The sequence below is a fragment of the Archocentrus centrarchus genome, chromosome 18, assembly GCF_007364275.1.
Source record: "Archocentrus centrarchus isolate MPI-CPG fArcCen1 chromosome 18, fArcCen1, whole genome shotgun sequence".
Taxonomy (NCBI): domain Eukaryota; kingdom Metazoa; phylum Chordata; class Actinopteri; order Cichliformes; family Cichlidae; genus Archocentrus; species Archocentrus centrarchus.
The window spans coordinates 2,656,644-2,717,591 of NC_044363.1; the positions used below are offsets into that span (position 1 = coordinate 2,656,644).

At 39.7% G+C, this 60,948-nt stretch overlaps 4 protein-coding genes and 1 long non-coding RNA gene across 5 annotated transcripts; 4 read left to right on the plus strand and 1 right to left on the minus strand.

The window, feature by feature from the left end:
• The first annotated feature begins 6,787 nt into the window (after positions 1-6,787).
• On the plus strand, positions 6,788-12,570 carry LOC115796970 (tripartite motif-containing protein 16-like). Its single transcript, XM_030753465.1, has 5 exons — positions 6,788-8,389; positions 10,642-10,697; positions 10,805-11,188; positions 12,132-12,269; positions 12,369-12,570. Exons 1-2 carry the CDS (start codon positions 6,850-6,852, stop codon positions 10,650-10,652), a joined length of 1,551 nt encoding a protein of 516 aa, XP_030609325.1. The 5' UTR covers positions 6,788-6,849; the 3' UTR covers positions 10,653-10,697; positions 10,805-11,188; positions 12,132-12,269; positions 12,369-12,570.
• Positions 12,571-34,869: 22,299 nt separating this feature from the next.
• LOC115797616 (selection and upkeep of intraepithelial T-cells protein 1-like) lies at positions 34,870-40,320 on the plus strand. The gene is made up of 5 exons (XM_030754214.1): positions 34,870-35,071; positions 35,780-35,835; positions 35,943-36,302; positions 39,066-39,156; positions 40,281-40,320. Coding segments are annotated over exons 1-5 (549 nt in total). The 5' UTR covers positions 34,870-35,069.
• Positions 40,321-42,875: 2,555 nt separating this feature from the next.
• Positions 42,876-45,165, plus strand: LOC115797223 (tripartite motif-containing protein 16-like). The gene has a single exon (XM_030753746.1). The coding sequence runs from the start codon at positions 42,926-42,928 to the stop codon at positions 44,597-44,599; it is 1,674 nt and encodes a 557-aa protein (XP_030609606.1). The 5' UTR covers positions 42,876-42,925; the 3' UTR covers positions 44,600-45,165.
• A 4,412-nt stretch (positions 45,166-49,577) lies between these two features.
• LOC115797225 (uncharacterized) lies at positions 49,578-51,056 on the minus strand. The gene is made up of 4 exons (XR_004021397.1): positions 50,920-51,056; positions 50,094-50,225; positions 49,763-49,812; positions 49,578-49,665 (listed from the first exon to the last, which is right to left on the minus strand). It is a non-coding gene; the product is annotated as an uncharacterized LOC115797225 (long non-coding RNA).
• Positions 51,057-55,885: 4,829 nt separating this feature from the next.
• On the plus strand, positions 55,886-58,158 carry LOC115796756 (tripartite motif-containing protein 16-like). Its single transcript, XM_030753176.1, has one exon. The coding sequence runs from the start codon at positions 55,919-55,921 to the stop codon at positions 57,590-57,592; it is 1,674 nt and encodes a 557-aa protein (XP_030609036.1). The 5' UTR covers positions 55,886-55,918; the 3' UTR covers positions 57,593-58,158.
• Positions 58,159-60,948: the final 2,790 nt, after the last annotated feature.

The following is a 60,948-nucleotide window of genomic DNA, read 5'->3' on the forward strand; positions in this document are numbered from 1 at the left end:
TTATTTTTCCACATACTATGTAACAGCCAGAGCTGACAGGCTGAAGAAGAGGAAAATAAAGAGAAGAAAAAGGGAGAGAGAAAGGGAGCAAAAAAAAAAAGGGGAAAGAGCACAAGTCTATTAATCAGATACTTCATCACTTTAACATATAAAAAAATACTATCAATACTTGCAAAAATAAATTTGTGTGTGAAAAACAAAACTAACAAAGCATGTTACGCACACCAACAATTTTGTTGAGTTGTGATTGAGTGGGCGTTTGTGTCTGTGTCATGTTTGTGTCTGTGTCATGGAACGTACTTACCAATGAGGGCAAAACGCTGCAGCTCCACCCATCAGAAGCCAGAGGCAGGTACGGAAAGCCCCCGGAACCCCAGGCCACCAGCAGCCCACCAAGAGCCAGGAAGACCCCCGGCCACTCAGTCCAAAGACAACCGCACACCTACCCCAGCAGACGGGAGAGGGTGGTCTCAGACGGAGCCCCCCCAGTCGAGGAGCGAGGGCTCCAGGGAACCCAAGGCGATGAGAAGCCAGCCCCCCCCAGCGGCCAGCCCCCTGCACTGGCCGGCGGCAGGGCTCCCGGGCCCACGGCACCCAAGGACCGCCCGACCCTCCACAGAGCCCCCCCCCACGCCGAAGAAGCCAACGCAGCCCCGCACCGCACCCCCAAGGGGGGCAGGCCAGTACCCACGCCAGAACACCCAGCCCCACCCAGGAACCCCGAGGCACCCCCATCCCAGGGGGGTAGGGGGGAGGAGGCAACCAGCAAGGAGTGGCCAGGAGGCAAGGCACAAGGCCCAGACCCAGGTCCAGCCATACATACAAACACACCCAGACACCCGTGTACACATTTATACACAGATACTCATACATGCCCATACATACTTACCCACACACAGATATGCCATACATACACATTCACTCACCCACCCATACTCACGGAGACGGTGACAAATACACAAAGACACACATTCATCCATAGCTACCCACCCTCTGAAGGCGGGGCAAGTGGAAACCACCCCAGGGCCAACAGCGACCCCAGGACGCCACCAGCCCGGTCCCCAAGGAACCACCCGACCCCTACCCCGGGCGAGACGCAAGAAATCGGGGTGTAAGATGACCCATCCACCCCTCCTCCTCCCCAACTTGTAGGTCTATGTGTTAATGTTTGTGAGTGAATGAGGTGTATAGGGTGCAGTTAAAATTGAGGGGACAGTTATGCCACAAGCGCCAACTGTTGGTCGTCAGCGCTTGCCCACACTGCCCCCCCAAAACCCTCCATGTCTAAAGTGCAAATAAAATTTGGAGACAGACAGTGACGAGGATCCGAGTGGGGCCACCTTATTTATATTTAATGTAATTGATTTATTTTATTGTATATTTGTAAAGTGCTTTGGTCACCTTGTCGGTTGTGTTAAGCGCTATATAAATGAATAAATGAATGAATGAATGAATGAATGTACATGTTTCATTATTTTAAAAATTTCTTTCTTAAGAAAAATGTATTGCAGGTATTTGATATCTTCTTCTTTAAAATGTACAAAGATTTTGGAAGAACAGTGTCTGGAGTCAGACTACCTGCATACATGTGGACAACTCAGAACAACCTGCAGACTGAAGACTATAATCAGTGATTATGATTATTACATATAGATCACATATATTACACATATATATTTATAGAAATCAACTTTAAATGAGACTTCTTAAAGCTTTTGTCAGCTTCCTAATGTGAGTTACATACACACACACACACAAACACACACACACACGTATGTGTGTATTATCTCTCTCTCTCTTTCTGGACTCAGTTGCTGAAACACTGTTAGCACAGCTCTGATTTTTGGTCATCATTCAGTAACTTGACACATTTTATATCATACTTGATTTTCAATAAACATCCATTTTTCATGTGTTGACCCTCTGCTTCAGAAACACTCTCCTCATGAGCACTGTGAGGGATGCAAAAGGCCGATGAGTCCCGTCCTCTGCTGATTATTATCGTCTCCAATCACAGCTGGAGCAGGTTGGGATATTCTGCTTGAGCAGTTTTATAAACATCAGCTGAACTGATGGAGGTTCATCCTAGTTTGGAGCTGTAGGATTGACATGAGACAGGATTAGGTGGATGCAAAGGACTGATACATAATTTAAAACACAAAGATACCATTCCACCTAAAACATAAGCAAACTGTTATTGCAGTACTTTTATGTAATGCAGTATATACTGTAGTTGTTTACAGTTGGACACAGAGTGATTAGTGTAACTATGCCTTTTAAGTTAAATAAAACAGTTAGAAATCTCAGGCTAATCTTTGACCAGGAGTTTAGTTGATTTTTTTTTTTTATCAAGATCAACTGTGTAGTCAAATCTAGCTTTTATCATCTGCATTTGATGACTAAAGTTAAATCTTTTGTAAACTGCATTGACTTAGAGAAGGCCATTCATGCATTTGTCAGTTCTAGACTTGATTATTGTAATGGTCTTTATATTGGTGTCCATCAGTCTTCCCTTAGACGACTTCAGCTTCCCAGAATGCAGCTGCCCGCCTCTTAACCAACACCTCGAGATCTGAGCACATTTCCTCTGTTCTATTCTCTTTGCACTGGCTTCCTGTTCAATTTAGAATTGAGTTCAAAATCATAATGTTTGTTTTTAAAGCTTTAAATGGACTAGCCCCACCATATTTATCTGAATTTTAAAGACTTCCTGTACATGGGAGATCTCTGAGGTCATCCAGTTACCTTTTATTAGATGTTTCAAGAACTAGGTTAAAGCACCGGTGTGACTGGGCCTTTTCAGTGGCAGCACCCCGACTCTGGAACAACCTCCCTTTAGATCTTCGATTAACTTCTAACCAGAGAATCTTTAAGTGTAAGCTTAAGACTTCTTTTTAGACAGGCTTTTAATACCATGTAGTACAATGCTTCTCAAATAGTGGGGCGCGCCCCCTAGGGAGGGCGTGGTGCGCTACCAGGGGGCGGCACGTCTGACCCCGGGGGACATGCTTTTGCTGCCATACTAGAATAAATTGTAATTGCACATCCACAACAGTAGGTGGCAGTGGCGCTCTCATTGTCAGAGTGTGCACAGTAAGTAACAGTAACAGCTCTATGGTGCACGTTTTTTTTTTTTTGCCTACTCACAGCATAGAGCGGGTTCTGCCGCGACTATTTATAGTCGGGGGGGGGCATAACAGAAAATAATAGAGAAGCACTGATGTAGTGGAATAACATTTTCATTATATTCCTTTTTATTGTTGTTCTTGTGTATTTCCTCTGTGATGTAACTTTTACTGTGAAGTGCTTTGGTCACCTTAGTTGGTTCTTGTTAAGCGCTATATAAATCAATGAATCAATCAATAATTCAATCGATCAATCAATCAATCAATCAATGATATCTAATAATATCTGATATTGTAAATGTTTATTGTTGGGACTGTTTAACCACTGAACTGCTGATTGCATTTCAAAGCTCTCTGTGGCTGTGTGCTTAAACATGTTTGATAGATTTGTACATTTACACAGATTAGGTGTCAGAGTTGTGCGTTCATGCTCTTCAGAGTCCACATTATGAATTAGGACTCATGGTGAAGCTTTAAGTGTCACCGCTGATGTTAGCAGAGTAACACATACACAGAGCACCAAATGCAGACAGCAGAGGGAACAAAGACTCACAGACTGGGATCCAAACACAGGCTTGAAGAAACAAGGATTCAAAGTATGAAGCAGAGAAATACATGAGGTGAGGAATAAGAAGTGGATGGAGGGAAGGGAACTCTGAGGACACCTGGTGGACACTTGGAGGAAGACAGGTCTGAGGAACGAAGATAAGAACAGCCTGCATGGAGGACGTGAGCAGACTCTCCTGAATATTTACCTGTTGGTCTTCAGCAGTTCAATTTTTTAAGCTCCAGAGAGACTTTTAAAGAACCACATAAGTACCACAGTGTGTGTCTTTGGCACACAGACTACACTAGAGTGAGTCGATGAGTTTCTGCTCAGAATTAATTGGAGTCTTGTGTAAAACTTTCTCTATCATTTGTTTAGCTCATAAATATTGTTGTCTGTAAATGATTCACTTTATTGTATGTGTGTTAACAAATATATTAAGTGATGCTTCATTTCTTTAGAAATGAACCCCTTAAGCTGTAATTTAAGAACAAATATATTAGGGTTACTTCACAGTAAGAGACACTGAGATCCATTCACTACCCATGTATTAATATCACTATATGATGTGTCTGTGTAGGTTCTCAGTCATTCAGGTCATAGTAGAGTCTAGAGCTTGAAAAATCACTGTATGATGCTCCTTGTAATATCTAGTAAAGTGTTTCCTGGAAACATATTTCATTTGTTTCCTCTTGACTGAATTTTGTTTTATTTAAACTGTTAATATTATAAACGGCTAATGCTTCTTCCTCTCTGAAAACATTCAGAGAATAAACAATGAGGCAAGAATGAAAAATACTTTATTTAACCCCAAAGTGAAGTAATTATTGTTACTGCAGCAAAATCATTAAATATGCACATGATAATGTAGCTTAAACAATGTAGAATTGAAATATATATATATATATATGTGTAAAATATGAAAAAGGTCAAATAAAATGCTCAGTGAACAGAACAAAGAATCTGAATTCAAACAGTAATGATGCAGGAAAATTCCCTCAGTCAGTAACATGGACGTACTCCAAAGTTCAGTCACCCCACTCATGTCCAGTGGAATTTCTCCACCTTTCTGTTTGCCTCTCAGATTAAACCCAAAAGCCTGGGATCAGCTACAGCTAATTTCAACTGTTTGTCTTTTAATTTTGAAAATGCAAAGTGTCTTTAATTGTTTTTCTTAATACTTATAGAGTTCATATGACTCAGTAATATGATACATCCACCTAAAATTATAGTGGGATTACAGTGTAAGACAGGAAGGATAAGCTACTTAATAATACCTAAAACTGATGTGTAAGCTACACAAAGTTACTCACTATTCAAAGGATTGAAGCTACAGTTGTTACCCCCTTATAATCTGCTGTGAAATACATTTAAGCATTCTTGAGTAAAAATTAAATGATATGCAGTATGTGAGGAAATGACACCTTTAGCCACTGGGTCTATTCTGATTCTGAAACTTCCTGTTTGTTGGCTTTGAATTTAAGAACTTTTCGCTCAAAAAGTTTCTCTTTAAACAGCCGAGAATCAATTATGTTATATTGTGGTAATTAATTTTTTTGGCAGTAAATGATAGTTTTACTTATTTTCATTTTAATATAGGTATTTTTTTTTTTTCAAGCTTAGCAGTGGAATTAGAGCAGGATTAAGCTCAGCTGGAGGAGGCGGGGAGGCCGTGGTGGATTTCTGGGACACAGCAACACTGACGAGTAAGGACTGAAAACGTGTTGAATAAGGAGTCCAATTATTAAATTGAATTAAGCCATTTCAAACAGTTTTACAGATTAATCCGGGTCAGGACTGCATCTCATCCCCGTGTGGGATGGCATGAAGTTCAAGTTACAGTTTCATATGGTGACAGCTTATCAATCTTGGTTACATCATATACAAAACAAGAAATGTGCAAGACAGAGAGAAAGGATTCCACAGCTGCTTCTCCCTCCAAGTGTTTGTTTATCATGTTTAGTCTCGTTGACCACTCCACTCGAGAGTCCTTGCTTCTGTTATTGATACAATGGTGACATAGCAGAAACCTTTTGTCCTAAAACATTATGTGCTTCTGTGTCATTGTTCAGTTATGTTTAGTTTACAGTCTAAGGCAAATTTCTCAGGCAAGTAAATGTACATAAGGTAAGAGGACACATATACCATGAACTTCATGGAACTCATTTCCTTCACCTCACAATGGTGCAGTGGTGTGGATGCCGCAGCCATCGGCGGTCAGAAAACTACATGAAAAGTGTACACTGAGTGTTACCCCCTCCCCCCACGTCGTACGCTTTGTCAGTATTTGTTAAGCGTCCTTTACCAAAGTCACATTAAAATATTTAACAGATTTCTGAGCACAGTGTACCACATGAAAATGGTTCAAGGTCAGTAAGCAAAACAAGCATTCATACATAAGGCGCACCGATCATAAGGAGCACTGCAGATTTTTGAGAAAATTTAAGGATTTTAAGTGCAGCTTATAGTCCGAAAAATATATGTTAAAATACGTAGAGCGTAAAAGTAAAGCGTCATGAGAAAAATAAATATTCGAGTAAAGTACAAATACCTGATCATTCTATTTAAGTACAGTAACAAAGTGTTTGTACTTTGATAATACCCACCTCCAATTTACTGCCTCAAACACCTGCTGCACCCTCTCACCTTTGATGGTGTGTGAGGGAGCGAAACATTGAAGCTAACATGAACTTAAATGCAACATGAGCATCATGTCAGTGGCTGCTTTATCTCTATGTTTAGGATCATTATCCTCCTGCTTTGACTAAAACTGAAGGACAGTTTGTTAACTTTGAGAACTCTGACATTTCTAAAGTGAAGTTTATTTACAAAGAAGAAAGGGTTAACAAGCTGAGAAGTTCAGGTGATCAGTGAATAAAAAGGGTTAAACACACAGTATCGCTCTCAGAGAGCTCCTCTTCCTGGAATGAAGCACAGCCTGATAACTCCTCCCTCTTCTTCCTGCTCTTAAACACAGCACCTCCTCTCTGTCCATGTTTCCTCGTTCCCTCCCCTTCAGATCTGTAGTTTGAAGATGGGTGTAACCAACATGTGGTGACGTGTCAGAGCTGACAGGCTCCATTCACTGCAGAAACACATGCTGCTGAGATCAGAGCTCAGACTAGTTTCAGTTATAAGGAAGTGAAACTCACACAGTCACTGACACTGAGAGGAGAAATGGCGCAGAAAGGAGTTCAGCTGGACCGAGAAACCTTCACTTGTTCCATCTGTTTGGATCTACTGAAGGATCCGGTGGCTCTTCCCTGTGGACACAGCTACTGCATGAACTGTATTAAAAGCTTCTGGGATGAAGAGGAGGAGAAAAAGGGAATCTACAGCTGCCCTCAGTGCAGGAAGACTTTCACACCGAGGCCTGTCCTGGAGAAAAACACCATGTTAGCTGTTTTAGTGGAGGAGCTGAAGAAGACTGGACTCCAAGCTGCTCCAGCTGATCACTGCTATGCTGGACCTGAAGATGTGGCCTGTGATGTCTGCACTGGGAGGAAACTGAAAGCCATCATGTCCTGTCTGGTCTGTCTGGCCTCTTACTGTGAGAAACACCTCCAACCTCACTATGATGCAGCTCCATTAAAGAAACACAAGCTGGTGGCCCCCTCCAAGAAGCTCCAGGAGAACATCTGCTCTCGTCATGATGAGGTGATGAAGATTTTCTGTCGTACTGATCAGCAGAGTATCTGTTATCTCTGCACAATGGATGAACATAAAGGCCATGAAACAGTCCCAGCTGCAGCAGAAAGGACTGAGAAGCAGAAGGAGCTCGAGGTGAGACGACTAAACATCCAGCAGAGAATCCAGGACCGAGAGAAAGATGTGAAGCTGCTTCAACAGGAGGTGGAGGCCATCAATGGCTCTGCTGATAAAGCAGTGGAGGACAGTGAGAAGATGTTGACTGAGCTGATCCGTCTGATCCAGAAAAGAAGCTCTGATGTGAAGCAGCAGGTCAGATCCCAGCAGGAAACTGAAGTGAGTCGAGTCAAAGAGCTTCAGGAGAAGCTGGAGCAGGAGATCGCTGAGCTGAAGAGGAAAGACGGCGAGCTGGAGCAGCTCTCACACACACAGGATCACAACCAGTTTCTACACAACTACCCCTCACTGTCAGCACTCAGTGAGTCTACACACTCATCCAACATCAATATTGGTCCTCTGAGGTACTTTGAGGATGTGACAGCAGCTGTGTCAGAGACCAGAGAGAAACTACAGGACATCCTGAGAGAGGAATGGACAAACATCTCACTGAGAGTCACTGAAGAGGATGTTTTACTGTCACCATCAGAGCCAAAGACCAGAGCTGGATTCTTAAAATATTCACATGATATCACACTGGATCCAAACACAGCAAACAGACAGCTGTTATTATCTGAGGGGAACAGAAAAGTAACATTAATGAAACAACAACAGTCTTATTCTGATCATCCAGACAGATTCACTGGATGGTGTCAGGTCCTGAGTAGAGAGAGTCTGACTGGACGTTGTTACTGGGAGGTGGAGTGGAGAGGGAGAGGAGTTAATGTAGCAGTTACATACAAGAATATCAGCAGAGCAGGGCTTATATATGAATGTTTATTTGGAAACAACGATAAATCTTGGGCATTACGTTGTGACACAAACAGTTATATATTTTGGCACAACTATGTCCACACTGTCCTCTCAGGTCCTCGGTCCTCCAGAGTAGGAGTGTACCTGGATCACAGAGCAGGTATTCTGTCTTTCTACAGCATCTCTGAAACCATGACTCTCCTCCACAGAGTCCAGACCACATTCACTCAGCCGCTCTATGCTGGACTTTATCTTTATGATGGAACCACTGCAGAGTTGATTAAAGTCAGATAGACAGAGAAGATAGGTTCATGTTGATCCTGACCATTATATGTACTTGTGTAGTTTCTAAATGAGGCTTTACATTTTAGAAGCTGAGAAGTTCAGTGGTCCATTGATGTCTGAAAATAATATTGCACTGATTCAAACTGTACTTACATTTATATACCTTACATCAATATAAATCTGGATCTGTTCTTATGGATGATAATCATGTGAGTTTCCATTATACTACTCTTCATATTCAGCATGTTTTCAGTCTTGAATCAGTCTGGTTAGTGGTTTTATTCTGTAGTTGCTGTAGTGGGTTGTCAAATGCAAAGAATCCATTGGAGCTGCAGTGATTCATCAGTTAGTCAATGATTAGAGAACTGATTGTTTTATAATTATTTTAGTCATATTTAAAACTGCTTCCAGTTTCTGAAATGTGAAGATTGTTGATTTTCTTGATCATATATGAAAGTAAACTTAATGTTTTTGATGTTTGAACTTTGAAAATGGAACAAAAATTTGAATCTTTGAGCTGTTTGAGATTTTTACCTGTTATCTGATACTTATACTCATAAAAAGTCTCTTCCTAACATGAAGTTTACTTGTTCACATTTATCTACATAGTTTTACTTTTACTCACTGAAAAAAAGTCAACTACTCAATAGTTCACACATGAATCTTGAATCCAGGTGATTCAGTGTGAGGTTTGAATGTTTGATGAATCAATATTAATTGTCTAAATTATCCACACAGATCATAAAAGGATTCAAACCTGGCTAAATGACTTTATTCAACTTTTCTTTATTTACTTCATCTTTACCTGAAAGAAAACCAAATTATAATCTGTGTTTGATTCTCAGGTTTCTCATCAGGTGACTGCAGGGTCTTTCTGGGTGGAGTTTGCATGTTGTCCTCGTGTCTGTGTGGGTTTTCTCCAGGCACTATGGTTTCCTCCCACAGTCCAAAGACATGCAGTTCCTGTGGTTAGATTAACTGGTGATTCTAAATTATTCATAGGTGTGAATGTGAGTGTGAGTGGTTGTCTTTCTCTCTGTGTTAGCCCTGCGACAGGCTGTGACCTGTACAGGGTGTACCCTGCCTCTTGCCCTGTGACAGCAGGATTGGCTCCAGCCTATCAAGATTAACGTGGAAGCGAATGGCCTAAAATGAAAATCTTTTGCGGGATCTCTCAAAAGTGCATCTTATTTTTTTCTTCCTTGTCCCTTGCCAGGTTTCATAGTAATGTCTTTTCTGATTTTACTACACAGTGAGAACTTTATGGGTTCCAGTTTATATTGTTCTGTCAGTTTGGAGAAACCTCATGTTTCCTTCATCAGTCTCTGCATCCCTGATAAGAAGCTTCTTCACCAGACAAAACAACATGAAAAAAAAAGATTTATGAGGTTATTATAACTCTAGATTCCTACAGACTTCATTCACAACACAACACAACACGCTGCTTTTCTGCAGCATGAAGAAACCGACTGAGGACTACAAGAGGCATTCAGGTGCAGTAGGAGCAGTTAGTCATCATGAATATTGCAGACAGTCAGAGCCAGGAGCTAAACCTCAAACCAAAGACAAGTCCACGTCCAACTTTGGTTTTATGTTCTGTTCATTGTGATCATTTCTATGAATCAAAGCAGTTTCATATAAAATAGTTGTGTTGTTGTATCCTGGAATGAACCATCTAAATGAGGCAGAAATCACAGAAAATTCTACTGTAATCTTTTATTTACAGGCTTCTGTTTCTACACATTTTGTATCCAGACTCTGTTCAGGCTCCAACCTGACTCATAATTATAGAAATGAGTTCAAACCAAATAAAGATCAATGTTTTTGTTTTCATTCACTTTCTTTTGTTCAATCATCACACACATTTATTATAAACTGATATTTTTATAACATTCACACATAATAAATGTCTCTTTGTCCCTCTGGTGGTCAAACTCTGTAACTACAACACTGTTTCTAAATGACTTCAAACCTGCTTTGATGTTTCTGCAGTTTCTCTTTGTGTCTGTTTTGTATCTGTTGTAATGAGTGAATGAAGTCAGACTGTAGATTTTCCTTCTTCTAGCTGTACTGACTGACCTTTGACCTCATGTGTTGATGACTCTTCACCTCTGTCTCCTCTCACAGGGAGAAAATGATCTGCAGGATCCTGCTGCTCCTCATCCTCACCTCATGTGTCTCTGGTTAGTTTACAGCTTCACTTTATGAACTCCAAATAAAGCTCAACAACAGATTTGTTCCAGTTCTCAGTGTGTCTGCTCCTCTCTTTCCCTCTCTGTCTCCTCAACAGGATCATTTGTAGTCAATGTGACACAGACCTCCTATCAGGCAGAGGAGAACCACAACATCACACTGGAGTGGACGTTCACCACCAAACCTGACAGAGTCTCTAAATATATTTTTATATACTGTCAGCAGATAAGAAGTGGCAAAGTACATGAAATTTTCACTGACAAAGTCCTGTATCATGTTCATGAAGGTGTTGAGGTGTCAGAGTCTCAGGATGCAAAGTTTTCAGGACGAGTCCAGAGTGACAAAGACGCCCTCAGAGAAGGACGAATCAGACTTCAGCTGTCCAGACTCAGGACTGATGACTCGGGTCTGTACCTGTGTGAGGTCAACACTGATGATGGCTTCAGTGTTGGAAGACGTCGACGTCGACTCAACATCACTGGTAAGTTATAAGAATCCCCTTTTTTTTATCTCTTGATCATATTGATTATACTAGATTATAATATTTTTATAATATTTTTATTTTCATTTAGAGCGTTTGATTTTCTGTTACATGGCACTGAACAGGAGTGGCCCTCCAATCTCATTGTACATCCTGTATAATGACAATAAAGGCATTCTATTCTATTCTATTCTATTTAAAATGATAATTATCAGTGTCAGACTGACCAGACTATTAAACCTAATTTGACTGAGCTCAGCTGTGGAGACTCCCATTATTTGCCTGACTGGCTTTTATGGCTGTGCTCCAACTTTTAACATACTAACAAAATTTGTTTTCATTGTTTTTTAACCATCAGCTGATCATCTGGAGGTCATGGCTTAAAAAATAGCTGCAAAATTAAAGTGCTGTGATCTCTGGGTGGTTCCATGGTTAGCTGTTCTCTGTTTGGTTAGTGTTTTTTTATTGTTTAGATTTTAATTTTGATTTCTGTTAAGTTTGTGCATTTTTCTGTGTAAGTTCTTGTTTTTAGTCATTTCCCATTTTACTTTGGTAGTTATTTGTCTTTTGTTTTAGCTTTACTTCCTCTCCTGTCTCAGTGTCTAGATTGGGTTCAGCTGTGCTTTGTTATCCTCCAGTGTGCGTTCCCTGATTGCCTCATGTGTATAAGTAGTCCAGTCCTTCCCCTCAGGTTTTGCTTTTTCTTTAGAGGACCTTTATGTTTTGGACTTCAGCTTTTATAAATGATTTGCTTTTTATTCATTCAGTCTGCCTTCTCTTCAACACCACAGTTCATGACAGAAAATTATGCAGGCATCAGTGTTAGACTTTCTAGCAAGAGAAAGATTGTGTTCAAAAATAGTTTTCATTACCTTTTTATCAGTTTAAACAAAATAAAATATCCTGAAAGTAGTTAAGTTCACCTGCCTTTGTCTTCTTGCAGGAGCTGAAAGTCCAAATCTGAAACACTTGGGGACGTTCACATGTGTTCTGATAGTTTTGGTGATCAGTTATGATTCTCTGTGCTTCGATGATCTTAATAGGTTATGCAGTTAACACTGTGGCTCGTCCTTCACCGAGGGTAAGTTTGTGTTTCCCATTTTAAACTGAACTATTTTCTCTGCCCTGATTTATGTCATTGCCTTGTTTACGTTTGCTCTTTCTCATCTCGATTGTGCAGATGAAGAGAAAAGACCACATCCCTTGCAGACAAAACAGCAGATCTTCTTTTCAAGCAGAGTCTGAATGTGAGTTCTTACCTCGCACTGATTCTACTGATTAAAACTTGCAGCCACCTAAAACTTACTAAAGAGTCAACTAATACCAGGTGATTTTCTTTATGGTACTTTCAAAGTAAAAGCATCATTGCTTTAAGACAAGTTTAACACAGGCTGTTATAAATGTGTAATACAATATTCACTGCACATCTTCCACTGATGTTCTCCTCTGTGTACCTACCTACTCATGGATTTATTCCAGCTCACAACAACAGTTTCACTGTGAGCACACAAAAATAATCCAACCAAAATAAAGAGCACTTATTGTTTACTCTGTTTAATAAATCTCAACTCCAGATTCAGTGTCTGCACGTTTATTTTCATGCTGCTCTGAAACTCTGAACAAAACAGAGGATAACACAATTTCTAAAACATCACATTTTCATGTCTCTGCAAAGCTCTTTGACTCTGAAGATATTTCAAACTTTGTTAAAAACATAAATGTGACATTTTATACACTGTTTAAGGACAGCTTACTCATTTATAATCTTGAATAATTGTGCATTAAAATTTTGTAAAATATTTTCTATTGTATGTTTTAATGTTTTTAATCATATTTTGTTGAAATTGCATCCAATAAACTAATTTCATGTATGAGCTCTGAATGTTTTAATCAGATTTTAGTACTTGTCAAATGTGTATTTCAGTATAAAGTCTGAATTTATTTTGAAGATTAACTAAACAATAAAGTCTGACAGGTAAAAAGACATCAGCTCTTCAGACTGAAAATAAACAGAGTGTAAAAAGAGTTTTTTTTATTTGTTTGTTTGCTGTTTTTTGTTTTTGTTTTTGTGTCAGGGTCCTGGGCCTTTTTTTATTGGTTTATGGCTGTTGAAGTGTTCTGTTATTGTTTAATTTCTTGACTTGTGTTTCTTAGTTTTATGAACTTTTGTAGTTTTCATGATCACTGATTAATGTTATGTTGTGTTGTTTCATGTATTTCTTAGTGCAGTTGGTTCATCCTGGGTTTATGTAATTATATTTTGTGTGTTCTCCTTTTCCCCTGTGTCTTTAGAGTTTAGTTCTCTCTGTGTTTTGTGTCTGTTTTTCTCACTGTGTCTGTGTCCCTCTGTGGTGTCAAGTTTGCGTTCCCTCTCTTCTCACTTCCTGTTTTACGTTTCCAGTTTCATGTTCCACGTGCCTTGTGTCCCACTCTAGTCAGACGGCTTCTGCAGGTCCCGATTGCCGCTAATGTTAATTCCAGTAAAAATCATCTCCTAAGTCATACAAGTTGGATTTTCACCTACTTTGGATGTAAAATCTGGTCCCATTGTAATGCATTTCCAATTAAATCTGATCGCATAAGTCGGATGAGTTTAGCGCTAACGCCCTCCTCAGCTCCAGTCATGCCCAATTCCAAAATTTATGATCTACGCAAACTCCATGCATCGGCTTCTTCATGTACAACTACACACAGTAACAGCACCTGGAGATCGCGAGTGTCTATGCGCACTGGGCGAATCAGTTCATTTCCCCAGAGACAATCATGGCAAGTGTTGTTGTCCTTTGTCACATTGTTGTCTGTGTTCCCTGCTAGCTGTGTAAGTTTCCTTGCTCTTAGTTTTCCTTTTGTTTCCCAAGGATTTCGTATTATGGACTCCTGTCCTGCCCTGGATTTTGGATGTGGTATTTTGGATGTAATTGAAAGAAGACTCTGAATTAAAACTCAGCCCTGTCTCTCTCATCCTGCACTTGGGTCCCACCTTGCCCACTTGACAGTTTTATGAATGTTGACCTGATAGTTTTAACAAAATTCCTACAATTCAGACAAAACTAAAACAAAAAACACATCTCATATAAAATTTCAGAAAGTGGAGGAAAATTTGTGGATCTATTTTGTGATCCAGAGCCACATGAAATTCTAATGATAATGCTGCATCTTTCCTCTAATCATGAAATTCAGCTGAGCAGTTTTTACATAATCTGGCTGCAGTGATGGTATAGTTACCTTGAAAAAGGAGTCCGACTACTGATTACTGATTACTCCTTTAAAAAGTATCTTAGTTACTTTACTGATTACTTAATTTTAGAAGTAACTAAGTTAGATTACTAGTTACTTTATTAGTTACTTTCAACAGCTGCCGGTCTTGTGCCAAAAGTGATCGTCTGTCATAAAGTGATTCAGATGTTTCTATGTGCTTTTATGTGTAATGTCTTTGCTTATATTGCTAAACTGAGTGCAGTCAACATGATTTATGAGTGGCTTGGCCACTTCAAATATCTTTATATAACTGTGATGTTATATTTGTTGTGATTTCTGCAGCCTCTGAGCCAGATTTCTGTTTAAAAAGATATTTTTAACGTCAGACAGTTTTTACCTTGGAAAAAAAAAAAAAACGAATATATAGAAATCACTTTGCCAAAAACTGAGTGGAGCATCTACCACTCAGTTTGAGTGGTCATGAATCACCTGATATCATTCATGAGAGATGTGTTTGATATATACTTCACAGATTATAGGTCAACAAGTCATTTACAGCCGTTTAAATACAGGCAATTATTTTTTTTTATTTATTTTTTTTTGGCAAATACCGAAAATTGCTGTTTGGCAGACGATCACTTTTTGGCACAATACCAGCCTCTACTACATACTATAGTAGAGGGCTTTTCAACTTCTTCAGCTCTCCCCCACTTGGGTGCTGGGGGGCTCCTGCATTAGCCGCAGCTCTGCTTCGCCACTGTTGCGACTCGCTCTGTAAGTTTGACTGCGCCGTGACTCCAGATGTTACTTCATGTCTGACGTAGTCTTTTTGAAGCTAGATAGCACTTTGTCGCCAGCACAAAGTGCACAGCTAACCTTGATGTTGTCATCTTTAGCTGACACAGACTCACTATAGTGTCTGTATTTCAGCTGGAAAACGCGCATCTCTCTCCTCCCTCCATTGTTTACGTTTGTGTCGCTGTGCTGTTATTGTCCTCATGCTGAAAACAGGGTTAACTGTTGCATCTGCCAGACGTCATTACCCGAGATGCAAGAAGAAAGCAAAAATATATCTTTGTACTGAGGAAAATGCAAAAAAGTAACGCACAGTGACTTGGATACGCAACTTTAATCTGATTACTGGACTGCAAATAGTAACGCGTTAGATTACTCGTTACCGAGAAAAAGTAGTCAGATTAGAGTAACGCGTTACTAAGTAGCGCGTTACTGACATCACTGTCTGGCTGAGAGATTTCTAAAGCAGCTCTGCTTGGTGGAGGAAGAAGAAGAAGAAGAAGAAGAAGAAGAAACAGCCTTTATTGTCCCACAGAGGGGAAATTTGGGTGTAACAGCAGCCGCAGTTATTATAAATATAAATAAAGATATAATAATTCACACTGTTAAGAAAAGAACATATATAAAATCAACAAACAATATTAACCTTAATACTACTAATAATAATAACACTATATACAATGTGCATGATGTGCCGGACTATTTACAGTATATTATATATTATCCTACATTGTGTAGGCTATTGTGGTTTTTGTTGGGAGCAGTGATGGTTATAAAGTCTTACAGCTGCTGGGAGGAAGGATCTGCGGTAACGCTCCTTTGTGCATTTAGGATGCAGCAGTCTGTCACTGAAGGAGCTCTCCAGCTCAGCAACAGTTTCATGCATGGGATGGGAGACCTTGTCCATCAGTGATGTTATTTTGGTCAGAGTCCTTCTGTCTCCCACCACCTGCACTGAGTCGAGAGGACATCCTAACCACCATTGGTAACCATCAACATCTTAGGTTACCAAAATGTCCTGAAAGGGATTAAACTCTTTAACAGACACTCCAGTTTTTATCCCAGCAGGTGTCCCTGTTTTACTTCCCAACATTTCAAAACCTGCTTTCTACTTTTGCACATTGACAGGATCAGTTTGTGTGTTCCTGACAGTCTGAACTTATTAAAATGAGCTGATGGGCACATCCATCTTCTATTTGACTTTGTACATTTTGCTTTATTTTGCAGCATGGCGGTTAGCAGTGTTGCCTCACAGCAAGAAGGTCCTGGGTTCGATTCCACACTGGCTCAGGCCTTTCCGTGTGGAGTTTGCATGTTCTCCACGTTTGTGTGGGTTTTCTCTGGATACGCCAGTGTCCTCCCACAGTCCAAACACATGCAGTTAGTGGGGTTAGGTTAATTGGTGATTCTAAATTGCCCACAGGCGTTGTTTGTCTGTCTGTCTGTGTTAGGCCTGTGACAGGCTGGGGACCTGTACAGGGTGTACATTGCTTCTGCTTCTCGCCCTGTGACAGCTGGGATAGACTCCAGCCCTCCTGCGACCCTGGAAAAATAAATGGAAGACGATGGATGTTTTCTTTTTATGGAAACAGACTGGGTTTAATGAATAGATGAAACTCTTTGAAACATTTACAACTGCAGTTGAAAGTATAAATGAACTATGGAAATAAATATTTTGTGTATGTTGGGGCTGGTTATTTCTTTATCTCTTTTGTTCTATGCAGTTAATTCTTCTTTACTTGTTAAAAATAAAATCACTCAGACCTTCAAAAACAAAACTTCACAGAAATTATTCAGTGTTTGTAAAGTTTCAGCCACAAATGTGTCACACCAGTTAAAATGGGTCAGTGCTGGTAAAAACATAAAGTAGCATTTTGGAAATGTTTAATATAAATCTACATTGTTTTATGAAACCAAACTTTAAAAAAAAAATATGTCAAATGTATTAAGAAAGTCTAGTAGTGGTAATAGTAGTAGTGCATGCAGACAATGTGTCAAACACTGTTACTTTAACTTTTCTTAACAGGCGGAAAAGTAGAAGAAGCTGTACCCAGTGAGGAGGAACCCATCATGACCCAAGATGAAGGACAGCCACAGCTGGATCAGGCCCAGGAGGAAAAGGATGAATCTCTCTGCTGATCTAACTCATGTGGAGGTTGTTTCACTGAAGCCCTCAGCTGATCTAAAGCCGTGCTGCTGTCGTTCCATATGAACTGTCTTGAACGTCTACCTCAGATGGATATCAGAGGAACTTCTGTTTGTGTCTATCATCAGCAGACAGTCCTGCAGCAAAGAAATCAAACAAGCTCAGTGATGATCTGCTGGGAAATACACACACACACACACACACACACACACACACTGAGAGCAGACTGAACACTACTGATCCACTATCTCATTCTGAGCCATAGAGTGGTATTAAACTGTTTAACATGGCAGCTTTGGTAAATGTCTCATCAACACAACACATGCACTCCTTTGACAGAACATACTTTAGAACAAAGCATCAGTGCAACATGTTTATTTATTTTTGGTTGTTGTGTTTGTTTGTTTCATTTTGTCGTAGATTTGGAAAATAAGATGGCGCCTCCGATGATCCAGATCCATAGAGTTCGATCACATGTGTTTAGACACCGTAATGTTTTGGAGACATGTCATTGTGTGGTTTGTGTATTTAAGAACAAAGCATCAGTGCGACAGTGTCTGACAGATTTCTGAACAAGGGGAGCTCTCTGTTAGGTAGTCTAGCTCCCTGCTATAGTCATGATATTATTACATGTTATTCCTGCTTGCTTGTTTACTTCGAGGCTGCAAAGTCTTCTTCATTCAGTCTGCTATCTGGTTAAACAAAAAATTAAACAAAATACTTTTTTTCCTTCTGCAATGAGCTGAGGGCGCAGCCCTGCTCACACAACTCCATCAATACACTTGCATTCATAGTTTGTAGGACTGACGGTTGGCAACTGTACACTATAACTGAATATTTCCACATTCTCTTGATAATTTTAGTTGTTTTTTTAAATATATAAATTATTTTTAGCTATCTTACATACTGAACCTTTAAAATACCAAGGAATAAAAATGCATTCAGTGCTGCAACCAGAGACACTTGACCAACATCTAAACCATCTGAGATGTCCCTATAATCATATACACAGATGGAGTTCTCTTATCCCCCAGCATTTTTGCTCCATATCACTATTCTTCTACAGCCTCAGTGAAGCCACCAATCAGGATCAAATACAGCCTTCTGCATCAAGCAGTTGGGATCCAGAAAGCTTTTCATACCCGCGTGCTTATAGAAAGGCATGATGCTGGCCATGCTTTTGCAGTGATTTCACTGTAAGACCTCACAATGAGAAACCTTAACAGAATCAATCCAGTCAGATAGAGACCAACATCCAAAATTTGTGAAAATTTGTAAAGGAAACTGCTGTGAACCAGTCAGTGCTTCCTCTTCTAAAACATGAGTTAAAGGCATATAAAAGAAACATCAGACCCAAAGTACTTTGGGAACATGCTCCCACTTCTTTCTATGCATTTCTACTGTCAGCTGGTAGATAACAGGGTGGCTGCAGCTCAGGAGGCAGAGCAGATCATCCACTCAAATAGAAAAGAAGAGTCAAATATAAGAACCATTTACTGTGTTTGTTGTTGTTTTTCTGTGTCCATCCCAACTTAGAAATCTTTGCAGTAAAGAAGCTGGAGACAGAGAGAACCATAAAGGTTGCACACAAGCACTGAGTGACCTAAAGTTCACTAATAATACTACACTCTATTACATGAGGTACCTGATGCTACAAAAAACATCAGGTACAAAAAAAAACTCTTAATAGGTTTTAGGTTTTATGAGTACACACCTACTAGACTTCACATCAGAGCATTCTGCAGGCAATAACTGTTAAATTAATCAGAGTGGAAACACAATTTCTCTGCCAAATTTCAGCCCAACAGCAGCTTATTTCAAATGTCCTCAAAACTTCACAAATACCCTTTCTTCATGGGTTAAAATTTCTTTCAATGTGACTGTGGTTGAGAAGAGTTGAGAATCACAGACTGTACAAAAAAAAAACAAATTCCTGTTCGACTGAGAGCACACTCTGACCGACACTGACCTGCTGTCTCATTCTGAGCTACAGAGCAGTATTAATATGCAGGCCTCAGTCGATGTCACCATATATTATTCTTTTGGTTGTTTTTATAAATTTTTTTTTTTTTCAATTTCTACCTGTGTAACTATCTTACATTTTAAAACACCCAAAGAGCAAAAACATATTCAGTGCTGTAATCACAGATTTCACGTGAACTCTAAAAATGTTATGACCACCTCAGGTGTACTGATAAACTCAGAATGTAAAGACATGCTCACATACAGATACAGTCTGAATCGACCCTTATCAACCAGGATTTATCTCCAGTCCCCTACAGCCTCAGTGAAGCCGCCAGCCAAGGTACAATGCAACCTTTTCTATCCAGAAAGCATGATCATATCATCCCTGCTGGAAATATCTCTGTGTGCTTATAGAAAGGCAGGATGCTATGCACGCTACTGTAAGGAATTCAGTGTAAGACCTCAAAAAACAGAACTGAACCAACCTGATAGAGTCCAACGTCCTAAACGATCCCATGATAGTTAAAACACACACAAAAGATCTTGAAGGTCAGCGTTTCTATACGTATTTATTATTAATGTGCAATTTATTGCTGCCCAGTCTGTTGGTATTTATTTTAAACCTTTTAGTCAGATTTGATTTACTCTCTCACTAATTGTAATGTCTGTTATATTTTCTAGCATGAACATGTTATAGCAAATAAAATAAGCTAAATTAAACATTTACCCAGAACTTAAATGTTTGCATTATAAAACATATTTGAAATCCTGTCTTAATATAAAAATGGTCATGCTTGTTTCCTTCTGATTTAAATGATGGGCTGTAGATTAATGCTGATTAATGCCCCATAGTGAAATGAAACCCATTCGTTTTGTGTCAGTTTTCTGTGGTACATTTGTTTGTAATAAAATAAAAATCTTGCTGCTCTCACAGAGCCAGCCTTGCTGAAAGCCTGTGCAGCCCATATTTCATGAGAATGATAAAATGAAGCAGACAGAATATTTTTTATTTTATATTGACTATAGGTGGCTGTGTTAGAGAAGAATAACTTTTCCTTTTTGTCTGGGAACAAGTTCATCACATTCAAAGTGTTTTATTTTTTCAGCCTTTCGATTCAAATAAATAAGCTGATGACTTTTCTCCTTCTAGTGTTAGCCAACAATGAAGTATGTGCCAAAATAAAACTAATGCAGGAGTGTCTGCGGGAGTTTAACATGTCTGAAATGTTTCAGAAGCAGTGTCTCTTTTTTGGGACACATATTTGCTCCTTTACTGTTTTTAGAAGAATTATTATGAGATTTAATTTGTCATTCATCTGTATGGAGCCCTGCAAGGAGCACTGGAAAAAAAGAAAACACAATGCACTTTTGCCAGATCCTGCAAAAGTAACCAAGGATCTGGCAAAAGTGCATCTTTTTTTTTCTCCAATGTCCCTTGCGGTGTTCCGTAGGATCAACCAATGAAACATTAGAACAAGACCTGAGTCAGAAAACCTGAAGTCAAACAGTCCTCCACACATCAGTGTCTGATTCTTTTCATTTCTTTGACCTCATAATGTTGTCAATAAATTGATGTTCAGATAAAAGACAGCATGTCCTTTCTTTTGTAATTGTTTTATTATTAGAGAAGAGGAAAATGTGACAGTGTTTGCTAAAGCATAAATGACAGCAACACTAAACTTTATAAATGCAGGTGTTTCACAGCATTTGAAAACAATCCTTTACATTGTCCAAAACATTGTTTTTCTTCATGATCATCTCTTTAATTGTGTCACACTTTATGACGGAAAAATAAAAACAGCATCACAGAAAGAAAAGCCACTTAAAGACTGGAGTCTATCACAGCTGACGGGGCCAACACAGATGCAGACAATCACACCTATGACCTCCTCATCATCACCAATAACTCCAACAAGCTCTAAACTTTGGTGGAAACATGAGAACATGCAGACCCCACAGACAAAGGCCCCAATTTTCCTCCTGTGAAGCAACAGTGCTGAGAGCTGCAGCACCCTGGAATAATATTCTTATATAATATTAGAAATAAATTCAGAATCAGAAATAAAAGAACAATAAGAAAAAGGGTAAATAAATGAAAACATTATGGAAAATCTAAATAAATGCTAAAATAATAAGAGCTACAAATGAGGAATTTACTGATTCTGGCTCTTGCAGGTTTCTGCTCCTCAAATATAAATGTGGATTTCTACAAATTGTTGTCAAACTGATGTTTAGACAGCAGCTAAAACCATGACTCAGAGCTGCTGCTTTCTCCATCAGACCAACACTCAGAGACTTGATGAACTTGTTTCAGTGTCACTGACGCTCCTCTCAGCTCATCATGGAAACTAACGCTGGCGCTGCTGTTCTCGATGACGTAATGCTTGCTGATGTCTCCATGCTTTATAAATTAGAAATACTAAAAGAGGTGCCAGTGATAGCTGGAGTACAATTTTCAGAACATCTGGTGGAGATCTTGTTCCTGCATGAAAATATGATATCCATATTTTTTTCTATGTGTTATAGAGGAGGAACATCAGCAACAACAAATACACAGATGTTGAAAACATGTCAGCAGTCACAGTGTTGTAATCAGAGAGCAAAATGACTTTGTGGGTGGATTTAATCTAACTGATAAGCTAACAATTGATGCATTATATGTTATTAAAAAAATAGGCATCATAATGGCTCACCGTGTTCACCATCACCATCTGATGTTTTGGGAGACACTTCAGAGAAGGTCAGGCTGAAGATAAACAGGATCCAGATCATCTTCTCCCTGTGAGGATGACGAGCTTCATTAAAGGAGCAACACAGAAGATGTTTCTATTTTAATGTCACAACATATTTCATAATGCAGATTCACAGAACCTCATTATTCTGTACATTCAGCTGAAACCACACACGATTGAATTGTCACTTGTTTCCTAGATGATGTGACCGCAGTGTTGAGTTTACATCGGACTCTGAGGATGACTTCTAAGCTGCTGAGAACGGAGCATTTTTATCATTTCTAAAATGATAAAAATGGTTTGAGCTTTTTGAAGTTAAATGTTTGAGGTTTTAGGGATGTGATTATGCCATCTGTGGAGCGCCGACCGACCCTTCCCACCTGCTGCTGCTGTGGGTTGGCCTTAGAGCAACGGAGGCCAGAGCCAAATGCTGCAGGCATTTAATTTATTACATACTGTAAGAGTTTGACATTAATTTAAAAATGCGCTCGACCTGCGTCTAATTTTGACAGACATTTCAAGATCATCCATGAAGTTTGATCTGAGAGAAAAGGTAAAGAAAAAAAAAAAGATTTGCCCTCGTAGGACACAGAGATGCTTTACAGTCCGGGAGATACTTTGAAATTCAAAATTTTAACCCTAGAGAGTCGTTGGAGGATATAACAAGACTAAATTTTTCAAAATGTTTTGGTTTTTTTTTTTTTTTTTTTTTTTGAAAAAGAGAGCTTAAAGGCTAACATGAAAATATTTAATAAAAGAATATTAAATGTAGTATTTCTGCTCTGCTGCTAATGATGATATGTCTAAACATTCAACACATAAATATGCCATAGCAGATGTAAGCAATAATACATTTGATACAGGACGTTTTACTTACTCGTTTGTAGCAAGACTGTAGCGAGCTGTAATTATTTATTTTATTTTTTTTAATATTAAGTGATGAGGGGTATATCGACGGTATATATCAGCTCTCTCGCTTAACTGTTCCTGCAGGCTCTCTGCGCACTTATTTAAAAGGAGGTGCTTGGCCGGACATATAAGCCTTCTTCTATAGGCGGCTCTCAGCTGACTACTGAGCGCCGCCTACCTTAACTAGCCCTGTACAGACCTGTTGGGGGGGGGGGGGGGGGGGGGGGCACAGCTGAGCCCAGGAGCGCAGCTATATACTTTCTGAGGTGTACACATTTTAATTTCCCCGCATCACTGTTGACGACCCCCCTTTCTGCCGTGCGGCGACCCTGTGCATTGCATATAGTGCATACCCACTTTTTGCGCCACTGAATGAGCCAATTTTCACGTTGTTTAACTCCTGAACCGCTCGAGGTAGAAAAACCAAACCTGGTGACTTTTCCTGAAAATGACCTGACATCAATTCTGTCATAGTGAGGCCGGACAGGTGGCTGTCTGTCTCTCTTGGCTCCACCTTCTTTCTCTTTCACTCCTTGCTGTTGTTTTGAGTGGAGGCGCACCTGTGGGTTATTTGCGGGGTGGCGTTGCTTGAAGAAGGTGAGTTTTGCATTTGTGTGTTACATCGTTAATCATGCTTCCTTCTAATCGCCTATAGGGCACAAAAATGGCTAGAGTCGGTGTTGTGTCAAAAAGTGATCGGCTGCCAGAAATTTAGTGCGGTCTGCGGGAGCGCGCATTTCCTGAAGCTACTGTGCCTACCATCCATACTGAAGCAGCGGCTCATTCCAGGTTTAAACCGACATAATAACTGCAATATTATGCTTTTTTATAAGGTATGTATGTATGTATGATATCTTACTTGAAACTGAATGATGACACGTCGTCAAAAGATTATTTGTAGACTGTTTATACAGTCACGAATGACTGCAGGCAGCGCAATATAATTTATGTCTATAGGTTTATTATGTTTACTAGCTTTGTTTGCCTTGTCTCAAAGACTGTCACTGTTATTGGTAAATAAATAAAGTCCTATTGCTCAACTATAGTTATGACTTTGTATCGTTTTTGAGAAAAACGTTTGAGAACAAGGTTTTTAACAGCTGCCAAAAAATGATTGCAGCACATAAGCCCCATATTCAAACACTCCCATAAAACAGCTGGAATTACTGTTAAGGAATGTCACAAATGGAAATATCACCTTTCTGGGCTTCCAAAAAGTGATTTCCACTCACAACTTGTGGCTTTCAGGCTGTTCATTAGACACAGAGGACTTGATCCTTCAAGATGGGCATGTGACACTCTGCCTCACCCCAAACAGCAGGATGCAGCTTCGTGTGGGGTCGATGTATTGAAGACATGAGTTAGAGAATGATGGACAGCATTGAGCATAATGTTGCAGCTGAAACAAAGACAGCAGTAAGGAGCAGCTCTTGGACCATGAAAGTTGGGTGTGCCAATTCTTGTATTGACTTATAAGATCAAACATGCATTTTTTTTTTCGAATTACTAAAATGAATTACAAGCTGTGTTAGCCAGCAGGAAGCAGCCATCAGAAGATGGGTACACTGTGGTGGACATAGTTGACAAAAATACTCAGTTAAGTTGTGATGTTTTCACACTGCTCAGTTGAGTGGCATCTCATTCTTAATCTACAGGGTTTAGTATGATTTTTGACCCACTCGTTGCACACTGTAACGAATGGCTGTAAAAACTACAGCATGATAATACAGTAAGGCGGCTGTATTTTGAAAATACAGCTCTTTGCTGTAAACTGAAATGCCTCTGAAAAGAATATCGAATTTAATTGGACCACTGGATCACGTGCATAGCTGTGCTGTAAATTTTAAATGTACAGTTGCATTGTGGGATATTTACTGGCTGGAGGCGAATGTTCGTGGGCTAGAGCAGTGGTCCCCACCCTTTTTTGAGCCGCGGACCGGTTTAGTGTTAGAAAATATTTCCACGGACCGGCTTTTAAGGTGTGGCGAATAAATACGTCAAAATAAATGATACGACCATAACCAAGTGTGATATTTTCTACGTATAATAATAAAAAACGGGAATCCACTTTGTATTCGTATGCAACTCTATCAGCAGCGTTCTCGTAACATCCCGCCTCAACATGAATAACAGGCTCTCTGCCCACAGCGCTCCCTGGTCAGCTGTTAGAGCCATGGTAAAACATGCCTTCAAAATAAGATACACCGCAAAAACAAATACAGTAGAAATCACCTCAGTCGGATTCAAATGGCCCAGTTTGGGGTCTATTATCGAATTTCGCTGCAATGGCTTCTGCTTCATCTATGAATTTGCTTCTGCAAATTTTATAATCTGAAATTTTACTCGTAAGTGCAAGTTTGTAGCTTACACTTGCCACGATTGTCCCCGGTGAAATGAACTGATATAAACACTAAAACAATTTCCAGGCGTTGTTAGTGTGTGTAGTTGTGCATGAACGAGCCGATGCATGGAAGTGGGCGGACAGGAGCTGAGGAGGGTTTTAGCGCTAAACTCATCCAGTTTATGCGATCACATCTAACTGGAAATTTATTACAATGGGACCAGATTTTTCATCCGAGGTAGGTGAATATCCGACGGATTTATGTGATGATTTTATTGGAATTAATGTTAGGAAAAATCAGGACCTGCAGATGCCATCCAACTAGAGCGAAAACCCGATTTGTGCGACTTCGACTTAGGTGATTTTTACTGTATAAAGCGCATGAAAAATACAACTCACCATAACACTGAATCAGTGTAAGCCCCCTGAGCTTGTTTCTCTGATACTCATTTTTGCTGGCTTCTGGTTTGACTGGGTTCGGCCGATTTCACATGGAGCGTGGCTGCAGAGCCGCGGTGTCAAGCGATGGAGAGTCAGTTTGATGGCTGGGTCTACCTCACTGCTATCCCCGGTGTTGATAAACAAAAATAGTAAATGGACCAGTCCTTACATAGCGCTTTTCTACTCTTGTTGAGCACTCAAAAATTTAAAGAAGCGTTATGTAGGTCAACCAACCGATTTCGTTAGACAGGCCTGAAGCTTCTGGGTTTAATTTTAGCGGTGACGTATCATGTGAGCAGAAACGTCTTGACACGTCAAGAGGAAGTCATGGAGGGAAGTAACGGAGCGAATCCGCCCATTTTTCAAAAATAAAATATAGTTTAGGCGCAGATAATAAGTAAAACGGAAATAATTTAAGTTATTTATTCTGTATGTGCGGCCCGATACCAAATGTCCCACGGCCCGGTACCGGTCCACGGCCCGGGGGTTGGGGACCTCTGGGCTAGAGAACTCCTTAGGATTTAACACTTTTTTTGCAGTTTTGTGTCTGTTAGTGGGCAAAAAAAATATCTTATGTGGTGAGCTACTGTCGCTTCTGTCACAGTCTTCTAGCTAGCGGTTGATTGCCGGGCGCTGCGCCTTGCTGAAGCTGCTATTATCGCCGCTTGCACCTTTATCATTTCACTGCAATTTACAATCTACCACAGAGAACGGGCAGTTTCATTAACAATGTGCACATTTGTTCTCACTATGGTCGTGCTGCTCTTGATTTTGCGGCTACAGAAATGAAAATGACAGCCGGCACGAACGGAGGAGAAGTAAGAGGAAAAATGAAGATCAAATGAAAATTTCAGGCTTCTAATTTAACAAAAAAAGTCCCAACATGAAAGGTAGATAACAACCTTCAATGTGTTTTGATACACAAATTGAAAATTGAATACAAATTTTAGGGCTGTAACAAATAACTCAAATAGTTCTTTTATTAAAAATCCTCGACACAAATTTGTTGCTTCGATGTTTTTAACTCTGCAGCTCAGGTGTCTCCATGCGGAGCATTTCATCCACATTAGCGACATTAAAGTACTCTGTCGCTGTGGCGGATTTCCATCATTTGGAAAAAACGACCCTTTACACGAGTGGATCATCGCTGACAAGTTTTTCCACGCCCCCACTGCTCTGTGCTGTGTGTGTGCACGCGTGCGTGCTGTGCAGAGAATGTCAGTCTTTACTTCAGCTGTAGCCACCAGGACGGCTGCTACAGTATATCCACAGTTTGCTATTAGCACTAGCGATCGTTTGGTGCCGAACACCTCCGCCCTTCAGTACCGAGGGGCTCCTCAAAAGGTTTTTATGCCTTAAACCCTGATTAGCGACTAAAAATAGAGCTGCAGTAGAAACGTAATTTAGAGGATGCTTGTGAATAAAAAGCATTACAGCGTTAAACTCATGCAGCCCCCAGTTTTTCAACTAAAACACAACAGAAACTGTTTTACGTGCAGTCTGTCTGCACACTGCGCAGCAAGCATAAAAAGACGGAGCCGTTACTGAGACCTGAGCTCAGCTGGAGAGAAAGGAGACGTTATTCTAGTGTCCAAAGCAGCAGCGCTTTTACCTGTAACCAGCTTAAAACCTTTACTGGAAAACATCTGGAGGTCCTTCATCAACCAAATGAGGAAGAATGAAAAATAAAATCCAACTGTTGTACGTTTTTTCTTAGGTAATCTTATGTTGTGATGTGCTACAGAGGTGTGCTACAGCTGCAGATCTTAAAGGGACACACAACCTGCTGCCACGTCCATAACTTATTGCCCTCAGTAAGTGCAACATATGCACAATGTAGTCTTCAGGGTGTCTCACTGTATCTCCCATCCCCCTGTCTATAGACAAATGGGTGGAAGATACAGTGGGATATTGCCATCTTACTGTATCTGCATCCCTAGGTCTATAGACAGAGGGGAGGCAGATACATCCCTCTGTCACTGAGACAGGGATGTATCTGCCTCCCCTCTAATATCAGTTAATATTGTTTTTTTTTCAGGAGACAACATTACCCTTCATTAGTGGATGATAAGCATCGAGGGTGAAATTGTTTGTGAGGGCATTCAACCTACGTTCCAGGCTGGTCTCAGCACTTTTTGCCACCTTCTACCTTTTTAACCTTGAGTATCCAGAGGAGGCAGCATGCACACTGGAGGTTTTTCAAAGGTGAGATCTAATTCAGTAATAGGGTTATATGTAACTTAAAGTAAAGAAAAGGTTAGTTTTGAACACTGAGCTATATGTCTCCCATCTGTTTTAGGTGATTCACAGGCCTCAACCCTGAAAGGGGAGCAAAAGCTGCAAAAGGAAGAGTAACGTCAAAAATGACAGGACGACTCGTGCAAAAGAAAAAGACAGCAGTGAACAAACATGTCTCCACTCTCCTCTGCAAGTTCATGGACTACCAGAGGAACTTCTAAAATGGTAAGATTACACATTTACTGTTCTCTGTATGTGCTCTTTGCTTTTTTTCTTTATCTGTCCTCCTGTCCATGGACGTGTCTGTCTCTCCCTCTCTTTCTCTGTCTCCCTCTCCCTGTCTCTCTGGCTGTCTCTGTCTCTTTCTGGCTGTCTCTCCCTCTTTCGCTTTCTCTGCCTCTGTGTCTCTGTATCTGTCCTATCCATTTCTAACAGACAGGAGGACAGCTACAATGAGGTAAAGTCAGAGAAAGAGTGTCTGTCCACCAAATCTGTCCTCCTCTTCCTGTCTGTCTTTAACTGACATAAATGTAGTTTAATGTGAAATGTGTATATTTCATGTGTTAAATGAAACATTTTCCCTTTCCTTATCTTCCAGCCACCCTTTGATGATTTCAGGAGGTGTTCAGGACTAAGCCCCACTCAGCACTCATTCATGTTGGTTTGGTTTGGCTGTTCACTAAGTTTTAAACTAGCTCAAATGTTAAAGATGTTACTGTTAGGGCTCCTATAAAGTGCTCAAAAATATGTAAATTCAATATTTGACAGTGCTGGATTCCTTCCTTCAAAAGGGGAAAAGGACAAAGACATTTAGAGTTTTGATATTGGAGGTTTTACATAAAAAACTTACATTGTTATGCTTTTGTTTGACAGTTTTTTTTTTGTTTGTTTGTTTTCTTTAGAAATGTTGACCCTTTGGAACTTTTATTTTAAAGGTCATTTAACTTGTATATAATGTAATATTACCATGGGGGTTATGCATTTAAAAAATGTATCAGTTCATAATGTTTTTTGGTCAATTCATGTCAGTGTATTTTTACACTTTGGTTTCTATACTTTTTGACTTGTATGTAAAAAGCAAATGTTGCCTTTGCAAAGCATGTCATGTTTTGTTATGTTTCAGGTTGTCGGATTTAAATTGACAATGAAATAAAGTAATTTTAAAATATATTTTTTTAATTTGCTTGAAATTAGAAAAATTGCTAACATTTATTGAGAGTTTGGTAAATTAAGTTGCAAGTTGACATTTTAACTTTTAACAGCTAGCAGCAGCCAAAGTATGCAGAGTTCAATTCCTGTTGAAATTACAATTTAGGGTGCCTTTTAAACTACTGCAAAATGAAATAACTTCTACTGTAATTCTATCACAGGAAAAAAATGAACAGTAACCATGTAATATAATTACTGTAAAATTGTAATAAAATCACAGTAAAATTGTAAAAAAAAATTACAGTAAAACTGTAAGAGAATTACAGTAAAATTGTAAATAAATTACAGCCAAATTGTAAAAAATTACAGTAAAACTAATTAAATTACAGTAAGGTTACTGTAAAAATTACAGTAACGGGCTGGCAACCCTGCTGCCAGTAGATTACTGTAAATTCTACAGTCACTTTTTTAACAGTGCAGGTATAACAGCTTCAGTTCTTCTGGGAAAACTTAGCACATTTATGGAATTTTTGGCCATTCTTCCAGAAGCGCATTTGTGAAGTCAGACACTGATGCTGGATGAGATGGCCTGGCTCACAGTTCCCACACCCACATTATTCCTCATCCCAAAGATGTTCTGTCAGGACTCTGTGCAGGCCAGTCAAGTTTTTCTACACCAAACTCACTCAATCATCCAACCATGTCTGTTTGGACCTGCTTTGTGCACTGGTGTGCAGTCATGTTGGAACAGGAAGGAGCATCCCCAAACTGCTCCCACAAAGCTGGAAGCATGAAATTCTCCAAAATGTCTTGGTATGCTGAAGCATTAAGAATTCCTTTCACTGGAACTAAGGGCCTGAGCCCAACTCCTGAAAAACACCCCCACACCATTATCCCCCCCTCCACCAAACTGTGTTTCCAATCACTTCCACTTTGTTATAATACCACTAAAAGCTGACTATGGAATATTTAGTAGTGAGGAAATTTTATGATTGGACATGTTTCACATGTTGGATCCTATCATGATATCACACTGGAATTCACTGAGCTCCTGACAGCGATCCATTCTTTCACAATGGTTTGTAGAAGCAGTCTGCATGTCTGGGTGCTTGGTTTAATACCTGTGGCCATGAAAGTGACTGGAACACCTGAAATCAATGATCAGGATGGCTGAGTGAACAGTTTTGGCAATATGGTGGACATAATAAAAATCCTGAGCCATCTATGAGTCCTGGAACATCCTGTACAGTTCACCAGGGAATAAACAAAGAGTGACACACCCACCCTTCCTGTTTTGCCTTGAGGCGACTGTTTGTTGTGATTTGGTGCCATATAAATAAAACTGAATGGAACTGAATTGTGTAGAGTGCCTCTTGGACTGATTGCTGCAAGTGAGGAAGTGTGAATGTTCCTGTGCCAATGAGCTGCCAGGAAGTTAAATCTTGGGAACTTGCTGCATTTTGTGGAGAGCACTAACCACCACGATGTCCCCTAATCACCTGTCAATAAACAGTCCTGGTCTAACTGGTCATAACTTGCATCTGATGTCTGCATTTCAGGTGATTCTGATTCTCCAGGACCATGAGCCATTTCCCAGAATGCATTGTCTTTTCACATGTTTAAGGCTCTCTTCTCAGACTAATTCAGTTTTGCTCTGACTTTCTTATCTGATGTGATGTTTTTTTCTGCGCTGAGTCGTTTTCACATGAAACGTCCTGCAGAGCAGAGAGCGAGGAGAGAGTGACATCATTTTTTTTTTTTTTTTTTTTAACTCTTGTCAACTTTTCCATATCATGAATCCCTTCCACAAATTCTCACCACTGTTCTGTCCGAGGTGGTTCAGGCTTTAGCCAAGACTTTGTGATGGCCTTTTTGCATGCCACAGTCAAAATTTTAAAAAGATAAAGGTCATCTTTAGGGATTGCCACACCAGATAAATGGCCCAACAGGAAAATCTTAGGGTCCAAAGGGATCCCATACCCCATAATATGCTTGATCCTTTGAGAGATATTACCCCAAAAAGGCTGTAATTTTATGCAAGACCAAAATATGTGAGCATGATTGGCGTTCAAATGCCCACACTGCCTCCAACATTGTTGTTGTGTCCCCCTTTGTCTATTTATAATGTGAGGTGTAATGAAGAATCTAATTAGGAACTTCCACCCAAATTCCCTCCACCTTTTAGAACTAGTTGTAGTCTGCTGAGTCTTGCACATTGAAAGCCAATCATCCTCAGACACCTCAATATTCAGTTCCTTTTCCCATTTTGATTTAACACACAATGTATTGCTTCCGTTTTGTCTCTGCAGCCCTCTATACAATTTCGACACAGATTTAACAGGATGATGTTTATAGGCATCTGTAAATACTCTTAAAAAGTCAATACTTTCAGATGGAATGCATTGTCTAATTTCTGTGTTATAAAAGTGCCTGACTTGGAAATACCTGAACAGATCGCTGTTTTCCAACTTAAATTCACTTTTCAATTTCTCAAACGATTTAAAGGTGTTACCTTCTATGTACTGGCACAAAGCTGTCAGGCCCTGGTCATTCCATTTAGAAAAGGTATGGTCTACTCCGGAAGGATAAAATTTGGGATACCGAGACGGCCAAATTAGAAGTTTAATATCATTAGTCAGTTTATATTTATTCACAACCTCCTTCCAAATTAGCAATGTGTCTTCTACGATTGGATTTCCAGAACTGTTTAGAGTAATCCGTCCTCCTAGGCGTATCTGGGATTGGCACTGTCCTTGATTCAGCTCAGTTTGTTTCCACCGAGATTCAAATTCTGGAGAGCACCAACATACTGCATATCTCAGTTGGGAAGCATAATAATATTCTCTTAAGTTAGGGAGGGCAAAGCCACCATGTTCTTTATCAATTTGAAGTGTCTTAAATTTTATCCTTGGTCGAGCACCTGACGAGATGAACCGTGATATTAGTTTGTCCCAAGCATTGAACTGTGAGTCTGGAATCTTGATTGGGAGAGCCATAAAAAGATACAAAAACCTAGGCAACAAGTTCATCTTCACTGTCTCCATCCTTGCATAAAAGTCCAATGTAAACATTGTCCAACGCAACATATCTTTTTGTATCGAGTTAACCATCCTGAGGAAATTTAGGTTAAACAGATTATCCAGATCATCGGAAATAGTTACTCCCAAGTATTTTAACTTTTTGGATTCCCACTTAAGGTTATATTCCTGTCTTATAGGATCAGTTGGGACATAATTGATGGTCAGGATCTGGGTTTTAGTGATATTCAAATGGTATCCGGACAACGATCCAAACTCTCTTAAGGTTGACATAAGTTTAGGAAGTGTAGCGTCTGGATTTTGGAGGAAAGTGATAATGTCATCTGCAAAGAGGCCAATGACATGGTCAGAACCTCCCATATTGATGCCTTTAAGCTCCTTATTTTGTCTGACAGCCTGAGCCAGAGGTTCTATGAATAAAACAAAGAGTGAGGGGCTCAGGCAACATCCCTGTCGGGTCCCTCTGATCAACTGAAATCTATTAGTAAGATGACCATTAATTTTTATTCTGGCTGTCGGGCTGCTATAGAGGGATTGTATGCATCTGATGAATTTGTCCTTGAAGCCTAAATGCTCCAGTACTCTGTATAGGAAGGGCCAGCTGACCCGATCAAAAGCTTTCTCAGCATCAAGGCTGAGCAGTGCCACACTAAGCTTTTCCTTTTTGGCCTGATCTATATCATGCAGTGTTCGTCAGATATTATCATGTGTTTGCCTGCCTTTTATGAATCCTGTTTGGTCCTCGTGGATTAAAACTGGGAGGAGATTCTCCAATCTCTTAGAGATTATGGAGGTAAACAACTTATAGTCCACATTGAGAATTGAGATTGGGCGGTATGATTCGCAGTATTCTATGTTTTTCCCTTCTTTAGGGAGGACCGAAATCACTGCTTCTCTCCAGGAGGGTGGTATCTCTGCTCTATCTAAAGTCCAATTCATCGAGTCAAGCAAAACAGGAGCGAGTTCTTCCTTAAAGATTTTATACCATTCACTAGGGTACCCGTCGCCACCTGGGCACTTATTCGATTTCAAATTACCAATTGCAACGTCCAGTTCTTTTTTTTGTAATAGGGGTAGTTAGAGCTTCAGTTTGATTTGAGCCTAAGGATGGCAAATCCAATGATGCCAGGTATTGAGAAATGTCCTTTTCATCCGCTAATGTGGGGCAGGCATATAATGTTTTATAATAGTTTTCAAAAGTCTGACGGATTTGTTTGGTGAGAGTGACATCATTTAAAGAAGAGCTCACACACGTTTTTCTTTCAAGAAAAATTTATAAAGAATTTCAAAAATCTTTTAAACTACAAACTTATTCAAGGAAAATTCCTTGACATGCAAACCTGTGACACTGGCGTCACTGTGGGTTCTCATGGGCTAGAGTTAAGGAGCATTAAGGACATCCTGAAACTATATTTATCTGAACAATAGAAAATCTGTTGGAGAGATTGAAGGGTCAGTTCAATAATCAGTCTGGACTAATGTAGAGCTCCATTTAACAAATCCACTGTGTGGCTGCTTTGTTCAGTAGTAGACATATTTCTGTCACCATGAATGTAAAAACTCACTGCAGAGGAAGAAAAGCAGGTGCAGTCAGAATGTCTGGAACAAAGAGGAAGTACCTGATTTTTTCATCAGTTCAAGGAAACATCAAAAGCTCCTCTTCATTTACATCAAAAGTATAAACAAACGAAAATGACAATTTCCTGTTGATCTACAAGGAAAACAGTTTTAGTTTTGCCTCCATAATTAATCCTCTCTGTTATAAATGTGTGTTTCCGAAGTCTACATTTTTTTCCCACATGTAGTTGTTTACACTACACCGGTGACAGTGTTCAGGTTGAAGAAGCATGTGACTAATGAAGATTTACAGCAATCACTCAGAATAAAACTCACAAACTGACAAAGCCTAACTGTTTATACAAATAAGTGTCAAAATCTCAAACAAGATTCAAACATTTAATTTTACATGTTTGCAGGTTTCATTTCATTTCACTGATTTATCACAACAACATGCATTTATACAGTATAACATCCCTTTAATGTTCACAACAAATGAAGCCAATTGCTTTTGCGAGTTTTGTGAGAAACACTGAACAGGTGAAAGTGAAAGTAAAAACTCAGATTCCTGGGATTGTGTGCAGCTGCAGCAGAGCTGAAACTGGTGGATGAAAGCAAACAGCATCTGAAAGAAGAGGACACAGCAGCAGTGTGTATTTATCAACCTTTGCTGTATTTCTTTGTCTTCAGCTGTTTTGTGCTTCATTTTGTTTTATCCTTGATACAGCGCAGAGTACCAGTAATTAAAATGTAGGCCTGTTATGCTGAGAGTGTAGAGGCAGTGATATTTGCTGTTTTCTTTTTTGTTGTTGTAGTTTTTTATTGCTACCGAAAAATTCACTTTCATTAGGATCCCCAGGTCCTGCGCTAAATGTGTCTGCTTCAGACAGCTGCTGCAGAGGGTGATAAAGACTCACCGACATGAAATAGCTATTACTACGGATATTAAAAACTAACAAACAAAGAAACATAAACTGATCTTTTTTATAATATTGATTTGATACTCCAAAGCCATACCTATAATGTAAAACAAATTACTTTTGCTTTTCTTTTTTCCCCCTGTGAAATCAAGACATCAATTCGGAAAAAAATAGGAAACCGAAAACGGTCCGTCTTTTTATTTTTCTTAAACAAGAAGTTTAACATGTCGTCAAGGCAACTCGAGGCACGTAAATTCAAAGTGTTTATTAGTCGCTTGCTGTTGTTAGTTTACGGTTTTCAGAGCTGTCCGCTGGAGCGGCTTTAAAACCACATCCTGAAGAAAGTGTAGACTTGGCATGAAGGCGTCTGTCTGCTTCAGCAATCACTGCGGTTATTTCGCAGTTACGGAGAAGAAAGGGACTTCTTCCCGAGGAGCATCACGAGATTTTGCATGTAAAACGACTTGAGTGAACTCTCTGGTGTATATCTGCAGGTGGAGGTGTAAAAAGCCCAAGAGACGAGCGTGTGCTGTGCCGATAAACGACGCACTGCTCCATCTACCGAAAACTTTATGGTGGTCGATGGGAAAGTTTCTCTGATGCTGCGTTTTTCTGTTTTTTTTTTTTTTTTTTGCGATTTATGTCTTGATTTCAAAGGAAAAAATATATAGTTAGTTTTACATTACATGGACTTGGAGTATGAAATGAAAAAAAAAAATTCTGTTTGTCGTTTTTTTAACATCCTTTTTCAAAATGAAAAAACGACCAAATGACCAAAAAGCAGACGGACCCTGTACCACCTCTCATTTTCTAATCTGTACAAAGAGGATGAAGACGTCTTCTCTGATCATCGGTGATGACAAGTTCAGATAAAAGCTCTCCAGTATTTTCCATCTGATTAAATGTCACCACCCTGTGGCAGAAAAACATTTCTGCAGCTCTGAAGATTTTAAATTTGAAACATTTTCAGATCAAATCAAAGTGCAGGTTCTTCTTCTGGTTGTAGTTCATCTAGTTTTGGTCAGTCAGTGTAATAATCAGGATCATGAACAGGATCAGATGTTGTAATGAAATCAGACTGTAGATTTTCCTTCTTCTAGCTGTACTGACTGACCTTTGACCTCATGTGTCGATGACTCTTCACCTCTGTCTCCTCTCACAGGGAGAAGATGATCTGCAGGATCCTGCTGCTCCTCATCCTCACCTCATGTGTCTCTGGTTAGTTTACAGCTTCACTTTATGAACTCCAAATAAAGCTCAACAACAGATTTGTTCCAGTTCTCAGTGTGTCTGCTCCTCTCTTTCCCTCTCTGTCTCCTCAACAGGATCATTTGTAGTCAATGTGACACAGACCTCCTATCAGGCAGAGGAGAACCACAACATCACACTGGAGTGGACGTTCACCACCAACCCTGACAGATCCATCAAAACTCTCAACATCCTCTGTGGTCATAACACTGGTCAGAATACCTCAGTCCTGTATCGTGTTCATGAAGGTGTTGAGGTGTCAGAGTCTCAGGATGCAAAGTTTTCAGGACGAGTCCAGAGTGACAAAGACGCCCTCAGAGAAGGACGAATCAGACTTCAAGTGTCCAGACTCAGGACTGATGACTCGGGTCTGTACCTGTGTGAGGTCAACACTGATGATGGCTTCAGTGTTGGAAGATGCACAGCCAGCATCACTGGTAACTTGATTTAGTCAATGTTTATATAGTTTCTTTTATTAAGATGGTTTTCACTGTTACACTGACTGAGCTGTTAAATCAGACCAAAAGATGGATGTAGCTTCCGGGTGTGACCAATGAAGCTAATGCAGAGGTGCCTTAAACCTGCATTCTTGTGTAGTGCCAGCAGGGTGCAGTGCTTGCAAAAAGACCTCTATTTCCTTATCTGTGACCTCAGTAACCACCTACCTGCTGACTTTATGGACTCATTTGCTTGTTTCATGTCACTTTTTAAGCTTTAATGAGTCAAACCTGAATCGTGACACTTAGGCCCAGTAGCTCCTGTCATGGTCCAATGTTTTGGTTTTTTCTTGATCTTTGAAGTTCTGTTGTTAAATTTCCACAGTTTGCTTCTGGTCTAGATTCTTAGTTTATTAAAGGTTTTGCACTTTTTCTTCAGTGTTTCCCATATTTTGTCAAGTCTTCATCTCTATTTGGTCATTTCCTGTTAGGGCTGCATAAAACGATTATTTTAGTATTCTATCGATTATTCCAGCGATTTATCGAGTAATCGGATAAGAAATACTTTTTTTTATCAACAGTTTATCTGCATATTTTAACTTCCGTACTGCAGTTTCTCACCATGTGAACAAACAGCGGTGAATGGAGCAGCTACAAAGTTCTCTTTTCTTCACCTTAACACTTGCTGATCAGGTGCTTGATGAAGGACCTCCAGCTGTTTCACAGATTTAATGATGGTTACTAAAAGAAAAAGCTGCTGTTTTGGACGCTGGAAAAACGTTTCCTTTTTCACTACTTGAGCTCACCGTCACAGCTTCGCCTCTTTGCGCTTGCGCAGTTAAAACCGCTGCCTGCTATGAGTGTTTTGAAAAACTAGTGGCTGCGGGAGCCATGGCGCATGTGTGAGTAATGGTGTAATGCTTTGTATTCACAAGCATTCTCGAAAATACGTTTCTACTGCAGGTCTATATTTAGTCACTAATAAGGGATTAAAGTATAAAAAATATTTTGAAGGAGCCCCTCGGTCCTGGGGGGCGGGCCTTCGGGTACCGAACCATCGTTAGTGCTAATGGCCCGCGCTCGCTAGCAAACCAGTTCTGGTAGCTACAGCTGAAGTAAAGACAAAAATAGCAGCTGAAATTCTCAGCGAGCACAACACACACAGACACACAGAGAGCAGTGGAGGCGTGGAAATGCATGTCAGCGACAGTTGCCACCCGTCCCGTAAAGTACGGAACACGGCATGTTACGGAGCCGTATTCCACGGAGTCCCGTAACATACGGGGTTCTGTATTTTACGAGACAGGTGGCAACTCTAGATGATCCACTCTGTGTTAAATGAAATCCATCGCAGCGACGGAGAGCTTTTTAGAATGTGTGCTTGTGTATACGTGAGTGATTCACACTCCAGTCCAGTAGGTGGCGGTAATGCAGTTCTATGTTGGTTTGCCAGCCCCCAATAAACCCACAAAAAAACGTCAGCACTAATGCTGCTAATGCTAGTGAGGAGCGCTGCTTACACCGAGACAGCTGAGCGCTGCAGAGTTTAAACGAAGCATCGACACAGTAAATTTGTGTCGATAAATTTTTAGAATCGATTTAATCGAGTTAATCGATGAATCGTTGCAGCCCTATTTCCTGTTTTACTTTGTTAGTTCTTGTCTTTTGTGCTTTGTATTCAGTTTTGCTTCCTTCATTCATTTAGATTCACTTTGCCTGTGCTCCCTGGTGTGTCCTATCTTCCTGATTACCTTGTGTGTGTGTGTGTGTGTGTGTGTGTGTGTGTGTGTGTGTGTATACACCATATATGTGGACCTTGGTTCCTTATCTTAAGCTGACTGTAAATAACATAACATTAAAATTGATTGTGACTTAAAATTTGATAAACCAATTAATTGTGTTATAAAATCAAAGTTTCATTAACTTAGGTTTCTTCCTAAAGTCAAGTTAAGTTTTGTAATGCCCTTTATGTTGGTGTGAATCAGGTCTTCCTGTCACATCTTCGATTCATCTAAATTGCAGCTGCTCACCTTCTTAGAACCTGTAAGATGGATCATATCTTACTTTTTTCTGGCCTCCATGCCAAACCAACTTAGACTAAAGAAAAGCTACAGCACAAAGAGCAGCACAGAAAACACAAGTGCTGTTGCTAATGTGTGATTGGTTGGACAGCCTACAGGCTGTCCCCAAAGTCCCCCACTGCCCACAGTGTTAGTGTGATCAGAGGTACCCTCACACAAAGGAAGAAATAGACCTCTGTGTCTCCCAGAGAGTGCAAATGCATACAACTATGAATTCAGGGTTTGGGGTAATGTGTGCTAAAATGTGTTAATTAACTTTCCCCTCAGATGAGCAGAATGGTGTTGAATTCTTGTTTATGTTTATGGTCATTAATAGAGTCAGGAAGGAGGAGATTATCCAGGCCGTGCTCATTGGCTCACGACTCGTGTTGTGTGTGCTGTCCTCTTTCTCAGTTAGATCCAGCTCTCGCTTGTCACAAGACGGTGATGGTAAAAACACGCTTGATGATAGACTTCAATTAAATAATGGATCATGTTTTGGTGGTTACCTCCATCTTTTATATACAGTCTATGAAGTAGCCTCGATGGCGTTTACCTGCTGAGAGCTGTTTTATTCTATTCATTAAGATCATTATCTGAGACTGTAATCTGTATCTCTAACATGGTGAGCTGGACATGTCAAACATTCAGACCGTCCTCAGTTTAATTCTGATCATGAATAAATATTTTATGTCCTTTACAGCAGCTGATGATCAACTCCAACCTCAGAGACCAACAACAAAACCTCCAGCAGAAAGTGGAGGAATGACTGGTTTCTACATTTTAATGGGAGTGTTAGCAGCTCTGCTGGCAGTCTGTGTTATACTGTTAGCTGTTTTTAGAAATAAAGAGAGGATACAAAATGCTATAGCAGAAGTACAGATGTTGAGTGTCTTATAGAAACAACCTATCAGGAATAACCTGACAGGAATCTGCAGAAACACAGCCACACATTTACTGTTCACACTGTTGGGTTGTTCATGTGGTGCTGTAACAGGAGAGTTAGGAGTTGGTTACATTCAACACAGAAATAAGTGAAATAGTTTAAGTAGATTGTTGTAGCCACCTACATGATATCTAATAATATCTGATATTGTAAACATTGTTTATTGTTGGGACTGTTTAACCACTGAACTGCTGATTGCATTTCAGAGCTCTCTGTGGCTGTGTGCTTATACATGTTTGATTGTTCCCTCTGCTGTCTGCATTTGGTGCTCTGTGTATGTGTTACTCTGCTAGCCTCAGCTGTGACACTTAAAGCTTCAGCCATGAGTCATAATCCATAATGTGGACTCTGAAATGCATGAGTGCACAACTCTGACACCTATACTGTGTAAATGTACAAATCTAAGACTCACAGACTGGGATCCAAACACAGGCTTGAAGAAACAAGGATTCAAAGTATGAAGCAGAGAAATACATGAGGTGAGGAATAAGAAGTGGATGGAGGGAAGGGAACTCTGAGGACACCTGGTGGACACTTGGAGGAAGACAGGTCTGAGGAATGAAGATAAGAACAGCCTGCATGGAGGACGTGAGCAGACTCTCCTGAATATTTACCTGTTGGTCTTCAGCAGTTCAATTTTTTAAGCTCCAGAGAGACTTTTAAAGAACCACATAAGTACCACAGTGTGTGTCTTTGGCACACAGACTACACTAGAGTGAGTCGATGAGTTTCTGCTCAGAATTAATTGGAGTCTTGTGTAAAACTTTCTCTAGCATTTGTTTAGCTCATAAATATTGTTGTCTGTAAATGATTCACTTTATTGTATGTGTGTTAACAAATATATTAAGTGATGCTTCATTTCTTTAGAAATGAACCCCTTAAGCTGTAATTTAAGAACAAATATATTAGGGTTACTTAACAGTAAGAGACACTACCCATGTATTAATATCACTATATGATGTGTCTGTGTAGGTTCTCAGTCATTCAGGTCATAGTAGAGTCTAGAGCTTGAAAAATCACTGTATGATGCTCCTTGTAATATCTAGTAAAGTGTTTCCTGGAAACATATTTCATTTGTTTCCTCTTGACTGAATTTTGTTTTATTTAAACTGTTAATATTATAAACGGCTAATGCTTCTTCCTCTCTGAAAACATTCAGAGAATAAACAATGAGGCAAGAATGAAAAATACTTTATTTAACCCCAAAGTGAAGTAATTATTATTACTGCAGCAAAATCATTGAATATGCACATGATAATGTAGCTTAAACAATGTAGAATTGAAATATATATATATATATATATATATATATATATATATATATATATATATATATATATATGTGTGTGTAAAATATGAAAAAGGTCAAATAAAATGCTCAGTGAACAGAACAAAGAATCTGAATTCAAACAGTAATGATGCAGGAAAATTCCCTCAGTCAGTAACATGGACGTACTCCAAAGTTCAGTCACCCCACTCATGTCCAGTGGAATTTCTCCACCTTTCTTCTTGCCTCTCAGATTAAACCCAAAAGCCTGGGATCAGCTACAGCTAATTTCAACTGCATTCTCAAAATAAAAAGAAAAAAAAACAAAGTTTCTTTAATTGTTTTTCTTAATACTTATAGAGTTCATATGACTCAGTAATATAATGCATGGGCCTAAAATTATAGTGGGATTACAGTGTAAGACAGGAAGGATAAGCTACTTAATAATACCTTAAACTGATGTGTAAGCTACACAAAGTTACTCACTATTCAAAGGATTGAAGCTACAGTTGTTACCCCCTTATAATCTGCTGTGAAATACATTTAAGCATTCTTGAGTAAAAATTAAATGATATGCAGTATGTGAGGAAATGACACCTTTAGCCACTGGGTCTATTCTGATTCTGAAACTTCCTGTTTGTTGGCTCTGAATTTAAGAACTTTTCGCTCAAAAAGTTTCTCTTTAAACAGCCGAGAATCAATTATGTTATATTGTGGTAATTAATTTTTTGGCAGTAAATGATAGTTTTACTTATTTTCATTTTAATATAGGTTTTGTTTTTTTTTTCAAGCTTAGCAGTGGAATTAGAGCAGAATTAAGCTCAGCTGGAGGAGGCGGGGAGGCCGTGGTGGATTTCTGGGACACAGCAACACTGACGAGTAAGGACTGAAAACGTGTTGAATAAGGAGTCCAATTATTAAATTGAATTAAGCCATTTCAAACAGTTTTACAGATTAATCCGGGTCAGGACTGCATCTCATCCCCGTGTGGGATGGCATGAAGTTCAAGTTACAGTTTCATATGGTGACAGCTTATCAATCTTGGTTACATCATATACAAAACAAGAAATGTGCAAGACAGAGAGAAAGGATTCCACAGCTGCTTCTCCCTCCAAGTGTTCCTTTATCATGTTTAGTCTCGTTGACCACTCCACTCGAGAGTCCTTGCTTCTGTTATTGATACAATGGTGACATAGCAGAAACCTTTTGTCCTAAAACATTATGTGCTTCTGTGTCATTGTTCAGTTATATTTAGTTTACAGTCTAAGGCAAATTTCTCAGGCAAGTAAATGTACATAAGGTAAGAGGACACATATACCATGAACTTCATGGAACTCATTTCCTTCACCTCACAATGGTGCAGTGGTGTGGATGCCGCAGCCATCGGCGGTCAGAAAACTACATGAAAAGTGTACACTGAGTGTTACCCCCTCCCCCCACGTCGTACGCTTTGTCAATATTTGTTAAACGTCCTTTACCAAAGTCGCATTAAAATATTTAACAGATTTCTGAGCACAGTGTACCACATGAAAATGGTTCAAGGTCAGTAAGCAAAACAAGCATTCATACATAAGGCGCACCGATCATAAGGAGCACTGCAGATTTTTGAGAAAATTTAAGGATTTTAAGTGCAGCTTATAGTCCGAAAAATATATGTTAAAATACGTAGAGCGTAAAAGTAAAGCATCATGAGAAAAATAAATATTCAAGTGAAGTACAAATACCTGATCATTCTATTTAAGTACAGTAACAAAGTGTTTGTACTTTGATAATACCCACCTCCAATTTACTGGCTCAAACACCTGCTGCACCCTCTCACCTTTGATGGTGTGTGAGGGAGCGAAACATTGAAGCTAACATGAACTTAAATGCAACATGAGCATCATGTCAGTGGCTGCTTTATCTCTATGTTTAGGATCATTATCCTCCTGCTTTGACTAAAACTGAAGGACAGTTTGTTAACTTTGAGAACTCTGACATTTCTAAAGTGAAGTTTATTTATAAAGAAGAAAGGGTTAACAAGCTGAGAAGTTCAGGTGATCAGTGAATAAAAAGGGTTAAACACACAGTATCGCTCTCAGAGAGCTCCTCTTCCTGGAATGAAGCACAGCCTGATAACTCCTCCCTCTTCTTCCTGCTCTTAAACACAGCACCTCCTCTCTGTCCATGTTTCCTCGTTCCCTCCCCTTCAGATCTGTAGTTTGAAGATGGGTGTAACCAACATGTGGTGACGTGTCAGAGCTGACAGGCTCCATTCACTGCAGAAACCCATGCTGCTGAGATCAGAGCTCAGACTAGTTTCAGTTATAAGGAAGTGAAACTCACACAGTCACTGACACTGAGAGGAGAAATGGCGCAGAAAGGAGTTCAGCTGGACCGAGAAACCTTCATTTGTTCCATCTGTTTGGATCTACTGAAGGATCCGGTGACTACGAGCTGTGGACACAGCTACTGCATGAACTGTATTAAAAGATTCTGGGATGAAGAGGAGGAGAAAAAGGGAATCCACAGCTGCCCTCAGTGCAGGAAGACTTTCACACCGAGGCCTGTCCTGGAGAAAAACACCATATTAGCTGTTTTAGTGGAGGAGCTGAAGAAGACTGGACTCCAAGCTGCTCCAGCTGATCACTGCTATGCTGGACCTGAAGATGTGGCCTGTGGTGTCTGCACTGGGAGGAAACTGAAAGCCATCATGTCCTGTCTGGTCTGTCTGGCCTCTTACTGTGAGAAACACCTCCAACCTCACTATGATGCAGCTCCATTAAAGAAACACAAGCTGGTGGCCCCCTCCAAGAAGCTCCAGGAGAACATCTGCTCTCGTCATGATGAGGTGATGAAGATTTTCTGTCGTACTGATCAGCAGAGTATCTGTTATCTCTGCACAATGGATGAACATAAAGGCCATGAAACAGTCCCAGCTGCAGCAGAAAGGACTGAGAAGCAGAAGGAGCTCGAGGTGAGACGACTAAACATCCAGCAGAGAATCCAGGACCGAGAGAAAGATGTGAAGCTGCTTCAACAGGAGGTGGAGGCCATCAATGGCTCCGCTGATAAAGCAGTGGAGGACAGTGAGAAGATGTTGACTGAGCTGATCCGTCTGATCCAGAAAAGAAGCTCTGATGTGAAGCAGCAGGTCAGATCCCAGCAGGAAACTGAAGTGAGTCGAGTCAAAGAGCTTCAGGAGAAGCTGGAGCAGGAGATCGCTGAGCTGAAGAGGAAAGACGGCGAGCTGGAGCAGCTCTCACACACACAGGATCACAACCAGTTTCTACACAACTACCCCTCACTGTCAGCACTCAGTGAGTCTACACACTCATCCAGCATCAATATTGGTCCTCTGAGGTACTTTGAGGATGTGACAGCAGCTGTGTCAGAGACCAGAGATAAACTACAGGACATCCTGAGAGAGGAATGGACAAACATCTCACTGACAGTCACTGAAGAGGATGTTTTACTGTCACCATCAGAGCCAAAGACCAGAGCTGGATTCTTAAAATATTCACATGAAATCACACTGGATCCAAACACAGCAAACAGAAAGCTGTTATTATCTGAGGGGAACAGAAAAGTAACATTAATGAAACAACAACAGTCTTATTCTGATCATCCAGACAGATTCACTGGATGGTGTCAGGTCCTGAGTAGAGAGAGTCTGACTGGACGTTGTTACTGGGAGGTGGAGTGGAGAGGGAGAGGAGTTAATGTAGCAGTTACATACAAGAATATCAGCAGAGCAGGGCTTATATATGAATGTGTACTTGGAAACAATGATAAATCTTGGGGATTACGTTGTGACACAAACAGTTATACATTTTGGCACAACAATGTCCACACTGTCCTCTCAGGTCCTCGGTCCTCCAGAGTAGGAGTGTACCTGGATCACAGAGCAGGTATTCTGTCTTTCTACAGCATCTCTGAAACCATGACTCTCCTCCACAGAGTCCAGACCACATTCACTCAGCCGCTCTATGCTGGACTTTATCTTTATGATGGAACCACTGCAGAGTTGATTGAAGTCAGATAGACAGAGAAGATAGGTTCATGTTGATCCTGACCATTATATGTACTTGTGTAGTTTCTAAATGAGGCTTTACATTTTAGAAGCTGAGAAGTTCAGTGGTCCATTGATGTCTGAAAATAATATTGCACTGATTCAAACTGTACTTACATTTATATACCTTACATCAATATAAATCTGGATCTGTTCTTATGGCTGATAATCATGTGAGTTTCAATTATACTACTCTTCATATTCAGCATGTTTTCAGTCTTGAATCAGTCTGGTTAGTGGTTTTATTCTGTAGTTGCTGTAGTGGGTTGTCAAATGCAAAGAATCCATTGGAGCTGCAGTGATTCATCAGTTAGTCGATGATTAGAAAATTGATTGTTTTATAATTATTTTAGTCATATTTAAAACTGCTTCCAGTTTCTGAAATGTGAAGATTGTTGATTTTCTTGATCATATATGAAAGTAAACTTAATGTTTTTGAGGTTTGAACTTTGAAAATGGAACAAAAATTTGAATCTTTGAGCTGTTTGAGATTTTTACCTGTTATCTGATACTTATACTCATAAAAAGTCTCTTCCTAACATGAAGTTTACTTGTTCACATTTATCTTCATTGTTTTACTTTTACTCACTGAAAAAAAAGTGAACTACTCAATAGTTCACACATGAATCTTGAATCCAGGTGATTCAGTGTGAGGTTTGAATGTTTGATGAATCAATATTAATTGTCTAAATTATCTACACAGATCATAAAAGGATTCAAACCTGGCAGCATTTACAAATGACTTTATTCAACTTTTCTTTATTTATTTCATCTTTACCTGAAACACTGATTCCAGTCTTTGATCTACAGATTTCACTGTGCTCTAATAAAAATACTTTATCCTGTTATAAATTTATGATTCAGACTTAGTTCTGTGTTCTTACCAAATGTAGTCTGTGGTGACTGAATTCAGAATTAATTCTGATATTTTCAGAATTAATTTGTCTGATATAGATAAAAATTAATTTGATTAAAATCTTTTATTTTAAGTGTGCTGATAAATTAATGTGACCTCATGTTGGCTGCAGAGTTACAGAGAATCATATTTCCTGTTTCCAGCTTCAAACAAACAAAGGTTCCTGATAATAAATAACTAAAGAAGTGATGAGAAACATTTTCCTGCTGCCTTCAAACATCACTGACAGAAACACCACAAACTGCCTGAACAGGAGAAACAAACTGCAGAACCTGAATCATGATACTTAGAGCCAGTAGTTCCCGTCATGCCCTATTTTTACATAGAGAAATGTCTTCAATGTTAACAATACTCATTAAATCAAAACTATTTTAAGCCTGCAGTAAGAGATCAATATTCTGTGATTATCTTTAACTTTTCTACAAATACTTTTTGGTAACTACATCCTAGAACACACACAAAGCTTTTCCATGATAAACAAAGTACATACTGCACTCTTACAGGGGTGTATACTATATAATATCTATTTAATGTATAACAATAAGCTAGACATAATGCATACTTAGAAGATATTCACATCACATTATACACGTGTGTACAGGAATATTACTGTATAATGCACCCACACAATATAATCTGCTGGTATCAGTGTATTCTGTACAGCATCACTATAATCATAAGGCAAACATGTTGTTTACATTTGAGCATCATTGCTGAGCAATTGCTATGGGTTTAGCATTGCTCAGTGATGAGTCATAGTCTGTATTCATGGTTGTGAGGCACCCCTGGCCAACATGTTAGATGCTCAGCCAATCAGAAGGCTGCAGCTTAGAACTGATGTTATTATAAACAGACGGGTCTTTACTTTAAATTTGGGATTCCCCAGTTTCTCACTATCCAGCTGCTGTCAGCTGTTCAGTGACCTGTCAGCTGCTAGATGTGGGGACTCCACACTTTCTCCTTTCAGTCAATAATGGTCAAGTAGGGATAGCCAATCACACAGCACAATATGATCACATCATTAGGCTAAGCCAATCAGGCATGAGAAAGAGGCTGAATATTGTTAGGCTATATTATTGTAGCATTAGCAGCCTGAAATCCTCCATGTTGTTTACTCTGCACTTTAGATAAATACAGTCAAAGTGTACAAAGAGTACTAAACATCCCAGAATATGAATATTGTGTTGCACAGCCCAGATGAAAATATTCTCCCACTTATTTTACATGTTTATCTTTACAACATTTATTTCCTGAGCTCACAGCTGTGAGATGTCACACAGTGTTCATTACAGGCTTGTTAACATCCTTCCTGTCAGCGTGTCGTCTATCACAGCTGTTACAGAGTTAAGACCTTTAAATTAAATAAAGCCACAATTTACTGAAAAATCTGACACTAAACCTTTTAGGCAAATATTGTCTGGAAGGGAACACAGGTGTGGAGCGAAAGTTTCCTGACTTCCTGTACCTGTTGGTGGTCTCGAGCTGGGGGGTTGGAGCAGAGCCGGCCCAAGGCATAGGCGACATATGCGGCTGCATAGGGCCCCTTGACCACCAGGGGGCCCCCAAGCTCGCCTTCATTTGTTTTGTTTTTTTTGTTTTTTTTAACATGCTAGTGTCCTAAAGAAAGAAAAAACCTATCCCCTCCTCATATTTGTACAATTGTAAAAACACTACTTTAATGAGTAGGCCACGTGCTGACTGACTATGTGTGTGTCAGCGTGAATTCATGTAGTTTGGGCACGCATGCGCATCAGCAGTGCTCCAGGTGACCTGATGCTCCGTCAGTTTAGGTCATTTTTGGATGAAGATACGAAACAGAAATGTGACAGAAAGGAGCTGTCTCTGTGAGGCAGAGAGGAGGGAAAGGAGAAGATTGGAGGAAGAAAAAGACAAAGGTATGTTTCCACGAGCAGTTACAATAGTTTAGTTTGTAACCAGCTCCAAATGTACTTAGCTATCGCTAGCCGGCTAAGTATGGTACTTATCATGTCACTGTGTCTCTGTCAAAAACAACCTGTCAGCCTGTGTCACCTTCCTTACTCTGTTAGTAGTTAAGATACTTTTTGCTTGGATCTTATCATCATGGTCGTGGGTTTATGACCCAGCATTTATAATTTTAGGGCATTCATTTTTCAGTTTATATTGTTAATGTTACTGTTTGATTCCTAGTTTACTGTGTTGTTGCAGTTTTGAATTTTTGTCTTTTTCTGCTAATTCCTGGTTGGTTTCATTGTTTCTATCCTCAGGCTTCTTAGTTTTCTGAGATCTGTTCTTGGCTGTTGTTCACTTTCTATTTAATCCTGTTTCAGTTTCCAGCCTTCCTGTGTTCCTGGTTCTGTTTGGTGTTTGATTGTTTCTGGTTTGTTCTCCTGTTGAGTGGATTTTAGTCCTGTCTCTGTTCCTTGTGCTGTAGTTTAAGTCCTCCTCTTGTGTCTAGTTATGATCTTGTTGCTCTAGTGTAGGTGTTGTAGTCCCTCAGTGTGTCTGCTTCCCTGTGTCCTCAAGGCAGCATTTGTTTCCATGTCTACTTCCTGTTTTGCTTTGTATCATATTCAGTTTTACTCCCCTTGTCTTGCTCCGCTGTGCTCCCTGGTGTGTCTTCTCTCCCTGATCACCTCGTGTGTGTATCATCTGTGTCCTCCTGTTCTTTGTCACATCGTCTCACTCAGGCAGTGTGTTTCCTGGTTCAGAGTTTCCCTGAGTATTCCTAGTTGTTGACCTATTAGCTCCAGGTGAGCTTTCTAGTTTTCTGTTACCTGATGTGCATCCAGAAACAAAGTTGTGTATTACTGAGTTCACACATTTTTCTCCTGAGCCCTGTGTTTGGGTCCTTATCCTGCCTGCCACACTGCAGAATCATGACTCTTATATTTCAGGGCTGTTCAGTATTTACAAGGTTCAGTGGACGGGACATGCTAGCTTTGCATATCTTGGTTTTATTCATGCATGTTCAGACAGAACTGCATCTGTGAGCTGTGGTGGTTTATCCTGGTTCAATCACTGTTCCTGTGGTGACAGCATTTTGTTTTCTTCACACTGTGGTCAGGTTGCATGGATAGACTATTGGACCTCACTTTTATGTCCCATTTGTGCTCTTGGAGTGCCACCATGCCATTTTGTGGTATAGTAGCGTAATAACATTTACAGTACTGGGCCCAATCGTTGACCACTTGTGTTTGATATTATTCTATTGATGCTCCGCAATTCTGTATGCTGCATAGTTATTATTTATATATTACAAATGGCATATTTACTAGTCTGTAATTGGATGCATTTGCACAGTTAATGACAAATATACATCTTTTGGATGAAAAGAGCATGTCCAACATGCCCAAAAGCAGGTCAAACACCCTAAATTACATACTTCCTAAAAAGTCTATGCCCTCTAGAACGGATATTGAATGCAATCAATTATGTCATGGACATAGTTTTACAATGTGTATCATATTGAAATACATTGTTTTTCAATGGGCTGAGACTGAAACAGCGATGCATCCCAAAAAATGAATATTCAGTTTCAACCTTTCTGTATTAATAACTGTTAGGCTCAGGACACAATGAAGTGGTATGAGGGGGGCCCCCAAATCAAATTTCGCTTAGGGCCCCTTCAAGGCTCGGGCCGGCTCTGGGTTGGAGTGACACATCACTGCTGTCTCCATCAGAGGTTCGACTCACATCCAAAGCAAAATGTTCTGAGGGTGAAAATCTGAATTAGTGTCAGTTCAGTTACATCATAGTTACAGTCCAGTCCTAAAGTGCTGCAGGAGTCAGTTTACCAGAGGTCTCGAGTCGCCATCTCTTCAGACTGTCATCGTAGTCAGCAGTCAGATAACAGCTGTAGTTTCCAGAGTCTTCAGCTGTGACTCTGGACAGATGAAGTCTGATTGGTCCTCCTCTCAGAGCGTCTCCGTCAATCTGAACCCGTCCTGCAAACTGCTCATGCTGAGACTCTGAGTCCTCGACTCCTCTGATCATTTTATAGAGTCTTAGTGACGTCTGAGCGGGAAACACATCACGTTGGCGCGAGACAAGTCAGTTTGGATCCGACTGTCCCATCTGATGGTGATGTTGCCTTCCTCCTCTGCCTGATAGACAGTCGGAGCCTTTTTAACAACAAACATCCCTGTAGAGAAGACACCACCTCTTTACTGTGTGTGTTTTATTTTACATTTTTACAACAAAAGATTTGTTCACCGATTTCTTTAAATGTGGAAACTCACAGACGGAGGACATCGTGCTGAAAAACAGAAGGAGCTGAATCATCTTCTCCCTGTGACAATAAAGTTTGATCAGAGGAAACACTTTTAATATCTTTGTAAAGAACAGGATAAAAATATCAGAACTGAAATATTTCACATTTTGTCTCACATTCACTTTTTCATCTGCTTAAAAACCAGCAGATCCAGTTTCTGTGCAGCCAGGATATAATGATCATTATTCTGCACATACTTTGAGATACAAGATTTAAAAGCTTCTCTGGACATCAGAGTGCAGTGTTTTGTTTTGTATTACCCAGCAAACATGTTTTCCTGTTTTTAAGCTGTTTTCTACCTCTCCTCGTGTTGGAGCTGCGTCTCTGACGGCTGTTTCTGTGAATCATGAGCTCCTCTCTGGGAAGGCGGGCGAACATGTGAGGAGGTGTTCCTGCTGACCTTACTGGGTGCATTACAATGAGACAGTGACCTGTAAAAATAAATAAAATAAAATAAAATGCTGTATATTTTCATCAGATTAACAGATAACAAAGCTGGCCAACAGAGGGCGCTGCTCACCTTTAAATTAAATGGCTTTGAAAGTTCAGCTTTGTTCAAAGTTTCCTTCTTAAAATTTTTACCAAAATTACATTTGTTGTGCTTTTTTAAGACATGCTCAGATTCACTTTCTCTATTGAAAAAAATCATTTTCTTCCAAACTGATCATGATCAGCCTACGTCATCGGTACATATATTTTGAAACAATTAAATGCACCAAAAAGTAAACATACAGGAGGTTTTAGAGTCTTCTTGTCTGCAGGAGAGTGAACAGCGAGCTGCCCTCTTCATGATTAATTTACTGATCAGCTGGAAGAACAAACAGCAGTCTGACTGTTTGAGGTGAAGAAGCTGCAGCTCATTGTTCAATATGTCAAGACTTGTGACGCACACAAAGCGCACAAACTGTTCACCGTTAATCACAGTCACACCCTGCTTTACAGTCTGTGTTTAAACACGAACATTACAGCCTAGACCTGTTACTGTACTACCTACACTCACAGACATTTTGAAGGGACCAAAGATAAATAAAATAAAATAAAATAAAATAAAATAAATATTGCACACTAAGAGGGAAGAATGAAATACAAATACTGAAAATCATACTAAAAAGATCAAATGCATACTCCTGTTGTCTCTTCTTCTTTAGTCTCTTCAGTGTCTCCACTCTGACTGAAGTGTTTGGCCTCAGTTATAACAGCATGAAATGTACACAGCACTCCTGTCAGTGAGGAGGAGGCTTTGGTGGTTGGTGATAATCCTTCTCTTTGTTTGTTTGTGGTTCATTCTTCTTTCACTTTTGTTTTGTGTCACGGGTCAACAGCTGGGCAGTGAAGCTGGTTCAGATCAGCTGACAGACACAGCCTGGACCTTTAACTGCTGCACATTTATCTGACTGTCAGAGGCTCCTGCAGTCACTTTGTTTTAGATCCACACAGTCTGATGAAGTGTTCATGGATCCAGGAGCTGTTTGAAGAATCTGCAACCAAAATATGTTTGAACATAGAGATTCATATTTATATTATTTATAACTCCAACGCTCTGTAAAAACAGTAATAACAATGAGGGTTAAAGTTTTCTTTCCCCTGTTAACAGCAGGGAAACTGCAGCCTGCAAACTCACCTTTAAAATGACTTCATTATTTATTTTAAGTCTAAGGACAAAAAGTTCAGCCTGAAACGTCCATCAGGTAGAATTTGTGTGTAACTGTAAATTTTTAACTTTAATTTCTCATAAGTTTGATGTGAACACAGTTTGTGTGTTTTATTTTGAGTCATTTAAACAAACCTTCATTGATCACACTCTCCTTTAACCTGAACATCATCACCATAAACTACAGCGTTTACCCAGACAGCACAAACATTATCAATACTAGTGGAAAGTTGACTTCACAAACACACAGTGAGGACTCCATATTTACAACAAGAACTTTGTGTCAACAGTTTTTATGTCCACAACATTTGACTGTAACTCACTCAATAAGTTGTTCAGTAAGAAAACCTGCAGCTCAATGCTGGACCTGACCATGACCCCAGCATTACAGACTGACCCAGTGAGGCCAGAAAGACCTGCATCTGACCTGACAGTAAGACTAAAACCAATCTCCTTTTTAGTTTCCCAGCTTGTGCATCCTGTTTCCCTGACTCCTCCTGTTTTAGTCCCTCAGCAAATGATAGAAAAAAAGGTGTTTTAATACCATGTAGTACAATGCTTTTCAAATAGTGGGGCGTGCCCCCTAGGGAGGGCGTGGTGCGCTTACCAGGGGGCGGCACGTCTGACCCCGGGGGACATGCTTTTGTTGCCGTACTAGAATAAATTGTAATTGCAAATCCACAACAGTAGGTGGCAGTGGCGCTCTCATTGTCAGAGTGTGCACAGTAAGTAACAGTAACAGCGCTATGGTGCACGTTTTTTTTTTTTTTTTGCCTACTCACAGCATAGAGCGGGTTCTGCCGCAACTATTTATAGTCGGGGGGGGGGGGGGGCATAACAGAAAATAATAGAGAAGCACTGATGTAGTGGAATTACATTTTCATTATATTCCTTTTTATTGTTGTTCTTGTGTATTTCCTCTGTGATGCAACTTTGACTGTAAAGTGCTTTGGTCACCTTAGTTGGTTCTTGTTAATTCAATCGATCAATCAATCAATCAATCAATTATATCTAATCATATCTGATATTGTAAATGTTTATTGTTGGGACTGTTTAACCACTGAACTGCTGATTGCATTTCAAAGCTCTCTGTGGCTGTGTGCTTAAACATGTTTGATAGATTTGTACATTTACACAGATTAGGTGTCAGAGTTGTGCGTTCATGCTCTTCAGAGTCCACATTATGAATTAGGACTCATGGTGAAGCTTTAAGTGTCACAGCTGATGTTAGCAGAGTAACACATACACAGAGCACCAAATGCAGACAGCAGAGGGAACAAAGACTCACAGACTGGGATCCAAACACAGGCTTGAAGAAACAAGTATTCAAAGTATGAAGCAGAGAAATACATGAGGTGAGGAATAAGAAGTGGATGGAGGGAAGGGAACTCTGAGGACACCTGGTGGACACTTGGAGGAAGACAGGTCTGAGGAATGAAGATAAGAACAGCCTGCATGGAGGACGTGAGCAGACTCTCCTGAATATTTACCTGTTGGTCTTCAGTAGTTCAATTTTTAAGCTCCAGAGAGACTTTTAAAGAACCACATAAGTACCACAGTGTGTGTCTTTGGCACACAGACTACACTAGAGTGAGTCGATGAGTTTCTGCTCAGAATTAATTGGAGTCTTGTGTAAAACTTTCTCTAGCATTTGTTTAGCTCATAAATATTGTTGTCTGTAAATGATTCACTTTATTGTATGTGTGTTAACAAATATATTAAGTGATGCTTCATTTCTTTAGAAATGAACCCCTTAAGCTGTAATTTAAGAACAAATATATTAGGGTTACTTAACAGTAAGAGACACTAAGATCCATTCACTACCTATGTATTAATATCACTATATGATGTGTCTGTGTAGGTTCTCAGTCATCCAGGTCATAGTCGTCTCTAGAGCTTGAAAAATCACTGTATGATGCTCCTTGTAATATCTAGTAAAGTGTTTCCTGGAAACATATTTCATTTGTTTCCTCTTGACTGAATTTTTTTTAATTTAAACTGTTAATATTATAAACGGCTAATGCTTCTTCCTCTTTGAAAACATTAAGAGAATAAACAATGAGGCAAGAATGAAAAATACTTTATTTAACCCCAAAGTGAAGTAATTATTGTTACTGCAGCAAAATTATTAAATATGCACATGATAATGTAGCTTAAACAATGTAGAATTGAAACATATATATATATATATATATATATATGTGTGTGTAAAATATGAAAAAGGTCAAATAAAATGCTCAGTGAACAGAACAAAGAATCTGAATTCAAACAGTAATGATGCAGGAAAATTCCCTCAGTCAGTAACATGGACGTACTCCAAAGTTCAGTCACCCCACTCATGTCCAGTGGAATTTCTCCACCTTTCTGTTTGCCTCTCAGATTAAACCCAAAAGCCTGGGATCAGCTACAGCTAATTTCAACTGTTTGTCTTTTAATTTTGAAAATGCAAAGTGTCTTTAATTGTTTTTCTTAATACTTATAGAGTTCATATGACTCAGTAATATGATACATCCACCTAAAATTATAGTGGGATTACAGTGTAAGACAGGAAGGATAAGCTACTTAATAATACCTTAAACTGATGTGTAAGCTACACAAAGTTACTCACTATTCAAAGGATTGAAGCTACAGTTGTTACCCCCTTATAATCTGCTGTGAAATACATTTAAGTATTCTTGAGTAAATATTAAATGATATGCAGTATGTGAGGAAATGACACCTTTAGCCACTGGGTCTATTCTGATTCTGAAACTTCCTGTTTGTTGGCTCTGAATTTAAGAACTTTTCGCTCAAAAAGTTTCTCTTTAAACAGCCGAGAATCAATTATGTTATATTGTGGTAATTAATTTTTTTGGCAGTAAATGATAGTTTTACTTATTTTCATTTTAATATAGGTTTTGTTTTTTTTTTCAAGCTTAGCAGTGGAATTAGAGCAGGATTAAGCTCAGCTGGAGGAGGCGGGGAGGCCGTGGTTGATTTCTGGGACACAGCAACACTGACGAGTAAGGACTGAAAACGTGTTGAATAAGGAGTCCAATTATTAAATTGAATTAAGCCATTTCAAACAGTTTTACAGATTAATCCGGGTCAGGACTGCATCTCATCCCCGTGTGGGATGGCATGAAGTTCAAGTTACAGTTTCATATGGTGACAGCTTATCAATCTTGGTTACATCATATACAAAACAAGAAATGTGCAAGACAGAGAGAAAGGATTCCACAGCTGCTTCTCCCTCCAAGTGTTCCTTTATCATGTTTAGTCTCGTTGACCACTCCACTCGAGAGTCCTTGCTTCTGTTATTGATACAATGGTGACATAGCAGAAACCTTTTGTCCTAAAACATTATGTGCTTCTGTGTCATTGTTCATTTATGTTTAGTTTACAGTCTAAGGCAAATTTCTCAGGCAAGTAAATGTACATAAGGTAAGAGGACACATATACCATGAACTTCATGGAACTCATTTCCTTCACCTCACAATGGTGCAGTGGTGTGGATGCCGCAGCCATCGGCGGTCAGAAAACTACATAAAAAGTGTACACTGAGTGTTACCCCCTCCCCCCACGTCGTACCCTTTGTCAGTATTTGTTAAACGTCCTTTACCAAAGTCGCATTAAAATATTTAACAGATTTCTGAGCACAGTGTACCACATGAAAATGGTTCAAGGTCAGTAAGAAAAACCAGCATTCATACATAAGGCGCACCGATCATAAGGAGCACTGCAGATTTTTGAGAAAATTTAAGGATTTTAAGTGCAGCTTATAGTCCGAAAAATATATGTTAAAATACGTAGAGCGTAAAAGTAAAGCATCATGAGAAAAATAAATATTCAAGTGAAGTACAAATACCTGATCATTCTATTTAAGTACAGTAACAAAGTGTTTGTACTTTGATAATACCCACCTCCAATTTACTGCCTCACACACCTGCTGCACCCTCTCACCTTTGATGGTGTGTGAGGGAGCGAAACATTGAAGCTAACATGAACTTAAATGCAACATGAGCATCATGTCAGTGGCTGCTTTATCTCTATGTTTAGGATCATTATCCTCCTGCTTTGACTAAAACTGAAGGACAGTTTGTTAACTTTGAGAACTCTGACATTTCTAAAGTGAAGTTTATTTATAAAGAAGAAAGGGTTAACAAGCTGAGAAGTTCAGGTGATCAGTAAATAAAAAGGGTTAAACACACAGTATCGCTCTCAGAGAGCTCCTCTTCCTGGAATGAAGCACAGCCTGATAACTCCTCCCTCTTCTTCCTGCTCTTAAACACAGCACCTCCTCTCTGTCCATGTTTCCTCGTTCCCTCCCCTTCAGATCTGTAGTTTGAAGATGGGTGTAACCAACATGTGGTGCTGTGTCAGAGCTGACAGGCTCCATTCACTGCAGAAACACATGCTGCTGAGATCAGAGCTCGGACTAGTTTCAGTTATAAGGAAGTGAAACTCACACAGTCACTGACACTGAGAGGAGAAATGGTGCAGAAAGGAGTTCAGCTGGACCGAGAAACCTTCACTTGTTCCATCTGTTTGGATCTACTGAAGGATCCGGTGGCTACGAGCTGTGGACACAGCTACTGCATGAACTGTATTAAAAGATTCTGGGATGAAGAGGAGGAGAAAAAGGGAATCTACAGCTGCCCTCAGTGCAGGAAGACTTTCACACCGAGGCCTGTCCTGGAGAAAAACACCATGTTAGCTGTTTTAGTGGAGGAGCTGAGGAAGACTGGACTCCAAGCTGCTCCAGCTGATCACTGCTATGCTGGACCTGAAGATGTGGCCTGTGATGTCTGCACTGGGAGGAAGCTGAAAGCCATCAAGTCCTGTTTATCTTGTCCAGCCTCTTACTGTGAGAAACACCTCCAACCTCACTATGATGCAGCTCCATTGAAGAAACACAAGCTGGTGGCCCCCTCCAAGAAGCTCCAGGAGAACATCTGCTCTCATCATGATGAGGTGATGAAGATTTTCTGTCGTACTGATCAGCAGAGTATCTGTTATCTCTGCACAATGGATGAACATAAAGGCCATGAAACAGTCCCAGCTGCAGCAGAAAGGACTGAGAAGCAGAAGGAGCTCGAGGTGAGACGACTAAACATCCAGCAGAGAATCCAGGACCGAGAGAAAGATGTGAAGCTGCTTCAACAGGAGGTGGAGGCCATCAATGGCTCCGCTGATAAAGCAGTGGAGGACAGTGAGAAGATGTTGACTGAGCTGATCCGTCTGATCCAGAAAAGAAGCTCTGATGTGAAGCAGCAGGTCAGATCCCAGCAGGAAACTGAAGTGAGTCGAGTCAAAGAGCTTCAGGAGAAGCTGGAGCAGGAGATCGCTGAGCTGAAGAGGAAAGACGCCGAGCTGGAGCAGCTCTCACACACAGAGGATCACAACCAGTTTCTACACAACTACCCCTCACTGTCAGCACTCAGTGAGTCTACACACTCATCCAGCATCAATATTGGTCCTCTGAGGTACTTTGAGGATGTGACAGCAGCTGTGTCAGAGACCAGAGATAAACTACAGGACATCCTGAGAGAGGAATGGACAAACATCTCACTGACAGTCACTGAAGAGGATGTTTTACTGTCACCATCAGAGCCAAAGATCAGAGCTGGATTCTTAAAATATTCACATGAAATCACACTGGATCCAAACACAGCAAACAGACAGCTGTTATTATCTGAGGGGAACAGAAAAGTAACATTAATGAAACAACAACAGTCTTATTCTGATCATCCAGACAGATTCACTGGATGGTATCAGGTCCTGAGTAGAGAGAGTCTGACTGGACGTTGTTACTGGGAGGTGGAGTGGAGAGGGAGAGCAGTTAATGTAGCAGTCGCATACAAGAATATCAGTAGAGCAGGGATTGCAAGTGAATGTTTTTTTGGATGGAATGACAAATCTTGGGCATTACATTGTGAGACAAACAGTTATACATTTCAGCACAACAATGTCCACACTGTCCTCTCAGGTCCTCGGTCCTCCAGAGTAGGAGTGTACCTGGATCACAGAGCAGGTATTCTGTCTTTCTACAGCATCTCTGAAACCATGACTGTCCTCCACAGAGTCCAGACCACATTCACTCAGCCGCTCTATGCTGGACTTTATCTTTATGATGGAGCCACTGCAGAGTTGATTAAAGTCAGATAGACAGAGAAGATAGGTTCATGTTGATCCTGACCATTATATGTACTTGTGTAGTTTCTAAATGAGGCTTTACATTTTAGAAGCTGAGAAGTTCAGTGGTCCATTGATGTCTGAAAATAATATTGCACTGATTCAAACTGTACTTACATTTATATACCTTACATCAATATAAATCTGGATCTGTTCTTATGGATGATAATCATGTGAGTTTAAATTATGCTACTCTTCATATTCAGCATGTTTTCAGTCTTGAATCAGTCTGGTTAGTGGTTTTATTCTGTAGTTGCTGTAGTGGGTTGTCAAATGCAAAGAATCCATTGGAGCTGCAGTGATTCATCAGTTAGTCAATGATTAGAAAATTGATTGTTTTATAATTATTTTAGTCATATTTAAAGCTGCTTCCAGTTTCTGAAATGTGAAGATTGTTGATTTTCTTGATCATATATGAAAGTAAACTTAATGTTTTTGAGGTTTGAACTTTGAAAATGGAACAAAAATTTGAATCTTTGAGCTGTTTGAGATTTTTACCTGTTATCTGATACTTATACTCATAAAAAGTCTCTTCCTAACATGAAGTTTTGTTGTTCACATTTATCTTTATAGTTTTACTTTTACTCACTGAAAAAAAAAATGAGCTACTCAATAGTTCACACATGAATCTTGAATCCAGGTGATTCAGAGTGAGGTTTGAATGTTTGATGAATCAATATTAATTGTCTAAATTATCCACACAGATCATAAAAGGATTCAAACCTGGCAGCATTTACAAATGACTTTATTCAACTTTTCTTTATTTATTTCATCTTTACCTGAAACACTGATTCAAGTCTTTGATCTACAGATTTCACTGTGCTCTAATAAAAATACTTTATCCTGTTATAAATTTGTGCTTCAAACTTAGTTCTCTATTCTTACCAAATGTAGTCTGTGGTGACTGAATTCAGAATTGATCCTGATACAGTGAACCCTCGTTTATCGCAGGGGTTACGTTCCAAAAATAACCCGTGATAGGCGAAATCCGCGAAGTAGTCAGCTTTATTTTTTACAATTATTATACAGTACTATAGAAGGAAACCAAAGATCAAAACCTGTTTTCAAGTCGAACACACTCTGTGCTGGACAGAGACGAGGGACGGAGGAGATTGATTGACAGCCAATCAGGACGCAGAACATGATGCGCATTCATACACTGTTTAAAAAAAAAAAAAAAAAAAGCATAAAAAACTGCACTAAAAAAATCTGTGAAACAGCGAGGCCGCGACAGGTGAAGTGCGTTATAACGAGGGTTCACTGTACTTTCAGAATTAATTTGTCTGATATAGATAAAAATTAATTTGATTAAATGCTTTTATTTTAAGTGTGCTGATAAATGAATGTGACCTCATGTTGGCTGCAGAGTTACAGAGAATCATATTTCCTGTTTCCAGCTTCAAACAAACAAAGGTCCCTGATAATAAATAACTAAAGAAGTGATGAGAAACATTTTCCTGCTGCCTTCAAACATCACTGACAGAAACACCACAAACTCCCTGAACAGGAGAAACAAACTGCAGAACCTGAATCATGATACTTAGACCAAGTAGTTTCTGTCATGCAGTACTTTTTGTGTTTTTTGGACTTTTTGATGTGCTTTAAAAAATAAAATTGTTTTGGGTTGGAAAAATTGCGACTCTATCTATGAGCAGGGTTGGGCTCAGTCCACACAAACCAACCAAAAGTAAAGAAAAGCTACTTGGAAACACAAGTGCTGTTCCTGATGCATGATTGGCTGGACAGTCTATTAACTTTCCCCTCAGATGAGCATAATGGTGTTGAATTCTTGTTTATGTTTATGGTCATTAATAGAGTCAGGAAGGAGGATTAGCCAGGCCGTGCTCATTGGCTCACGAGTCATGTTGTGTGTGCCGTCCTCTCACTTGTCACAAGATGGTGATGGTAAAAACACGCTTGATGATAGACTTCAATTAAATAATGGATCGTGTTTTGGTGGTTACCTCCATCTTTTATATACAGTTTATGAAGTAGCCTCGATGGCGTTTACCTGCTGAAAGCTGTTTTATTCTATTCATTAAGATCATTATCTGAGACTGTAATCTGTATCTCTAACATGGTGAGCTGGACATGTCAAACATTCAGACCGTCCTCAGTTTAATTCTGATCATGAATAAATATTTTATGTCCTTTACAGCAGCTGATGATCAACTCCAACCTCAGAGACCAACAACAAAACCACCAGCAGAAAGTGGGAGAATGACCGGTTTCTACATTTTAATGGGAGTGTTAGCAGCTCTGCTGGCAGTCTGTGTTATACTGTTAGCTGTTTTTAGAATTAAAGAGAGGACACAAAACGCTACAGCAGAAGTACAGATGTTGAGCTTCTTATGATAAATGGACCAGTTCTTATATAGTGCTTTTCTACTCTTTGCACTCAAAGCATTTATACAAGACAGAAGGTAAATTCTGAGGACACCTGGTGGACACTTGGAGGAAGACAGGTCTGAGGAAATGAAGGTGAGAACAGCCTGCATGGAGGACGTGAGCAGGCTCTCCTGAATATTGCTGTCTGGTGAGGAATGAAGCTGGTCTTCAGTTGTTGATACTTTTTTGAAGATCCAGAGAGACTTTTAAAGAACCTCATGAGAACCATAGTGTGTGTCTTTGGCACACAGACTGTACACTGGAGTGAGTCGATGATTTTCAGCTCAGAATTAATCACTATTGATTATCACTATATGATGCTCCTTGTAATATACAGTAAAGTGTTTCCTGGGAAATTTCATTTGTTTCCTCTTGACTGCATTTTGTTTTATTTAACCTGTAATTATTATGAACAGCTAACACTGATTCCTCTTTGAGAACATTCAGAGAATAAACAATAAGGCAAGATTAAAAATGATGCAGGAAATTTCCCTCAGTCAGTAACATGGACGTACTCCACAGCTCCTATCAGTCTGTTATTCATGCCACTCATGTCCAGTGGAATTTCTCCACCTTTCTTCTTGCCTGTGACCAGTCATAATCACTAATCAGAATATTTATTGGGAATCTGTGGCTGAAAATAATCATTTTACTTAAGTAGTAACTGATCCCTGACAGAAGCTCATATTTATCTGCTAACATATGCACAGAAACTTTAAGCTATATTTAACCCCAAAGTTGTGAAATTATTGTTACAGCAGCCAAATCATTAAATATGCACATGATAATGTAGCTTAAACAATGTAGAATTGAAATATATATATGTGTATATATTGATATAATTACATAAAGCAGAACAGTACAATTAAATATGAAAAGGCTCAGTGAACAGAACAAAGAATCCAACTGAATTCAAACAGTAATGATGCAGGAAAATTCCC

Excerpts from the sequence above, each read along its gene's own strand:
- LOC115797223 (XM_030753746.1), top strand. The coding sequence starts at position 42,926 with ATGGCGCAGAAAGGAGTTCAGCTGGACCGAGAAACCTTCATTTGTTCC.
- LOC115797616 (XM_030754214.1), top strand. Across the intron at positions 35,836-35,942 it reads CCTCACCTCATGTGTCTCTG|GATCATTTGTAGTCAATGTG; the intron begins GTTAGTTTACAG and ends TCTCCTCAACAG. Across the intron at positions 36,303-39,065 it reads ATGCACAGCCAGCATCACTG|CAGCTGATGATCAACTCCAA; the intron begins GTAACTTGATTT and ends TGTCCTTTACAG.
- LOC115796756 (XM_030753176.1), top strand. The coding sequence starts at position 55,919 with ATGGTGCAGAAAGGAGTTCAGCTGGACCGAGAAACCTTCACTTGTTCC.
- LOC115796970 (XM_030753465.1), top strand. The coding sequence starts at position 6,850 with ATGGCGCAGAAAGGAGTTCAGCTGGACCGAGAAACCTTCACTTGTTCC.